The following is a 67359-nucleotide window of genomic DNA, read 5'->3' as shown; positions in this document are numbered from 1 at the left end:
CTCATTTTTAAGTTGTTTCTATTTGTTTACATACGCATCTATGAATTGTAATACGGTATGATATAACATCATTGTTTGAGAAAGTGATCAACTTAATTTAATTGTACTGTGTAATTGTATTCTGGGTGGTATAGAGGCCTGGCTTGCCACGCATCTCTGACCTCTACATACAAATTACAGTATGACATTGTAACCAAAGGTAAACTAAATTGACACCTACATACAGTATATGGTTGTTTGTCACCTGCCAATGTTTTCCCTTATGCAAGAGCAGGATGGCGTTCTGTTTCACAAGACCCATAATACTTGCTCTGCAGTGACCACAGGTCCCTGCTACTGCACGTCAGTGCTGCCTCTTTGCAGTCGTTCACAGTAAAATAGGAGAAGTAAAGAAGCTGTTGAAATCTGGGTTCACTCCAAGCCAGATCATCCTCCTGCCTCTTACGGTATCTCAGCATTTCTGAATTCCCGTAGCAAGCCCATGTTCCGGATATCCGGGGAGCACATCTCTCACATTACTGCCATTTTTATCTAGGTTAAAGGGATAGTTCACCCAAATTACAAAATGACACATTGGTTTCCTTACCCTGTTAGCAGTCTATGGACAAGGTATGACAGCATCCATGCTTTGGTTTAGTTTCCCTGGCACTGTTTCCACATGCTAACATTTTAGCATTTGTGGCATGAAATCAAATTCAAGTCATGGGACCGATATTAGCATTTTTCACGCATCATGTCCAAATCATCTAAAAGTATCTCAAATTGATTGTGAAACTCAACAAATTCACTTATGGAGGTTTTAAACATGATGTGAGTAAGAAATGCTAATATTGGTCCCATGACTTTAATGTGATTTGTGTCACAAATGCTAAAACATTAGCATGTGGAAATAGTGCCAGGGAAACTAAACCAAAGCATGAACTGCTGTCATACCTTGTCCATAACCTGCTTACAGGGTAAGGGAACCAATATGTCATTTTGTAATTTAGGTGAACTATCCATTTATTGGCATGTGTAAAATCAAAATCAGTTATTTGGTCTGTAGTAGTGAACTGTTCGTTAACATAAAATATAATCAGATACAGTGAATATCTGCCTGACAATATATTATTTAAATATATTATGACAGGTCAACCAATAGAGGCCAAGTCTTTGAAAGCTGCATCCTCTGAAGATGGATAGGGTCAGTTCATGGCTTGAGTGAAGGGAGCTGGTCAGTGGATGGTAGACGAAGGTGATGGAGTCTGCTGATGATCTTATAGAGGGCAAGTCTGGGAACCAGCCTGAGTCTTATAGCCAATGTGTATAAATAATATTTATAAAAAAAGAGTTGCACCTAATGTATAGTTTATAAATGTGTTATTACTTCAGTATAATGCAACTGTTTAGACAGAGCAATGTAATTTAGTTTCCCAAAAAGTGTATACCATACACACAATTTGGAAATGAATATGATTCAAGAAAAGTCAACTTGGTACATTTCCTGGTCAGTGTTCAATATCGTCCCTATACTTATTTGTTGCATATTGATATCATGTTGAAATGCTATGGTGTCCAAAAAAGTCACAGATATGTTGAAATATCACTGTTTCATGTGTCTTCAGGGAAGAGTGTTTTGAGGGAAGTCTCACATTGAACATAAATAGAAAGAAAGTACAACAAGAAAGGCTATAATTTATCTAGCTAGATCTCACTCTAAATAAACAAAACTAGTGATTCATAGATGTGAGGGATAGCTTACCATTTTACCATGTCCTGTTTAAAGTCTCAAACACAAGGTGGGGCTGCTCTGTTTGTATTGCTCTACCAGAGGAGTTTTTAGGAGGGCTATTGGTCTGCAGTAGGTATGATGCAATGTGGAGTTTACGGACAACCACTGCTCATTGACGGTAATATGTGTGGGAAATTCCCTCTCCTCAGTCTGAAACAGGCACTAGCAGGGATCCGGGAGGCTCCAGGAGCTGCAGGGGCCAGGACTACAAGGTCACCCCAAGTAACAAGTTTGACCACTCTGTTGTGTGTGTGTGTGTGTGTGTGTGTCAGACTGAGAACAATAACCAAAGCCAATCCATTTAAACTGAGGGTAAAACTCAATGATGTTAATGCTATGCTGCAGCTTAGAAAACAAACCCAACCAAGACAATACAGTGTGCACTATTTTTAGGAATCAATCAAATTAAGTGAATGTACAGTATAATTTGGGTGAACTATCCCTTTAAGTATTACAACCTATTGCTAGATTTGTCTTGTAAGTTCAAATTGCATAGAGGATTTTTTTTTCATTGGGTGTGACATTTTAATTCACTGATGGAACAGGAAGATGTTGTTGAGCAATATACTCTGTTTCCATTATGGGAAGTTGTGTTGTGAAATCCAGTACGTTCAAAACATTGTATTTTCTATTTTGTGTGATACAAGGAAGAATGACAGTGTCAAAATGTTCTTGGAGCTATTGGGTGCAGTAACAAAGCCTCATTGAGAAATACATAAAGCACACATACACAATTTGCTCTCTCTCCTGAAACTGGCATCCTTCCCAAACCTCCGCCCTGCATTGTCATGGGTATACAGTAGGCCATGCCCATGTCAAAGATGTTCTTATGAGTGAGGTGGCAGGGTGGGGGGTTATATAGAACCTGAAAGGGTTATTCGGCTGTCCCCATAGGAGAACCTTTTGAAGAACCCTTTTTGGTTCCATGTACCCTAAAACCCAGAGGGTTTTAGATACACCCCCAAAGGGTTCTACCTGAAACCAAAAAGGGTACTCCTATGGGGACAGTTGAAGAACCCTTTTGGAACCTTTTTTTTCTTCTAAGAGTGTATTATTACGGCAACTCGAGGGCCAAGTTTGATAGTATTTTCAGTAATTTCCACATTCATGTGTAGAAATGGCAACTTGGTATTATCGACCAGTTCCACTGAGACTAGTTTTTAGTTGAAACTAAAACAGAACTTGCTTATCTAGTCCTACTGATCATTATTATTATTATTATTATTATTATTATTATTATTTCCACATCCAAAATCACTCTTCTTTTTGGGTCGTCTCATAGGCTAAATATTAAAGTATGCCACTTGATATTTGAGGCTGGCAGGTTATACACGTTTTAAAAAAAACTGTTTGCAGGACTGTGGTGGTGTGTTTGGGCAGGAGGTTAGTTGCTGATTAATCTTGGTTTGTGAGGCCTTGAACCCCTCTGTGGGTCAGTGGACCCAACAGACTATTGACAGAGGTGTGTGCTTAAGATAATGGTGCCATTGGATAAAAAGACTCAGTTAGTATGTCTTCTTTCACCAATACACTGCTGAATTGTTTAACTGAATCACGCTGTAATAATACTGGTATTTACATTTAGGTTCTCAATATCATGACTTATCATTTTGAATAACTATCATTCTAAAATAAGAGATATAAGCTACCTTGTGTTTGAGTTTATGTACACCTATATTTTTATTCCTTGAGTTATTTACACCTTGAATTCTTACACATGTATGTGAGAGAAAAGATACATAAATGTTATATTTAATTCTGTGTATGTATGTGTGTGAAAGAGAGTGGAATACACCAGTCAAATGATCTACTACCTTTTTGAAATGTCACAAATAAACAACATACAAATGAATAATATCAAAGTATAAATCTGTTTAATTCAATAAAATATCAAGTACCATTAAAACATGTGTACATTTTCATCATATTAAGAGATTACTTAATTCATTGACAATACTGTTACAAAGAGTTGCATCATACCTCTGCAGTGGGCTACAACACTTCCCTTGATAACCACTGCTCCAGATAAAGAAAGGTATTTTTAAATAACAGAATATTTATCAATATTCTATATAAAATACAAAGCCCTTACAGAAATACTGCATACACAAAATGAATAAAGACAGAATGAAGGTGACAAGTCAAGAATCATGAATGGTTGCACATTCCATGCACCTTCTGTGCTTAATCACGACGTGTCTTGTAAACTGTTGGGGGCTTTTTCCACATATAGATTCTGTACACAAACGTAACATATTGGAATCACTTTTTCAGAATTATGGCACAGCGATAAATGGGTTTTTAAGTCCGTGCCTGATAAAGTACCGGTTTCCAGCGGTGTGTGGGCACTCCGGTGTGGCTAACACTAACCGGTGGCAGAAAGCAAGTTACGCAGGGTGGCAAGTTCTCTTGACAGCTGCTCCACGCGTTTTTGTAAACGATCATTCTCTGCGGCCAGTTCCAGCACTTTGTGTTGCGTCTCCGTATTGCGCATTTTGGCTTTATCCCTGCTCTTTCTAACAGCAAGGTTGTTCCTCTCCCGCCTCTGCTTATATTCCTCACTGTTCTTTTCCAGTCGCTTCTTCCCCTTGACACCAGACGACATTTTCCCGCCCCGCGAAGGCGACGTGCATTTACCTGACAGTGCAGGTGTACCGGGTGGACTGGAGGAAGACGAGGATGCAGTGGAAATGTTACCAAGGCTGCCACTTGGAGTCGACTGGTAATGAAGATACCTCATGTCGTAGCCAGTTGAACCGTTGTCCATTCTTGGGTCCTCTTGAGACTCGTCTCTTTCACCGGATTTAAAGTGGTTCCCAATAAACTCCGGGCTGAACACGGTGTCCACACGGGTCTCCTGCAGTTCAGGATAGCCCAGGACGTATGGCTCTCTATTGTCGTGCACACTTGTCTCCCGCTCGTTGAGAGATATGTAGTTTCTGTAGTTTTGTTGTAATGATGAACGTCTCTTTATCCTGCTTTCCTCGGCAAGGAAATCTGCGAATATGTCTACCCCTCTCTGATGAGTTTCGTTTTGTGTTGCCAGTTGTTGACAGTGCGCAGCAGGAGGATCCAAGTAGACACTGAAATCTATCGCTTTCTCGTTCTCGGCTATGCCAAGCTCCGTCATCGAGCCGTCAATGGGCTGCTTGCAAGTGCTGTTATCGCTAATGGGCCTGATAATGCAGTTTGTACTCTGGAAAGCAAAGCAATCCCTGTCGTAGAAACCGGCCACTTCCATGGATCTTAACACCCGCTGGATTGCGGGAACATCGAAACCAGGGGCAGACGCCCGGGAAATTGGCTACGCGAGTAGGCCGAAATTCTGTCTGAAAACACTAACGTATATTGTCACACGACTCAATGTCACTGTGACAATATTGAGTTATTGAAGAAAACAAGAAACTTGAAGAATTAGCTATTACTCAGCAGAAAGTTGTTGTCAATGTCACCAGAATGACGAGTAAAGTTGATGTCTATTGCAGCAGTGAGAGTCTAGGAAAGTTTTATATAGACTGTGAAAGAATGGGCGGAGCTGGTGTGATATGTTCCCCTCCTCTAACTAACCTCTTCCGTCTTGATTTCATGCTCTGAATTGTAATTAGGATCCTCCCCTTTCCCCCCCAATTTTCGCCTAAAATGACATATCCAAATCTAACTGCCTGTAGCTCAGGACCCAAATCTAACTGCCTGTAGCTCAGGACCTGAAGCAAGGATATGCATATTCTTGATACCATTTGAAAGGAAACACTTTGTAGTTTGTGAAAATGTGAAATTAATGTAGGAGAATATAACACATTAGATCTGGTAAAAGATAATACAAAGAAAAAAACATGCTTTTTTGGTGTACCATCATCTTTGAAATGCAAGAGAAAGGCCATAATGTATTATTCCAGCCCAGGCACAATTTAGATTTTGGCCACTAGATGACAGCAGTGCATGTGCAAAGTTTTAGACTGATCCAATGAGCCAATGCACATTTGTTCAAAATGTTGTATCAAGACTACCCAAATATGCCTAATTAGTTTATTAATACATTTGAAGTTCATAATTGTGCACTCTCCTCAAACAACAGCATGGTATTCTTTCACTGTAATAGCTACTGTAAGTTAGATTAACAAGGGGGGGGGGGGGATTCTGTAGAGGTTTTGAGAAGGACCTTAGAAAGGGAGAATTTCACAACTAACCATACTACTAGTATTATAGGCAACACTGGTTGAATCAATGAATCAACGTGGACTACATGTTGAATTGATGTCTGTGCCCAGTGGGAGCCTACAGAGCCGGGTTCAAATCCATGTGTATTTGAGTCTATTTAACAAATACATGTGTATTTGAGTGTTTGTATTAAATACTTATGTGCTGTGTATTTTAGTATTTGTTAAATAATGTGACCAAATCAACTAGTTCTATTTGTATTTTCAAATAATTTTCTATAAATAGCCTACTATTATAAACTATTTTCAAATACTTGTTTCCATATACATTATCTTAAATACCGCTAGGACCAAACAGACCCGGGTGTAAATGCATGGAGTATTTAAATATGTGTATTTTAAAATACACTTGTCTGTAGTAATAGCCTAACTATAATATCCTACTAATAAATTATATTCTACTCTAAAGACACTCACAGATTAAGGTTTTGCCACTGTAGATTTGAAACCATTTGTAGAGTTACTTGAAATATCAAATCACACATTTTAGGGCAGAGTGTAAATCCATTACCTACCATATTATAACCCACAGAGTCAACACTTTCCATTGAGAAGACTGGGAAAAGGAACAATATTGGTGACTTGTGGTTCAATGATTTTGGAAAATGATATTTAGTCTACACTGCCATCTAGCGGTATTGTAAGATACAATTCACTCGACTGTAAAACTTCAGGAGATCTCTGACTAGGCCTTCTATTAGGCTATTAAAAGTTTGTTGATTGTGACTTGCATTACTTTCTTTGGGGCTATCACCCCAAAGAAGATTTATGATCTCAAATAGGCCTAACACAGGTCAGTGAGAATGAAGTTAAATTACGAAATTGTAAAAACTGTAGTATACAACCATAAAGTGTTCTGGCCTAAACATAATTTCAACATCGTTGACATGCCATGACTGGCTTTAAATTAAAGGCCCATCTCTCTTCTAATTTAGCATTAGGTTTGCCTATCACGTATAACTTCGAAAAGCTGTCTGACGTGTAAAGGGGCAATCTGCAGTTGTTACATCTACTTTTGGACTTGTAAATTAATATTTACCTATTATTCATTGAAAAATATAACATAAATGCCTGATGAGTTTAGGTCAACTCTCGTACCCCATCATAACCCAAACTAAGCTTGTTTTACTCCAATGTTTAAAAACAAAGTAACTGTAAACAAATCATATGAAGCCTTAAAACATGGTTAAAACTATACTTTTGGTATCATGGATGGTCAGTCCAAGCATCCATAGCTCGATCTATGAATTTGAGAACGATTACATTTCTCCTGCTCCCTCCCTCAGCTTTTTACCGAAACAAGGGCGGGTATTTTATTTGTTATTGTTGCAACTGCTGATTGCCGCTTTAACAGCCAAACTCACATGCTCTGATTGGCCACTCAAGGGTGGGGTCAGGCAATGCGTTCGTTCTCCTCACTACCTAATTGGTTATTCGCCTGATTATGGAACTAAGTACGAGTCCGTAATTGGCTACTTTAGATAGCAGGCTCAATGTGATAGGGTTAGAAAGGCAACGCAGTTTTAAGGCAAAAAAATCACGCATTATTTTCACCCCGGGATAGCCTGATTCTTACCAGAGCGGACCGAGATAGATATCAGATTCATGAGCACCGAAGCGTACACCTTTGCCAGGCGCAAGCGGCTTGTAAAACGAGCGCGCTCGATCATTCATAAAGGCGTGTATCTTGTTATGTAGTTCCTCCCTATATCTGTTGGTTTCCTGGCTGTGAAAGGGGTTGAACCAGGAGTGGAACATGGCGAGAATGGTAAACGAAAACGGGTGTGGACAAGACTTACAGAGCACAGAGTTAAATGGAGCCGGTCGAGGTACAGCGCGGTGGGGTCCCCAACACGCAGGGGCTCTGGAACTTGCGAATTTGTATTCGCCAGGTGAGGCAACAGCTCTCTCTTTTGTCAACGCCACTCAGGAATGTCGTAGGCTACTAACGTTACATTTATACAATACTTACGCATATCGATCAGCCAATTAAGCTTCAGGATTTTACTAATTAGGATCACGGGAAAGAAGTTAGGCATTTTAATATCAGTATTTCAGTTCCGGTACAATTCCGGAATACAGAAATGACGTTACAACTGTAATTATACTATAAAAGCCATACACAGAACGCTCCACACGCACACTGGGAGGGGCTTGCTTGACCTTTCAAAACAATTTCCCCTAATTGCTAAGTGCGTGGTGTCAGGAACGGACCAAAGCTCCGTCATAATAAATTAATGGTGCACGCTTCAGTTTAACTACACAAAGTATTTTTTTTTTTTTAAGATTAATGAAAGCTAGCCTAATGTATCACTGTACCAATTGAGCATTTCCTTCTTTGAGTCAGTTGAACTCTAAACACAACGTATTTGTATGTTACCTTTTGTACTTGATGCTTTTGAAAGTTTTTCTTTATTTTCTGCTTGACTCCCATTGAAAGACACTGAATGCATAGGTGCTGCTGTGTCCAGAATGCTCCTCTGTCAGCCCTAATATACAACTGGTCAGGCTCCTCATTAGCTCTGGTCTGTGGTGTTTATGTGCAGCTGATCCTCCGCTGTTGAGGCTGAGCTGCACGTAAACGCCCTGGAACAGAGCTCTTTACTGGCACAGCATTGCTCTGGTGTAAGGAGACTAACTTATAGGGTATTGCCTGGGGTGTTGAGCTATAAGGCTGCTTGGCCTTGAACTGTCTTTGAGCTGTAAGAATCGGCTCAGTGTTTCTGTGCCAGCTGCTTCACAATGAAATGAGTAGCTACAACAGCAACGCATGTAGCGTAAGAAAGCCTTCTAAGGTTATCGGTTAAGTGACTGCACATCCATTTAACTCGCAGGTACAGGGTACAACAAGTTATGTCATGAAAGAAAGATGCTCGCTAACTGTTGAAGACCATTGGGTCAAAACGTTGCACAAAAAGCTGCAGGAGCATTCAAGTGTATATAGCTTTTCCTTCATTCAGAGGTTATATCATTGGGCATAATATTGTCTAACTACGTTGAAGATCCACCCCTATGCCTTTTCTATGGTTTTACAGTTCTTTAATCATGGTATGTTAATTTGTCTGTTTGTCTCCACAGGAAAAAGATGTCAGGAATGGATAAGTGTTGTCCTCTGCTTCTCTCTCATGGCCTTCAACTTTTGTCACCTCCTTGTTAACTTCCACCTGGGTCATATGTGGTACATCCTTTTGGGCATTGGTAAGCACAGCTGAAGCACCGGTCATTAGAATAGGCTTACATCCCATGTTATGTTTCTCATTGATTTACACGATTGTTTGCTTACATGTCCCCTCCATCTCTTCCTGCTCTCTCTCTCTCTCTCTCTCTCTCTCTCTCAGTGGCAGGAATACTGACTGCAGACTTTGCCTCTGGTCTAGTCCACTGGGGGGCTGACACCTGGGGATCTGTGGAGCTACCCATTGTTGGAAAAGTAGGAGATGCATTTGCTTACGTGACTGGATTTGACAAGATATTGTCCCCAAAATGTGTGTTGTCGAATTGTTGTCTTGACTTTCTGATTGACTGTTTCTCCTGTTATTTTGAATCCACTTTCTGATATCTTGCCCCAGGCCTTTATCCGACCATTCAGGGAGCATCACATTGACCCTACAGCCATCACCCGCCATGACTTCATTGAGACAAATGGTGACAACTGCATGCTGACCCTGGTCCCATTAGCACACATGGCTTTCAATTTCCTCACCCTCTCGCCTGGTGAGCTACTGTCAAACATGACACAATTATCATTCAACTGAGCCAATGCTCTGGCATCTGAAAACTTCCTTTTCTAGAGCCCTAAAATAGTCTTCTTTCGTTTTCCCGCTCTCTCTGTTTCTCTCTCTCGACCCACATATAGCGGAGCACTATCACAACTACCCCTGGCACTGCTATGTGATGGCACTGGCCATTTTCGTTACCCTAACCAACCAGATTCATAAGTGGTCGCACACATACTTCGGGCTGCCAGGCTGGGTGGTTTTTCTACAGAACTGCCACATCATCCTGCCCCGCAAGCACCATCGCATCCATCACGTTTCCCCCCACGAGACATACTTCTGCATCACCACAGGTCAGTGCTTATGGGTATGGGCTTTGTGTGTATCAGAATATGTCTGTCAGGATACGAGTAAGGGGAAAATATCATTAAATCGGCAGCCAACTATCTTTTCCCCTTTGGCTGCATTTATACAGCTCAATTCTGAATTATTATTATTATTATTATTATATATTTTTTTTTTTTTTTTTTTTTTTTTTTTATTTCCCCCACTAATTGGGTCTTTTGACAAATCACTTTTGACATCAGATCTTTTTCAGAGCTGATCTGATTGGTAAAAATACCAATTAGTGGAACAAATATCAGAATTGGGCTGCCTGTCTATGCAACTGGGAAATTAAATGGCATACCCAGAATCCAATATTTAACAATAATGCCTTGCAATCTGGAGGACTACCTACACATTGCACCAGTCATCCAAATGTGTTATCCTCGCCCTTGGCGATATCATGGATAGTAATGGTTTGAGGACATTCAAAGATCTGAGAAGAAGCATTTTTATTACCAGGTAACTCTTTTTTTTTTTTTTTTGCTTTTGAGTTTATTTATTCTTGCTCACAGATAAAACGTAAGAAATCATCATACAATTGGGGGAATGTAAGTGGAGACTCAGGATGGAGGGGGTAGATTAACATGTTGAAACATTGTTTCAGGCGGGGTGCGTGGTTGGGGAATGGCTGGGGGGGTGCTTTGTTTCTTTTCCTTGGATACAAAATATTACAAAACTATTGATACTGTTCTTTATCTTTGTATGCATTCCTGTTGTTTTTTTTTAGTGGCAGCCAACAGTTACAAGAAAATGATAACTGAATATATCTGAATGAATGAGTTTTGATGTTATTGATTGATGTTATACCTGTATCTGTAACCCTCTCTGAAAAAAAACAAAGTAGTTGGTCAAAAAGAAATTCTGCTGCCTGTCTAAACGCAGCCATAATGGTCTTATCTCCCCAGGCTGGCTGAACTATCCACTGGAGAAGCTGGGGTTCTGGTCTAGGCTTGAGGATCTGATCCAGAGTGTGACTGGGGAGAAGCCCAGGTCTGATGATCTGAAATGGGCCCACAAAACCAAGTAACCATGCAGACTGGCTGCATCGCTACCTCAGGAGTATTCAGTCTCTTTCTCGCCTAACTCCAGCTGTAATCAATAGGAGACACCAACATAAGGATCTGGTTTCAGAGATGCCATATAGCTTTAAACCTTGCACATTTTGTCTGGTTCTAACCGTGGAGCGTTTTGTCAAGGGCCCAGGGGTGTTTTCTTAACCCACTGTGGAAATCTGAGTGGGAAGTGCTTTTTGAAATAACATTTTGAAAGCACTAATACATTGCAATATTTTCTCAACTCCTCATCTAGCTCTTTATTTCTGATTGTGTATGTCTAACTTGACTCAACCTTTCTTGAGGTGTAACAGTAAAGCCATTGTCCCCAAAGGGACATTTTAAATATTTTTTTCATCCACTTTACAGACTGAAAAAAAAAAACTTTAAATGAAAACTCAAAATATCCCAACCAGAAATACTTGAAGGAAACAGTTTGCTTTTTTTCAGCACTTCGTGTTTGTTATTCGTCACTGTTTTAAAAAAATAAATAAAACATCTGGTCATCTCTCACTGGGTGGCATGGACACAGTATTTTGTGTCCTTCACCTGTCAAGGACTGCCTATTACCTTAATTTCATATTCATAGTTGATGCTGGTTAACAATTTGCCTACCTAAGATATTTTTGCTTAACCTTATAGTGCAGTGCTGGCTTACATTTAGTCTACATCCAATTGATGTAACTGCTATGTTCGTCCAGACTTCTCAAACAGCCTTAACAATCACAGATGCAGTGATCTCCTGCCTTTCATTTCACTTCTCTATTGCAGAACCTATCATGTAATGCTTCTGTTCTTTTCAACCAGTGGTTTTCTGTCTTAAATTTGCAAGTATCCATACAGTCTTTCTCAAGTAATTTGCCAATCTTTTTTTACACACCACACACCCTTTTTAAATCCCAGAAGCATGGAAGTGGTGAAACACATTACCCTTCAGCGATATTGCCAATATATCTGCCGTCTAACAATGCCAAGCAGGCTGCAGTGATGGCCTAATACTTTGAGTGCAGTAAAAGAGTAATCAAAAGTGATGAATAATCATATTTAGCAAAATACCTGAAATGAAAGTGCTTTGTGTGTATGCTCTAGTAATCATGTTTGTAAATTAACTGTGCAGCAGATACCTATGCAGTCTGACTGGTGATGAACCTGAACCTTGTGTCTTAACTGTCTGGTTGGCTAGAAATGCTATTTATGTTCTTAAATTCCCTTTAACATAGACATTCTTTCATTATAAAAGGCACACTATTACCTCTGCGTGTGATATTTGTCATTGTCACAGACCAAACCGTTGACGTACAGGTAATCGTGTGGGAGTTCTTTCGTAATGAATTCAACTCTGGGGCTTTTATTTCCAGCACCAAAAACGAGTGTGCGTGTTATTCTCCCATATATAAATGATTTCCCAATTTTATATTTGAAAATGGTTCAGCTTGGGAAGAATAAAGGCTGTACACAAGAACACTGGTCTCAAATTCCCTATTCAAAGGTGTGTGTGTGTGTGTGTCACACTGACTTACATACTGTATACATGCATGCAGGTTGGCTTATGCAGGCAATATGTAGGATCACCAGCCTTCCTCACTGTTTTCATGTAACTAATTAATCGCTTGATAGTGGCATGAAATCAACCTGCTGTATGTGAGCACTTGAGTTTTGAAGGTTTTGCTATTGTTCAGTAATGGGTTTTTTTTGGGGGGGGGGGGCTTTATTTGAACAACCCAAATTGTCAATTCATTTTAAGTGCTAGGCTTACTGTAATATGGCATTTGCATTCATAGTTATGAAGTTTTTTAAAGTGTCAAATTAAACTAGCTCCTGTTTTATTCAGAAGTCAAAATTACTTTACTGAAAGTTAACAAAGGTCCTTATTCTTCTGACTCAGTTCATATATTTCTCAATTGTAGGTCAGCAGAAAAATCCCTGCAGAGTTTGTTTTATTATAAGTAGGATATTGTAAAAGCTGGGAAAGTGATGACATTTTGTTTCACTACCACTGGTTCTATTGGGAGTGAATCATTTCAGTCAAACCCAACCAGGTTGATGTATGAATATCTTGTTGGCAAGATATATGAATATCTCGTTATCATCCTTCAAATTAGTATATTGTTGGCCAGAAACATTCATAGATCAATCATGAAATAACATTCTCCTCAAATGTGTTGTTTTGGTGCATTTAATGGATATGGTCTTATGGGTCCTATTAAAAATAAATGGCTGCCATTATCCCCGTGGAACCAGAAGTAGTGATGCAAACTATGCATCAATTCCATTGCTTATTACTGTTCTGCTTTGTCTGGGCTAGGTAATATTAAAGCAGGTGTGAGTTTACATATTAACTACAATGTCATTTATACTTTTTTTTTTTTTACTAAGGATACTAGTAAGTATTTTATAGAAGTAGGTAGAGGATAATAGTAAATAAGCAGCTCAATAAATAATTATGACTACGGCTTCACTAGATGAAATAATTCAGTTGAGGGGAAGAAGTTTGAATGGATAAACTGAAATGGCTTTTCATATTGTTGAAATTGTAACCTCTTATCAGTTGTCTTTCAGATCATGTTGCTATTGACCAATGCCAAACTTAACTTGATTGATGGATAATAAAAAAATGTGTCAGTTTATAATGTAGTATATGCAAGATTATCTGTCATTCTTTTGCCATTGCAGATTTGAAGTTACAGGGTATGATATGCTGCATTAAGCCACGTGTTTAGTACAAACTATTGCCTAGATGTAAATGTGTGATTAAGTTATTTTAATGACCTAATAGCTTTAATACAATACTTTTTCAATGAATGGATTTAGTTAAAGCGCTTAAGTGTAACATTTGGTTTGTCTAAATGATACAAGAATAGAGATGTTGCCTAATGCACTTATTTTTCAAAAGAAAGATCAGTCATGTTATATAAATGGTTACTGTTGATTGTTCGGGTGTGTTTCTGACATGAGATTTGGCTTACCGGTACAATATTGTTGGCCTACTTATGACTTGCAACCGCACTATACTATTCAATTGATTCTGCTCTTAAAAAACCTTAAGGATCTACCCTCTTTTTTTCTCTCTCCAATTTTCACCTAAAATGACATTCCCAATCTAACTGCCTGTAGCTCAGGACCTGAAGCAAGGATATGCATATTCTTGATAACATTTGAAAGGAAACACTTTGAAGTTTGTGGAAATGTGAAATGAATGTAGGAGAATAACACATTAGATCTGGTAAAAGATAATACAAAGAAAAATAATATTTGAAATGCAAGAGAAAGGCCATAATGTATTATTCCAGCCCAGGCGCAATTGAGATTTGTCACTAGATGGCAGCAGTGTATATTCAAAGTTTTAGACTGATCCAATGAACCAGTGCACATCTGTTCAAAATGTTAGATCAAGACTACCCAAATGTGCCTAATTGGTTTATTAATACATTTTCAAGTTCATAATTGGGCACTCTCCTCGAACAATAGCATGGTATTCGTTCACTGTAATAGCTACTGTAAATTGGACAGTGCAGTTAGATGAACAAGAATGTAAGCTTTCTGCCAATATCAGATATGTCTATGTCCTGGGAAATGTTTTTGTTACTTACAACCTCATGCTAATCGCATAAGCCTACATTAGCGTAACCGATCCTGTAGAGGTTTTAAATTATCCAAAATCCATGTAATCTTTTCTGATATGAATCCTGTGGATGTTAATAAAGTATGGTTGTGATGGAATTTTAGATATCAAACCATGCCTTGATGCCTTTTTGTTGTCTTCCATGTGGAAGACTTACTGTGTGTGTGTGTTCTATTTATAAAGAAACTAAACACCAATATATTACTTGGTTGTGTTCATTATTCCCATTATATCTAACAAAGACCTTCCATGAGCACAGTTGCTATAGCACAGATTATTCATTATATTGACCAGATACTTAATTGGCCGCCACAATGAACATTTTTGAAGGCTTTTATTTAAGGCAGTAAAATCAGGTGGGAACATTCTAGCCGATGAGAGGGCAGATACGAGTGTGAGAACAGGCACAATTCCAGTAGTTATTTTTTTCTCAAGTTGCCGGGATGTCACGTGTCATTCTTATACTGGTACATTTAACAACCGAAGCATTACAAAACTCCTATTAGATCAAATACGCCATTATATTTCTTTGTTAACCAAATTCTACTCTCATTAACCATGTTTCCAGCCTCAGTTTTTATGCAAGTAAAGCCATGTGGTATAACAAAAAAAATCAGGACATCTGTGATGGAAACAGAAAGTTTTGGTACAATTTTATCAAACATTTGTTTGACATTGAGGGATATTTTTATAATCGTTAAAATCAATTATGCGAGAAATGGCGGGAACGGCTTTATACGCAAATATTGGTATAATAACCATATCAAAGTAAACTTGAGGTCGTGATGGCTTGGTTTGTAGTCCTCCCACTACGACTCGAGAAACTATGCAGTTTATTAGGCTACAGATTAAGTTGTGAAAGTGTACGGTAGGAGCTTGATGCTCCTTTCCAATAAAATGTTGAGGGTGTTATTCTGGTGACATGATCGATGCTTCACTGCCGTTTGACAAATAAAAATATTCTAGCTCTTATGCATAATAATATGTGTTGTTGACTAAACTACCAGCAGAGCCTACCTGCGAGCTATTTATTTTTATTTCACCTTTATTTAACCAGGTAGGCCAGCTGAACAAGTTCTCATTTACAACTGCGACCTGGCCAAGATGGAGTAAAGCAGTGCGACACAAACACAGGGTTACACATTAAATTAACAAACGTACAGTCAATAACACAATAGAAAAATCTATATACAGTGAAACGTTGGCTAGAGCACATGTGCCAAGACCAGAGTAGGCACGTTTGCTTTGTAACGTAACATTTTTTTTGTGGCAAAACATTGAACATTCGATTTTATTCAGTACATGAAAACTGTGTGCAATACGTCATCACGCACTGCTTTTTATCCCCCCAAAAAAATGTTTGGTGGAAAAACATACCACTGTTGGGAAAATGCACATTTTCTTTATGCATATTATAGAATATTTGCATGAAAACCTGTTGCCAATTGGATGGAAACCTAGCTATTGACCTCCATAGAGTACCACAGTATGAGTTATAATACCTATAAAACCTAGCAGTCATAACAGGAAGTGGTTCCAATCATGTTTCCACCATTCATCATTTTTCCCAGAGAGGATTTTTAGAAACACTTAAAATAAGGGCTGTGTTTTGCGTAGGCTTACAATTGCGTGATGTTTTGATAGCCGTGTGAATCTCTCTATGACAAAGTCACTTATCAATATATTCACCTGAATTTACCCCCAAAACATTTTTAAACGCCAATTAGCTGCTAATGTGGTTATCATAAAGAACTACAAATGCCATGATGATCTGGACGAGACTGCCGAATCCGGGCAAAGGTAAGGCTCTAGATTAACTATCTGTTAGCCAAATGTAGTAATTAATACGTTTTGGGGAAAAATTGTAAATTGACACGATACCTGTTAACAAAGCCCCCGTGATATGCAGCTGTTCAGGGAAGCTAGAAACCATTATACACAGGCAGTTAGAAAAGCTAAGGCTAACTTTTTCAAGCAGAAATTTGCTTCCTGCAACTCTAACTCAAAAAAGTTCTGGGACACTGTAAAGTCCATGGAGAATAAGAACACCTCCTCCCAGCTGCCCACTGCACTGAAGATAGGAAACACTGTCACCACTGATAAATCCACCATAATTGAGAATTTCAATAAGCATTTTTCTACGGCTGGCCATGCTTTCCACCTGGCTACTCCTACCCCGGTCAACAGCACTGCACCCCCACACAGCAACTCGCCCAAGCCTTCCCCATTTCTCCTTCTCCCAAATCCGTTCAGCTGATGTTCTGAAAGAGCTGCAAAATCTGGACCCCTACAAATCAGCCGGGCTAGACAATCTGGACCCTTTCTTTCTAAATGATCTGCCGAAATTGTTGCCACCCCTATTACTAGCCTGTTCAACCTCTCTTTCGTGTCGTCTGAGATTCCCAAAGATTGGAAAGCAGCTGCGATCATCCCCCTCTTCAAAGGGGGGGACACTCTTGACCCAAACTGCTACAGACCTATATCTATCCTACCATGCCTTTCTAAGGTCTTCGAAAGCCAAGTCAACAAACAGATTACCGACCATTTCGAATCTCACCATACCTTCTCTGCTATGCAATCTGGTTTCAGAGCTGGTCATGGGTGCACCTCAGCCACGCTCAAGGTCCTAAACAATATCTTAACTGCCATCGATAAGAAACATTACTGTGCAGCCGTATTCATTGATCTGGCCAAGGCTTTCAACTCTGTCAATCACCACATCCTCATCGGCAGACTCGACAGCCTTGGTTTCTCAAATGATTGCATCGCCTGGTTCACCAACTACTTCTCTGATAGAGTTCAGTGTATCAAATCGGAGGGTCTGCTGTCCGGACCTCTGGCAGACTCTATGCCACAGGGTTCAATTCTTGGACCGACTCTCTTCTCTGTATACATCAATGATGTCGCTCTTGCTGCTGGTGAGTCTCTGATCCACCTCTACGCAGACGACACCATTCTGTATACTTCTGGCCCTTCTTTGGACACTGTGTTAACAACCCTCCAGGCAAGCTTCAATGCCATACAACTCTCCTTCCGTGGCCTCCAATTGCTCTTAAATACAAGTCAAACTAAATGCATGCTCTTCAACCGATCGCTACCTGCACCTGCCCGCCTGTCCAACAGCACTACTCTGGACGGCTCTGACTTAGAATACGTGGACAACTACAAATACTTAGGTGTCTGGTTAGACTGTAAACTCTCCTTCCAGACCCATATCAAACATCTCCAATCCAAAGTTAAATCTAGAATTGGCTTCCTATTTCGCAACAAAGCATCCTTCACTCATGCTGCCAAACATACCCTTGTAAAACTGACCATCCTACCAATCCTCGACTTTGGCGATGTCATTTACAAAATAGCCTCCAATACCCTACTCAACAAATTGGATGCAGTCTATCACAGTGCAATCAGTTTTGTCACCAAAGCACCATATACTACCCACCATTGCGACCTGTACGCTCTCGTTGGCTGGCCCTCGCTTCATACTCGTCGCCAAACCCACTGGCTCCATGTCATCTACAAGACAATGCTAGTTAAAGTCCCCCCTTATCTCAGCTCGCTGGTCACCATAGCATCTCCCACCTGTAGCACACGCTCCAGCAGGTATATCTCTCTAGTCACCCCCAAAACCAATTCTTTCTTTGGCCACCTCTCCTTCCAGTTCTCTGCTGCCAAGACTGGAACAAACTACAAAAATCTCTGAAACTGGAAACGCATATCTCCCTCACTAGCTTTAAGCACCAACTGTCAGAGCAGCTCACAGATTACTGCACCTGTACATAGCCCACCTATAATTTAGCCCAAACAACTACCTTTTTCCCTACTGTATTTAAATGATTTATTTATTTTGCTCCTTTGCACCCCATTATTTTTATTTCTACTTTTCACATTCTTCCATTGCAAAAATTCCAGTGTTTTACTTGCTATATTGTATTTACTTTGCCACCATGGCAAAATCTCACCTCATTTGCTCACATCGTATATAGACTTGTTTATACTGTATTATTGACTATGTTTGTTTTACTCCATGTGTAACTGTGTCGTTGTATGTGTCGAACTGCTTTGCTTTATCTTGGCCAGGTCGCAATTGTAAATGAGAACTTGTTCTCAACTTGCCTACCTGGTTAAATAAAGGTGAAATAAATAAAATAAATAAATAAGGCGTCAGCTAGATATAACGTGCAGGGATTTGTAGTCTTGCATGATGTCTACTTTGATGCTGAATAGCATTTTCAAAACTGCAAGTAATAGAGATTAATATATTGATAAAAGTCACCTTGTCCAAAAGAGATTTACCTGGTTATCAAAACGTCACACAAGGATAAGCCTACATGAAACACAGCCCTTATTTGAAGTATTTCTAAAATTCCATGTGGGAAAAAACTATGGTAGAAAAACGTTTGGAAAAAAAACCGATTGGAACCATTTCCTTGTTTGACCTCTAGGTTTTATAGTATTATGATACCTCCACAGAAACTCCTTGCTTGGTGAGTGAAAAAATACGAAAAAAGGCTACCTGCTGGAAAATACAGTTATCGCTCTTACTTCACCTCTTCCTCTCTGCTATTAGCTTATTTAAAAATACATATATGCCAAATTAACTACCATTGTCTGTAAATATATATATTTTTTAAACGCCTCTTTCGTTGCGTTATTATTGAGGGTGGGTAAATCTCGAGCAAGCGCGTTCCCATCTCTCCGCTCCCCTTTAACCAACCATGGTTACGTGTGCGCTCCCGCTACTAAGCGACAAGATGGCGGTCGCCGCCGGATCAGGTAAATTATTGAGATATATAAACGACTACCACATTACCTATTCCATGTAACAGTCAATAAACGTTTGTTTATGAAGTGTACAAACGTTCCATGTTGCAATATATCTTACATAAATGCTCAAGTACGGCTTCTTTTTTCAAAACATTGCTATACATAGCTAATAGTTAGCGAAATTAGCAAGCTAGCACCTGGTATCTGCCAGCTGACAAGGTTTTTTTGTCTTGTAATTTCCATTGCCATAGTGAATTGAAGCTAACAGGACATGTCAAATTCCTTTGGAACCTATCTATGCATAGTTACCCATACATTTAACGCTAAATTTGACTCATTAACATGGCAAAATAACTCGCCAACCTGTGTCGACTGATCAATTGCCGCGTCATTCACCAGGCGTTGTTTTTAGCCTGTAACTAGCTAACGTTTGCGAACCACTCTAGCTCGTGTCACAAACTAGCTAGCTGCTCACATTAGCTTCCACATCCAGAACGTCATTAGTAAGAAAGCTACAAGCTAGCTCATTATTCGCTAGTCGCAGGAGTAGGTCGAACTGGCTGAGTTGTCTTGAGGTAGTTGGCTAACTATATATGAACGGTTTCAGCACACGTTAGCCTGAACGACACGATTTGTCAGTGATTTCGTGAGGTAACTTCAACTAACTTGTCAGTCACATTGACTTGTAGTAGTTAGCTAGCTATCTTAAGTTATGTTGGAAATATGGCTATATTACATTGTATGTAGAAAATAGTATTTCTAGTTAACTATGATGACATCAATCCGCTAGCAAACGTTAGCTCACTCATCAGAATTTAGGCCAGATCCGTTTTGGCCTATGAACTGAAATGGCTAGCAAACGTTAGTAAGAATTGTCTACCCACACATTTCTTCGGATTGCTTTACAGGCCAGTGACGTTACAAATTGAATTAGCTAGCTCCATATATACGCCTAGTTGATCATCATTTAAGAACCCAAAATAGTCAGGGGTTTTATTGTACCAACTTTGGTTGGGTGGGGTAATTGATGCAGAGTGGTCTCTATAAATGTTACACGTATCTGATTAGCGTAATTATACACTAACTATCCATTTTTTATTACCAAAAACAATATACGCATAAATGCTGTAATTTGTAAAATGGAAATGAAATGCGACACTACCAGATAGCTATGACTAGGAATTTAGCAGAACATTTCTAGAACCTCCGTGTCAATGGGTCTACCCACTAAATCTGCCCTGATTTATTGCTCACCTCTGCACCCAATAATATAACAATGTCTAAACTTAGTGGATACAGTTCAGCTAGGAGCCACGAGTAACCCATTAATCAATCCCATTGATGTACTGTTTCCCCTGTGGTATACTCTAGTGATGGGAAACAGGCTTTCTGAAGTCTTTGGGGCTTTCACCAAATTGTGTTGAAAATGTTAATTCCTTTGAGCTTTTAACACAATGTGCATTAGTGACAGCTGCTGGTCAGTAATGAAAATCACTGTTTGATGTTTTATATATAAGTTTTTCCACTATTCATCAAATCTTCATGTGCAGCGGTTAGTTATGAGTCTTCATAGCCTACACTGAGTTACCTTTGCAGGTTCACACCTTTATCATGCTTCCAATTTTTAGCTGTGAATCCCCCCTTTGCTGTCAAATTTAATTTTGGTCATTATTTAGGATGCTTAAAGAAGGATTAAAAATATTAAGCCTTGAGATAATTGAGACAAGGATTGTGTATGTGTGCCATTGACGGTGAATGGCAAGTCAAAATGTTTCAGAGCTTTTGAACGGGTATGGTAGTAGGTGCCAGGCTCACCGATTTGTGTCAAGAATTGCAACGCTGCTGGGTTTCCCATTTGTACAAGAATGGTCCACCACCCAAAAGACATCCAGCCAACTTGACACAACTGTGGGAAGCATTGGCGTCAACATGGGCCAACATACCTGTTTAATGCTTTCGACAGTTTGTAGAGTCCATGCCCCAAAGAATTGAGGCGGTTCTGAGAAAAAAGGGGCGGGGTGCAAATATTAGGAAGGTGTACCTAATGTTTGGTATTCTCAGTGTTTTTTTAAACCATAATGGGATGTGTACTGTTTTGATTTAGTCTTGTATTTCAATAATTTCTGTTTTCTGTGCTTGTCTCTCACACTTACAGGCGTTAAGGTTCCTCGTAACTTCCGGCTGCTTGAAGAGCTGGAAGAAGGTCAGAAAGGTGTGGGGGATGGGACAGTGAGCTGGGGATTGGAAGATGATGAGGACATGACCTTAACAAGATGGAGAGGGATGATCATTGGCCCTCCTAGGGTGAGTAGGCTACTCTGATCCACAGGCATCCACCAAGTTTGGTTCCCTGGCCTTGTTCAGAAACGACCCCTAGTGCTGACCACACTAGGCACTTGTGGCAACCTGAGAGGTTATAACAGATGTAAGCAACATGGAAAAAATTCCACCTAGAATATCAAAGAGCAAGGTGGAGTTATAACCATAATGCTAAATCTATCCAAACCTCTGTTCTTCACAAGCTTCTAGGGAGTAGGGACTAGAGTTTGTTCCTGGATGAGGCCACTGTTTCCTATGTAGATGTTCTGTATAACCTGCTATCAGGAACCTTTGTCTGGCCTGCCATTCTCACTGATGTCTTTTGTATGTCATTTTTCAGACAATCTATGAAAATAGGATGTACAGTCTGAAGGTTGAATGTGGTCCCAGATATCCAGAGGCACCACCGTTTGTCAGATTTGTGACTAAGATCAACTTGAATGGTGTGCACAACTCCAATGGCGTGGTAAGTAAACCTGTTTGGGTGGCCTTTTTGGCTGTTTCATAAAATACTGTAAATCCTGCAAAATATTTCAATTTGGGAAGGAGGATATTAGAAAATATCTCCTTTGTGTTGTAGATATTTTTTGTTGTATGTTTGAAGATTTGGTTATGTTAATTGAAGTGAATGACTGATTTAAATTGCCCCTGGCTGCTATAATAAGATGGAGTTTAGTGCAGGGCTAACATGCAGTTGGGTGACTGGTACACAACATACACATGTACACATGGGTTTTGTTGTAGATATGTGGTAGTAGAGTAGTGGCCTGAGGGCACACACTTAATGTGTTGTGAAATGTAATGTTTTTAATTATATCTGCCTCACTTTTCCTAGGGTCCAGCATAATTAACTGCTGCCTTGGCAGCTGCTAATGGGAATCCATAATAAATAAAAATGCCTACTAAGTTTAGGTCACATTACAGACAGGAAATGTCACATGCAATAAGAGTCCATTGCCATTTCAGACGGCAGTACTTTGCTTGAACATACTAAATATAGTTATACATGATCATATATAATGTAGCTTCTGCAGGATAGGCTATTCCAGAGGTTGCATTAAAGTAGCCTTTGGGAAAGTATTCAGACCCTTGAAACAGTAACCCATAATGACAAAGCAAAAACAGTTTTTTAGAAATGTTTGCTAATTTATAAACTCAGCAAAAAAAGAAACGTCCTCACTGTCAACTGCGTTTATTTTCAGCATGTGTAAGTATTTGTACGAACATAAGATTCAACAACTGAGACGTAAACTGAACAAGTTCCACAGACATGTGACTAACATAAATGGAAAATGTGTCCCTGAACAAAGGGTGGTCAAAATCAAAAGTCAGTCAGTATCTGGTGTGGGCTCTTCGCTGGCCATGGCAGAACACTGACATTCCTGTCTTGCAGGAAATCACGCACAGAACGAGCAGTATGGCTAGTGGCATTGTCATGCTTGAATCATGTCAGGATGAGCCTGCAGGAAGGGTACCATATGAGGGAGGAGGATGTCTTCCCTGTAACGCACAACGTTGAGATTGCCTGCAATGACCACAAGCTCAGTCCGATGATGCTGTGACACACTGCCCCAGACCATGACGGACCCTCCACCTCCAAATCGATCCCGATCCAGAGTACAGGTCTCGGTGAAATGCTAATTCCTTCGAAGATAAACGCAAATCCCACCATCGCACCTGGTGAGACAAAACCGTGTCAGTGAAGAGCACTTTTTGCCAGTCCTGTCTGGTCCAGCGACAGTGGGTTTGTGCCCATAGGCAACGTTGTTGCTGGTGATGTCTGGTGAGGACCTGCCTTACAACAGGCCCTCAGTCCAGCCGCTCTTAGCCTATTGCGGACAGTCTGAACACTGATGGAGGGATTGTGCGTTCCTGGTGTAACTCGGGCAGTTGTTGCCATCCTGTACCTGTTCCACAGGTGTGATGTTGTAATACGTGGTCTGCCACTGCGAGGACAAGCAGCTGTCCGTCCTGTCTCCCTGTAGCGCTCTTTTAGGCGTCTCACAGTACGGACATTGCAATTTATTGCCCTGGCCACATCTGCAGTACTCATGCTTCCTTGCAGCATGCCTAAGGCACGTTCCCACAGATGAGCAGGGACCCTGGGCATCTTTCTTTTGGTGTAGAACGGCCTGCAGTGACTTAAGTTTTCATAACTGTGACCTTAATTGCCTACCGTCTGTAAGCTGTTAGTGTCTTAATGACCGTTCTATAGGTGCATGTTCATTAATTGTTTATGGTTCATTGAACAAGCATGGGAAACAGTGTTTAAACCCTTTACAATGAAGATCTGTGAAGTTATTTGGATTTTTACGAATTATCTTTGAAAGACAGGGTCCTTCCTGATAAAGGGCAGTTTCTTTTTTCGCTGAGTTTATATATAAACAAAAACTATGACATTTACTTAAGTTTTCTGACTCTTTACTTAGTACTTTGTTGAAGCACCTTTGAAAGCATTGTCTTATTGTGTGTGACACTACAAGCTTGGCACATCTATATTTGGTGATTTTCTCCCAGTCTTCTCTGCAGATGCTCTCAAGCTCTGTCAGGTTGGATGGGGAGTGTCGCTGCACAGCTATTCGATCAAGTTCAGGTTCTGACTGGGCCAAGTACGAGCTCTGGCTTCCGGACATTTAGAGACTTGTCCCAAAGCCACTCCTGCAATGTCTTGGCTGTGTGCTTAGGGTCGTTGTCCTGTTGGAAGGTGAACTTTAACCCGCTCCAGAGCAGACTGGGGCTTTCATCAAAGATCTCTCTGTACTTTGCTCCGGTCATATTTCCCTCAATCCTGACTTGTCTCCCAGTCCCTGCCGCTGAAAAACATCCCCACAGCATGATACTGCCACCACTATGCTTCACCCTAGGGAAGGTTTTCATCGTGGCGTGATGCTTGGCATTCAGGCCAAATAGTTGAATCTTGGTTTCATCAGAACAGAGAATCATGGTCTGAACTCCAAGCAGACTGTAATGTGCCTTTTACTGAGGAGTGGCTTCCATCTGGCCACTCTACCATAAAGGCCTGATTGATGGAGTGCTGCAGAGATGTCTGTTCTTCTAGAAGGTTCTCCCATCTCCACAGAGGAGCTCTGTCAGTGACCATCGGGTTCTTGGTCACCTTCCTGATCCAAGGCCCTTGTCCCCTGATTGCTCAGTCTTGGTGCTTCCAAACTTCAATTTAAGAATGATGGAGGCCACTGTTCTTGGGGACCTTCAATGCTGCAGACATTTTTTTTTTTTTTATTTTTTTTTTACCCTCCCCCAGATCTGTGCCTCGACACAATCCTGTCTCGGAGCTCTATGGACAATTATTTCGACCTCATGGCTTGGTTTTTGCTCTGACATGCATTGTCAAGTGGGACGTTATATAGACCGATGTGTGCCTTTCCAAATAATGTCCAATCAATTGAATTTACCACAGGTAGACTCCAATCAAGTTGTAAGAACATCTCAAGGATGATCAATGGAAAGAATGCACTTAAGCTCAACCTTGAGTCTCATAGCAAAGGTTCTGTATACTTATGTAAATAAGGTAGTTCTGTTTTTTATTTAGTATACATTGGCAAAAATGTCATGCTGGTTTCGCTTTAAAGTTATGGTGTGTTGTGTGTAGATTGATGAGGGGAAATAAACAATTTAATACATTTTAGAATAAGGCTGTAACATAACAAAATGTGGGAACAGTCAAGGGGTCTGAATACTTTCCGAAAGGCACTGTATCTGCATTTTACATCCATTAAAAAAACTTTTTCTGGCAGGATATGTTAGTGTGATGGATGTGAGAGTGTGATTAAGATGTGACAATGTTTCTCTCTCCTTGTTACCTGTCCTGCAGGTTGACACACGAGCAGTGTCTGCGCTGGCCAAGTGGCAGAACTCATACAGCATCCGTGTGGTCCTGCAGGAGCTCAGACGACTCATGATGTGCAAGGAGAACATGAAGCTCCCCCAGCCACCAGAGGGCCAGATCTACACCAACTGAACCCATGTTACTACTCTCCTCCTTTTCCCCCTCTTTTGTTTTCAGTCATCCTTTCACCCCATCTACCACCTCCCTCCTTTTTTCATTCAGGTGCCTGCCAACACTCAAGCGTACATACACACACACACACACAGATATAGGGACCTACATGTATGCACGTGTACATAAACACATAGACATAGGAACATACATGTGTGCGAACGTATATGCTGACACACAAACATGCAATCACTTCTGTATGCGCCATTCCTAGGCCCTGGCCCCTCCCCTCTTCCATCACTGGAGCTCTGGTTGGCCTAAAGAAGACGAGGCAGGCGGAGTCATCGGTCCACACCAGGCCTGATCATTCGAATACTGTACATCTTAATCTTTTTTTATTATTATTGGTTATAAATGCAGATTGTACAATAACATAAATAATCTCGAGTGTACATTTTGTGTGCTGCCTTTTTGTAATAGAGAAAGAACCCCAGCCTGTCAACAGTTTCCTTGTTTATAATTATAATCCACCAATTATGCGAGTATTTGTGGATGTTGTTTAGTGCAATATATAAATGAGATACATTTTCTTATCAGGTTCTAAACATAAAGATCAACCAGTCAATTACCTTACCTCCCCATTGATTTCAAGAGCTTGACCCAACAAATATGTGAAAATATTTAGTGTTTTTCTGGGCTTTGTGCATGTTTGTATATAGAATAGCATATTTACCATATCCACTGGAAATGCATGTGACTGCAGCAGCGTATGGCAAGATGCCTGAAGTAGTAAGGCCTTCATGCTGTCACTTTGGTCAACACTTGCGTGGCCATGACAGAAGCAACCACTGATATTTCGCCTCCCATATCCAGTAATGTTTTAGTTCAGAAGTGTAATTGAGTGTATAAACTCAATACAATAAAATGTGCCATCTGATAGGGTTCACACAGCAGAGAACTTGAGTTAGCTACCTCTTTCGGTCGTTAGTTATAGGAGAGTAGAATTGACCGTTTTCTTCCCCCATAAATCTTGCATCATGCCTTCACAATTGTGTATAGTGTCCAGAGTCCTATGGTTCTAACCCCCTGCAGCCATTTCCCATGTTTGTCTTAGCTTACTAGAGTCATTGGGTGTAAGGTCATTCATACACTGTTAGTATGGGTTATGAAACTACAGTGATTGTACTTTTACACTATCTTTGTCATGATCTTATGTATAGTGTTTACGTCTGTTCCCTTTGAGTGAGCTTACCTAACATGCAGTAAATCTCAGTGTGACCAGTTTTCTGACTATTTCTCGTACAATATTACAATTATGCTCCTTGAAGTGGGATCGGAGGAAATAGTATACATCAAAAGGGTGCAGTCCTATTAGCTTAAGTTCAGCATTTAAAATTCTGTGGACATAATTTCCCTTGTGCAAATTGTAAAATGGCATACATTGCATTCAGAAAGTATTCGGACCCCTTGACTTTTTCCACATTTTGTTACTTTACAGCCTTGTTCTAAAATTGATTAAATTGTTTTTATCCCCTCTCAATCTACACAAATACCCCATAATGACAAACTAAAAACAGGTTTTCAGAAATGTTAGCAAATGTATTAAAAATAAACATATTTTTACATAAGTATTCAGACACTTAACTCAGTACTTTGCTGAAGCACCTTTGGCAGCGATTACTGCTTCGAGTCTTCTTGGGTATGACACTACAAGCTTGGCACACTTGTATTTGGGGAGTGTCTCCCATTCTTCTCTGCAGATGCTCTCAAGCTCTGTCAGGTTGGATGAGGAGCGACGCTGCACAGCTATTTTTAGGTCTCTAAAGATGTGAGATCGGGTTCAAGTCCGGTCTCTGGGTGGGCCATTCAAAGACTTGTCCCGAAGCTACTCCTGCGTTGTCTTGACTGTGTGCTCGTCCGGTTGGAAGGTGAACCTTCGCCCAAGTCTGAGAACCTGCTCCAGAGCACTCAGGATTTCAAGGATCTCTCTCTACTTTGCTCCATTCATCTTTCCCTCAATCCTGACTAGTCTCCCAAGTCCTCACCGCTGAAGAACATCCTCACAGCATGATGCTTGCTGCCACCTCCATGATTCATTTTAGGGATGGTGCCAGGTTTCCTGCAGACGTGACGCCTGGCATTCAGGCCAAGGAGTTGAATATTGGTTCTCATGGCCTGAGAGTACTTTAGGTGCCTTTGGCAAACTCCAAGTGGGCTGTTGTGCCTTTTACTGAGGAGTGGCTTCTGTCTGGCCACTCTACCATAAAGGCCTGATTTGTGGAGTGCTGCAGAGATGATTGTCTTTCTGGAAGGTTCTCCCATCTCCACAGAGGAGCTCTGTCAGTGACCATCGGGATCTTGGTCACTTCCCTGACCAAGGCGCTTCTCCCCCGATTGCTCAGTTTGGCCGGTGCGGCCAGCTCTAGGAAAAGTCTTGGTGGCTCCAAACTTTTTTTATTTTATTTCACCTTTATTTAACCAGGTAGGCCAGTTGAGAACAAGTTCTCTTTTACCACTGCGACCTGGCCAAGATAAAGCAAAGCAGTGTGCCAAAAACAGAGTTACACATGGGATAAACAAACGTACAATCAATAACAATAGAAAAATCTGTATACAGTGTGTGCAAATGAAGTTAGGAGGTAAGGCAATAAATAGGCCAATAGTGGTGAAGTAATTACAATTTTGCAATTTACACTGGAGTACACTGTCAACTGTGTGCCTTTCCAAATCATGCCCAATCAATTTAATTTACCACAGACTCCCAAGTTGTAGAAACATCTCCAGGATGATCAATGAAAACAGGATGCACCTGAGCTCAATTTCGAATCTCATAGCAAAGGGTCTGAATACTTATGTAAATAAGGTATTTCTGTTCTTATTTTTAATAAATTTGCAAACATTTCTAAAAACCTGTTCGTTTTGTCATTAAAGGGGTATTTTGAAGCTGAAAGCAGGGCAAGTACAGTTAGCGAGAAAGATGAGTGGACAACAGTTTAGTCCAAGAATGGAACAAAAATGACTAAAATTGTTGTGGAAAATGACCTGATGGATATTTCTTGTACGATTTTTGGTTAAGGATGTTTATTTGGGAAACCCCTTTGAAGTCACGGGGATGGCAAGAAGGCACAGGGAAAAGTGGATGCAGTCAAAGTAACCAGGAGTTGTATGGTGTTGATAGCGTGTGTATCTAAAGAGCAAAAGGAGCGTGCATTGTGGGTCAATATCTTAGGCTAAAAATTCCAGAAGTAGTGTATGCATGTCGCTTGACATACGGAGAATGGGAGGAAAAAAGAGCAAAGTGTATCTGTATTATTTATGTTCGATGAGCATTTTTCCACCCTATGGAAAGTTTGAATATATAAGATATGCAGTAAAACCCGATGCAATGCAAGAAGTGTAAAAAGTTTGACCATGTGTCAAGCGTTTGCAGACGGAAGGAATATGTTATGTAAATGTTAAATGTTGCAACTGTGGTGAGGATCATATTTCCAAATTCCCTGAGAGCCCTGTTATGGTGAAAGAGGTTGAGGGGTCAAACATCAGGGCTGTACAGCAAAATCTCCTCTGTGAAGGCGGTGAAGAGCGTTGAAAGGGGCAAGAGGCCACAGTTCTGAAGAACATATGGCGGTGGATGGACCACAACCAGTTATAAATGTTATACGTCACTCAAGTGATCTGGATACACTTATTGTGAAGATGGTGGATTTTGTAGCATTTATAGCCACAGTTTTTAATTGTACTGCACAAGTGTCCAAGAAGATGGACATCATTATATCTGCAGCCGAGAGTTTTGGGCCTCCAAGACTTAACAGCAGAAGCACTGCAAGGAATACTGTCGTCAGGAAATGTCCCGCCCTCATCCTCATCCTTCTGAGCCTGTGTGAGGACCTGATTAAAACAGAGAAGCAGGCTGATTTAGTTTAACATTTCATTACTGATGGTTTGTTTGGAATGTATTTTTTACCTTGTATATTTTTCCCTTTTTGGATCCTCATTACCCACCTGTACATTAGGTGGTAGAATGCACATATAATTGTTATGAACGCCATTATACCAAAGAAGAAGTGTATGTCAGAGAAAAAACCAAGCCATGAGGTCGAAGGAATTGTCCGTTGAGCTCCGAGACAGGATTGTGTCGAGACTCAGATCTGGGGAAGGGTACCAGAACATTTCTGCAGCATTGAAGGTCCCCAAGAACACAGTGGCCTCCATCATTCTTAAATGGAAGAAATTTGGAACCATCAAGACTTCCTAGAGCTGGCTGCCCGGCCAAACTGAGCGATCGAGGGAGAAGGGCCTTGTTCAAGGAGATGACCAAGAACCCAATGATCACTGTGACAGAGCTACAGAGTTCCTCTGTGGAGATGGGATAACCTTCTAGAAGAACAATCATCTCTGCAGCACTCCACCAATCAGGCCTTCATGGTAGAGTGACCAGACGGAAGCCACTCCTCAGTAAAAGGCACATGACAGCCCTCTTGGAGTTTGCCAAAAGGCACCTAAAGGGCTCTGAAACCAAGATTGAACTCTTTGGCGTGAATGCCAAGTGTCACGGTCACGTCTGGAGGAAACCAGGCACCACTCATCACCTGGCCAATACCATCCCTACATTGAAGCTTGGTGGTGGCAGCATCATGCTGTGGGGATTTTTTCAGCGGCAGGGACTTGGAGACTAGTCAGGATTGAGGGAAAGATGAACGGAGCGAAATACAGCGAGATCCTTGATGAAAACCTGCTCCAGCTCGCTCAGTACCCCAGCCTGGGGCGAAGGTTCACCTTCCAACAGGACAATGATCCTGAGCACACAGCCTAGACAATGCAGGAGTGGCTTCAGGTCAAGTCTCTGAATGTCCAGAAGCGAGAGCCCGTAATTGGCCCTGCAAGAGGAGCCCAGCCAGAGCCAGGACTTGAACCCGATCTAATATCTCTGGAGAGAATTGGAAATAGCTGTGCAGCGTTCTCCCCATCCAACCTGACAGGGCTTGAGAGGATGGGAGAAACTTCCCAAATACAGGTGTTCCAGTCTTGTAGCGTCATACCCAAGAAGGCTGTAATTGCTGCCTAAAGTGCTTCAACAAAGTACTGAGTAAAGGGTCTGAATACTTACGAATGTAAATGTAACATTTCTGTTTTTTATTTGTAATACATTTGGTTAAATGTATATACCTGTTTTGCTTTGTCATTATGGGGTATTGTGTGTAGATTGATGAGGGGGTAAAACAACTATTGAATCAATTTTAGAATAAGGCTGTAATGTAACAAAATGTGGAAAAAGTGAAGGGGTCAGAATACTTTCCCAAATGCACTATAATTGTGGAATGAGAAAATGGACCTTAGGTCTCCCATTAGTCTCACGCGGCCGGGCAGGCGGAGGAATGGGACGTCCCATCTCTACTATGTCTGACTTTATGACTGTTGCACAGACTTAAAAAGGACACAGTTGAGTTTAATCTAACACGGTGGAGCTGACTGCTGGACTGGACTCTGAACTACCCACAAGGCAGTAGTTTCCTAGTTTATCCTCCAGCCTGTGTGTGAAGGAGAGAGGAAGCCGGTCACATTGTCCCAAAAAAGCTCTATATATGGGATGAGAGGGAGGAAGTTGGATTCCTCAATAGGGAATCCACCCAGTGGCTCAAGAAACCTGTGAGTACAAGTTTTAATATTCTTGATTCCTATGAGTTGTTAAAAAAAGTCAAGCAATGGAACAAAAATGAAAGCTTAAGTGTATCAATTTCATATATTGTAAAGGAGGCCTTTTTCAGGTAGATTCTGAAGATCTATTCCTCTGACAAGAATAACAGTGATCAATATGAAGTTAAGGTTCTTGCACTCCCTTCACTTTAAAATATTATTTGTGTAAATTACTGTAACACATCTGGGCTTTGTTAGCCAGGATGATACACAGAATGTGATGGTATTGGCTCTGACATTGTCTAATTTGTTAGGCCCAATATCATGAAATGGTGTAAAAGCTAAACGCCTGTCTGATTTTTTTCACTAGGAGAGATAGGAAACGAGCCGTGTAGACCGAATTGTGCAGTAGCAAAGTTGACTTTGTAAAGGTAAAAGGAGCGACTTGAGTTCCAGGATCCGGTCGAAGTATTCATTTTAATAAAGAGTTTTGGGTAAAGGTGGTCATGTGAAAATGCAAAGGCTAATAGCACCAGTGGCTGAGAAGCCACAACCAAGAATAGCATGGTGCAAATTATGCTTATGAGTCTCAAGAATATATAGTCATTCTGAATTACGTATAGATGCATCTTAACAGACAATGGTTGATATGAAACGGATATAATTTCTAGTTCAACAATGAAACATTTGCCACTTTGGGAACAGCATGTGATGTTCAGCAGCTTGAGCCAGTTCACGGTTTGGAGTGTCAGTGTCACGAGTTGAATTGTGTGTCCTGTGTGATCTAGGTGGTCATCAGGCATCTGGCTGGCCAGGCTGGCCCCCACTGCCTTGTGGCATGTTGTATTTCTAGACCATGTGTTAGGGAAGTGAAAATTACTTCAGCTGGTTGACATGCGACTGTGTAGAGTAGACTGAAATACTTGTCTGTTATATTGCTAGTATTGTCTCAAGGTTTCATGGTCTCCTCAATGGTCTCATCTGTGTATTCATTTAAAATACAATACATCTGATAATCACTACTCCAGCTCCACAGTTAGGTAGATGTTCTTGACTTTGAGGTAATCAGTGTAACTAAATAACTAAACCAGTAATTTCGAAGTGTGACATTTGCACCCTTGAGCAACACCCCGTGCATAAAATATAGGGCACACAGAGGCTGCTTTACACAGGCTGCCCAATTATGATATTTTTTCCACTAATTGGTCTTTTGACCAATCACATCAGATATTTTCACATTAGATATTTCTCAGAGCTCATCTGATTGGTCAAAATACTAATTTGGTGAATTAAAAGATCAGAATTGGGCTACCTGTCTAAACACAGCCGAGAGCATCAGTTTAACTAGATCTGCTTATAACAGGTTGCTTCACCCTGTATGACTAAAGTTACAGTGTAAAATAGCACAGTAAACAGCTGTTTGGTTAAAAGTTAAAGACCAAATTCCAATGACAATAGGAATGCACTTTCAGTAACTAAGAACAAATTTGGTAAGCCCACAATAACAATGTGATATTTGCTCTTGGTTAATCATTATTGATGATTCAGGCTATAGGTCAATGCCTACCAGTTGATAGATCCTTTCAGAGAGATTTGGTACTAGAGTACTGACATTAATACTTTTACTCGCATAATTATTGTCCTAGTCATTTGATCCTTAATCTACAGTGGGGCAAACAAGTATTTAGTCAGCCACCAATTGTGCAAGTTCTCCCACTTAAAAAGATGCGAGAGGCCTGTAATTTTCATCATAGGTACACTTCAACTATGACAGACAAAATGAGAAGGAAAAAATCCAGAAAATCACATTGTAGGATTTTTAATGAATTTATTTGCAAATTATGGTGGAAAATAAGTATTTGGTCAATAACAAAAGTTTATCTCAATACTTTGTTATGGGGCTGTTGCTGGGCAACACAGACTTTCAACTCCCTCCAAAGATTTTCTATGGGGTTGAGATCTGGACACTGGCTAGGCCACTCCAGGACCTTGAAATGCTTCTTACGAAGCCACTCCTTCAATGCCCGGGCTGTGTGTTTGGGATCATTGTCATGCTGAAAGACCCAGCCACGTTTCATCTTCAATGCCCTTGCTGATGGAAGGAGGTTTTCACTCAAAATCTCATGATACATGGCCCCATTCATTCTTTCCTTTACACGGATCAGTCGTCCTGGTCCCTTTGCAGAAAAACAGCCCCAAAGCATGATGTTTCCACCCCCATGCTTCACAGTAGGTATGGTGTTCTTTGGATGCAACTCAGCATTCTTTGTCCTCCAAACACGACGAGTTGAGTTTTTACCAAAAAGTTATATTTTGGTTTCATCTGACCATATGACATTCTCCCAATCTTCTTCTGGATCATCCAAATGCTCTCCAGCAAACTTCAGATGGGCCTGGACATGTACTGGCTTATGCAGGGGGACACGTCTGGCACTGCAGGATTTGAGTCCCTGGCGGCGTAGTGTGTTACTGATGGTAGGCTTTGTTACTTTGGTCCCTGCTCTCTGCAGGTCATTCACTAGGACCCCCCGTGGGGTTCTGGGATTTTTGCTTACCGTTCTTGTGATCATTTTGACCCCACGGGGTGAGATCTTGCATGGAGCCCCAGATCGAGGGAGATTATCAGTGGTCTTGTATGTCTTCCATTTCCTAATAATTGCTCCCACAGTTGATTTCTTCAAACCAAGCTGCTTACCTATTGCAGATTCAGTCTTCCCAGCCTGGTGCAGGTCTACAATGTTGTTTCTGGTGTCCTTTGACAGCTCTTTGGTCTTGGCCATAGTGGAGTTTGGAGTGTGACTGTTTGAGGTTGTGGACAGGTGTCTTTTATACCGATAACAAGCTCAAACAGGTGCCATTAATACAGGTAACGAGTGGAGGACAGAGGAGCCTCTTAAAGAATAAGTTACAGGTCTGTGAGAGCCAGAAATCTTGCTTGTTTGTAGGTGACCAAATACTTATTTTACACCATAATTTGCAAATAAATTCATAAAAAATCATACAATGTGATTTTCTGGATTTTTTTTCCATTTTGTCTGTCATAGTTGAAGTGTACCTATGATGAAAATTACAGGCCTCTCTCATCTTTTTAAGTGGGAGAACTTGCACAATTGGTGGCTGACTAAATACTTTTTTCCCCCACTGTAATTTGATCATTTTAGCAGCAATGTCTTTCAGTATTACTGGTATCTCGATATTTCCTCTCTTTCTAGGCTCTGAAGGCTGGCTGGGTTGAAACTGTTCAGAGAGATCTTCACTTCAGATCAGAAATTCCTCCAGAAGACTACCTCACCTGACCTGACTGGGACCAGCAACAATACAGCCATGTCTTTGCGGATCCATGTGCTGGCCTGCTGCTTCGGCCTGGGCTCCTGGGTGGCTGTCAATGGCCTGTGGGTGGAGCTCCCCCTCATCGTTAACACTCTCCCCGAGGGCTGGGAACTACCATCTTACCTGACCGTTATCATCCAGTTCGCCAACCTGGGGCCTCTGCTGGTCACTCTCATGCACAAGCTGTGTCCGGGCCGTCTGAAGGAGAGAGCTGCCATCTACTGTGTGTTGTCCATAGGTGTCCTGGCCTGTATACTTCTGGCGTTCTCCTGGGATGAGACCACAGTGGTGGCGGCGGCATCTCGGAGCACAGCCTTCTTTATCCTCACCTTCTTCCTGGCCTTGGTGGACTGCACCTCCTCTGTCACCTTCCTGCCCTTCATGATGCAGCTGCCAGCCCACTACATCACCACCTACTTCATTGGAGAAGGCCTGAGTGGCTTTATCCCTGGTCTGGTGGCTCTCGGCCAGGGCGTCGGCATGGCCAAGTGTGTGAATGCCACTCAGTCCTCTGGTAACCTCACTGAAGAGGATATGTACATTGTCCAGACCCAGTTTCTACCGCCCAACTTCTCCACCGAGGTGTTTTTCTTCTTCCTGGCGGCCATGATGTGCATCAGCCTGGCAGCATTCTCTGCACTAAACAGGCTCCCACGTACCTTTGAACTGTCCACAGAGAACTTGGTTCCAGACACTGACACAGTGGCGTCAGTCTGCTCCGGACTAGACAACCATGGAGCAGTGACTGAAGGGGAGAACTCAAACCCAAAATGCCACAGTGAGGAATCAGGTCAGGACAGGCCACAGCTGGCTAAATCAGGCCACTCTGTTTTTCAGTTAACTTTTATCTATTTCATGGTGGTCTGGGTGAATGGGGCGACTAACGGCCTCTTGACCTCGGTGCAGACATACTCCTGTATGCCCTACGGTAACCTGGCATATCACCTGTCGGCTGCTCTGGCATCCTGTGCCAACCCAGTGGCCTGTATAGTCGCCATGTTTTTTCCTAAAAGGTAAAACCTCAGTAACTCTCTAAATGGATTATTATGGTTGAAATAGCTTTCCACTGTTAAAGGTTGACACATTTTACAGCATGCTAAGGTAAAACAAATATGTTATATACTAGTATATGATAAAGTAATTCAGCTTTCCCTCACTATCTCTGTGGTTATCTAGAATGTATTTTCTTCAGATACAGGTACTTAACCAGTTCCTGTTCTGAGTCTCTGTTTAGGTCACTAGTGCTCCTGGGTGTACTGTGTCTCATTGGATCAGTCTTTGGAGGATACAACATGGCAATGGCCACCATGAGTCCATGTCCACTACTACAAGGCTCCGCACTAGGAGAAGCCATCATAGTGAGTAACACACCACCTGTAGAGATACTTTAGGTCTCAGTCCAGGGACACTTTCTAAGAAAGGGTTGGCTCTCTGTCAGTTCATTGATTCTTGTTATTGCAGAAAAGGAATAGTGACAAAGTTGTTGCTGTCATGTTTGGAAGATGCTATCACCTATTATTTTCTGGAATACCAATGATCTACAATAGCTATACCGAGATAACATTTACAATTTAGTAATTTAGCAGACGCTTTTATCCAGAGAGACTTATCTTAAGATAGCTAGGTGGGACAACCACATATCTCAGTCATAGTAAGTCCATTTTTCCTCAATACAGTAGCTATCAGCAAAGTCAGTGCAAGCAGGAGGGTAGAAGTCAAGTGCGAGTATTAGTTCATAAAGGGCACTTGTTTTTGTTTGGGGGAGCTGATGTGGGATTATTTAAGATACTCTTTGAAGAGGTATGGTTTCAGATGTTTTCATAAAATGGGCAGGGACTCTGCTGTCCTAGCTTCAGGGGGGTAACTGGTTCCACCTTTGGGGTGCCAGGACAGAGAAGAGCTTTGACTGGGATGAGCGGGAGCTGCCGTCCTGTAGGTGGCAGAACGTAATGCTCGGGTTTGGGTGTAGGGTTTGAGCAGAGCCTGAAGTTAGGGGGGGGTAGTTCCTCTTGCTGCTCCGTAGGCAAAAACCATAGTTTTGTAGTGGATGTGAGCTTCAACTGCAACATACCGAAACAAAACGAACTATGCAAGAGATTTTGTTGTAGAGTTAGGATTCTATTGCATTGCCAGGCAGGACTCAGGCATGTACTCTACACAGACCGGTGCGCCATAACCAATCAGAGCTGAAGTAGGGCTGTATGCAAATTGACAATTGCCATATATGGATCTGTGCCATTCCCTTTGATCTGGACTGTTTGTACAACATCAACTTAAAGCGGTGTTCACAGTAAATGTGTGCTGGAAGTTACACAGAAATTTCAGCAGACCTGAAATTTGCTTAGTGATGAAAAAAATTTGAGGGAACATTGCTGATAATGTTACCTTGAAACCCTCAGGTGCTGTCGTGGGTCTTCTTCACAGGGATACTGTCTTATGTCAAGGTGATGGTGGGCGTCATCTTCAGAGATGAGAGCCACAGCGCCCTGGTGTGGTGTGGAGCAGCGGCACAGACAGGCTCTCTGCTGGGCTCTGCCATCATGTTCCCACTGGTAAATGTCTACAACCTGTTTCAGTCAGGAGACTTCTGTAACACCAAGTGCCCTTTATGATGGTGACCTATTCCTAAAACACTAACATAACCACGGGTAAGTAGCCTTGTCCATGCCAGAATGGCCCATCTCATAGAACACTCCCAGGAAAGGACACTAGTACCTGCTAGTACTTATACCAACTGGGGTGGTGTGTGAATAATGTGGGGAATGAACAATGACTGGACAAGATTAGAGATTGGACTCTGAACATGCCTTCAAGGGCACTCTCTTCTGAGAGAGAAATCCACCTGGATCAATGGACTAAAATATAACATTTCAAAATGTTGCTCAATTAATATTTGAAAATGTTTTATAAAGTGTGATTCACAACCCACGCTCAAGGTTAGCAATGATTGTTTAAAATACCTGCCCTAGTAAGTGGGTCAAGCACCTTTGAAATACTTTCTGTGAATAGCCTCAATCTTTTCATCTTTATTGTGTCGTAGACTTTTTGTTGTTGTTGTTGGACAAAATCTTTATTCATTTTAAAATGTGGTTGTTGGGGTAGGCTACATGCACACATTCACATAATTTAATAGTTAAGCTTAGACACACCTACTCATTCATGGGTTTTTCTTCATTTTTTACTATTTTCTACACTGTAGAATAATAGTGAAGACATCAAAACTATGAAATAAGAAATCCTATAGTAACCAAAAAATTGTTAAATAAAAGTCAGATTCTTCAAAGTAGCCACCCTTTGCCTTGATGACAGCTTTGCAGACTCTTGGCGTTCTCTCAACCAGCTTCATGAGGCAGTCACCTGGAATGCATTTCAATTAGCAGGTATGCCTTGACCTTTTAAGGATTGGACCCTTTTTTTTTTCAATTATCTCCTAAAATGACATACCCAAATCAAACTACCGGTAGCTCAGGACCTGAAGCAAGGATATGCACATTTTTGATACCATTTGAAAGGAAACACTTGACGTTTGTGGAAATGTGAAATTAATGTAGGAGAATATAACACATTAGATTTGGTAAAAGATCATACAAAAAAAAACATTTTTATTTTTTTGTAACGTCAACTTTGAAATGCAAGAGAAAGGCCATAAGGCCATAAATTCCAGCCCAGGGGCAACTTAGATAATTTCACCACTAGATGGCAGCAGTGTATGTGAAGTTAGCTTGCAGGTGACCGGCCCACCACAAGGAGTCGCTAGAGTCGTCTGTCCTCGGTTGCAACACTCACTACCGAGTTCTAAAACTGCCTCTGGAAGCAAAGTCAGCACAAGAAGGGTTCATCGGGAGCTTCATGAAATGGGTTTCCATGGCCGAGCAGCCGCACACAAGCCTAAGATCAACATGTGCAATGGCAAGCGTCAGCTGGAGTTGTGCAAACCTTGCTGCCATAGGACTCTGGACCAGTGGAAACACGTTCTCTGGATTGATGAATCGCGCTTCACCATCTGGCAGTCTGACTGACAAATCTGGGTTTGCCGGATGCCAGGAGAACGCTACCTGCCCCAATGCATAGTGTCAACTGTAAAGTTTGGTGGAGGAGGAATAATGGTCTGGGGCTGTTTTTCATGGATCGGGCCAGGCCCATTATAGTTCCAGTGAAGGGAAATCTTAAAGCTACATCATACAATGACATTCTAGACGATTCTGTGTCCAACTTTATGGCAAAATTTGGGGAAGCCCTTTCCAGTTTCAGCATGACAATGCCCCTGTGCACAAAGTGAGGTCCATACAGAAATGGTTTGTCAAGAAGAACTTGACTGGCCTGCACAGAGCCTTGACCTCAACCCCATCAAACACCTTTGGGATGAAATGGAACGCCGACTGCGAGACAGGCCCAATAACCCAACACCAGTGCCCAACCACACTAATGCTCTTGTGGCTGATTGGAAGCAAGTCCCCGCAGCAATGTTCCAACATCTAGTGGAAAGCCTTCCCAGAACAGTGGAGGTTGTTATAGGAGCAAAGGTGGGACCAACTCCTTATTAATTATATATTGTTTATTTGTATGTTTGGCTTTAGCTGAGAATATTCTTTACAGAGTCACGTATATTTTTCAAGGCCTCAATTGTTCTTTGTCACGCACAAAGATTCATTCTCACTGTTGATAATTCTAATGTTATAACTTAATAGTAATAATAGTAACTGTATCCACTGGCGAATTGGGAGAGAGTGAGGTGAATGCCATATAAGAGCCAACATCTTTTTTTCCGGCAGTGGTGCCTGCCAGCAGTAATTGTCTCTGATTTATTGAGTCATTAAGTAACATAGTAGATGCAAAGCATTGAATATTTACATTCATGCACTTTGAAATGGAGTAACTTTGACCCAGAAGCATTTAACTGCAGGGCAATCACACATCCTATGAAGGAATGTGCCTACCTGATTTAGGGGACACAGTGAACAGTCGGGGAAAATGTCATCTTAAAACGTTTCGTTGGTGTTAAATACAATCTGTTAACAAACTTCCATGTATATGGTGATGGTTCGGATTACGGGATGCCAAAGTCATATTTTTCATATTCTGTTCGAGTTAAAGGGTTGTTCATATTCACTTAGATCTGTGGACCCTAATTATTTTAATGGCTAGCTCAGAATAGAGATCAGCCCCTTTGGGAGTCCAGGTTCAGTAGTTGGGTCTCCCAAGGGACTCCATAGACCAGCATAGTTGACCTAACTTGTACATATAGAAAAAAAAGGAGTTGCCTGTAATGTGCCTTTCAAATTTTGGAGTGTTCTCAAACCATTACTGTCCTTGATAACGGCAAGGATACAGATTCCACATTTGGACTATTCGAGGGAATGCAAAAGGCTGTCCTCAAAGATCACAAGGCGTTATAGTGAAATATTGAAGTATGGGCATGCCATTTTGATTCTCAGTTACATTGTTTTTAAATGTTGTGCCAAATAGAGATTGCTTAAGCAATAATGACACCAAACCGTAGTTTACATTGTTTAACGGATATATTGATTAAGACCAACACTTCCATGGCAATAGGAGACATTATATTTCTCTATATACACAGCCAGGGGGCAGAAGAATCATGTCTAAACCAATTTAGGATGGTTGACTTTTTTCATACATGTATGATTATTTTAAACCAAGTTAAAAATGTGGAATAAACAGAATCCAGATTCACTCAAAATCAAGTCAATTAAGTAAATAACACCTTCTTAAATCAATTATTAAACAGACACAAGACTCTTCATCAGACAGATGATGCCACCTTGTATTGCTACTAGTGAACTGGGCTCTTTGCTGTGTGTAAATGTTTCCCATTGCAACTCATGATGGCATCACTATACCGTGTCAGAAAAAAGTGCCTACAATTCTTTGCATTCCTCTGGCACCCCAGCAGATTCTCTGAACACAAAATACATTTAAGTACACTTTGTCCATTTAACACTGCTTGTATAACGGCTTTAATATCTCTATGTTTTTGTGTGTCTGTGAAAGTTTTCAAGAGCTTTCCGTGTAAGATCATCATGTGACTTGCACTGTTGATTGTTTTTGTAAATACAATATAGATCACACAACGTCATGTGTCAATATGTTCAACGTCATGTGTTCACTCACATACAATGTGGCTTCGAGACATACTGTGGCTATCATGTATGTCTGAGAATTCGATTACTGCAGATTACAGCACCTTCTCTCAGGAGGATGCTGCTCTTCCATGGGAAGCGTGATGTCCCCATCAGCAGCTGTTGTTCCTTCAGTCTCTATCCCTCTATCCCCTTCCCCTCAGACGAGTGGAGGACCACAAATAGGTCCCCCCAGCAGCCCCAGGTCTGAGGAGAAGCACAGGGGTTACTAATGAAGGGAGGTCAGAGTAGAGTAGGCAGTCAGTTGGCTGTTGGCCCTGTCGCTGGTCACTTGGGAGCTCCGCTGACCCCGGCACTGAGTAAAAACAAAAAAGAAAGAGGGCAATGATTATCCCCACCCTGCCTCTGGGTCAGCTGAGGATCAGGCTAAGAGCAGATGTGACTTTCTCTCTTGGATTTGAGGAAAGGAAACCGCCTTTTCCTGAAATCACTGCAGTGGTTTACTCACATTGTTGACAATGAATAAGCCTGAGCTATTTTATCATTAGTGGATTATATCATGTAAAAGAAAAATGTAAAGGTAGTTTAAGATAAAGTATTACATGAAGTTGAAGATGAATCAGAATTTGTCTGTATTTCTTTTTTTATTTGATATAAAAGCTCCTTTTTTTGTTTTGGGCACTTACACAGCTTGTTACGCACAATTCACTGCATCTTGCATGCAAATGTCGTTCCGCTTTGCTTCACAACGACCATGAATATCTCAGTGCAACTAAGAGGTTTTCTGCTAGCTTCATTAGCTGAATTCCTTGATTGGCCTGGGCTTTTGTGGCGAGGCATTGACAAGGCAGCACAAAGCATCAGCAGCAAAATAAAAAAGTGTTATCATTTTCATCAGATGGCCCATCGCTTCTCCAGCTGGACAGGAGGGGCTACGGCCACCTGGATTCCCTGTCTTGGTCCTGTGAGATCCTGCAGTCTCCTCTGCCATGCGAGGACTCCACTTACTACGCCACTGAGAGGCCCATCTGGTCGGGACGACACCTCCCAGTGTGGACCCCCACCCTCACACCCATAAAGAACCCCCACCCTCACACCCAAACGAACCCACACCCCACTGAACCACCACCCTACCCAGCCGCTTCCCCTCCCAGCTCCCAGCTAAATGAGCAGTGCGTCAAATTGAATAGGGAATTTACCCTCTTTAATTAACAGAATCAGAGGATGAATTCAGAGAGTTATGACACAATGAACTCTAAACCACCACTCTAAATAAATATCATATCTGACTAGTTGCTGAATCCACAGATGTGTCACCTGTGCCTGACACTGTAACTGTAATTACATTATCCCCTTTGTAAAGTTGGTAAAACAACAGTCATTTAAGAATTCATGATTAACATTAATACTCAAATTTACTAAACAGCTAAAAAGTAGCATAATTAGACTAGTAAAATGATAAAGGTGTTTTGTCAAAATGTCAACAAAATCCAGAATGTGGGGGAAATTTGCATGGGGACATTTTTGCTTGAGCAAACCCAGATGGAGACAAATGCTGGCAGCTGATATTCAGGTGAACAGCTTGTGGAAACCAATTGCTGATGCATGCAGACAATCAAGTGACAGACACACAAGGAAATATTCAGACATTAGTACTTCAATAAGTACGCCCCATCTCCTATCAATTTCTATTTAAATAATGCTATCCCATAAAATTTGATTGAACGTTACAGCCCTCTGTCATTTCCCTATATTCTCTCCCTGTAGACAGCAGTGCTCATGCCTGCTCTTCTTTTTCCATCAGACGATATTGATGTTGGTTTAATGAAGTGCCTACCGCTCCACTCTTGGAAGGGACAAGTCTGTCAGCATATGTAAATGCTTCCTGCTTGTCAATGTGGCAGGGGGTTCTGCAGGGGTCAGCATGCACCCACCAACCCCCTCTCTGGGAACCCTTTGTTCTGGGGGCTGACTGTGCCATATGTGGGGACCAATGATAGAGATGCACAGCAGGGAGGAGGGGAAAACTTGTTACGCTGTTGTAGTGAGCTAATTACTACACTTACCTAGTTGATAGAAGAGCGCTCATGAGTGAGTAACTAAATAGACAAATGTTTCACCTATTCTTCATGGATGTCTGTCTGAAAGCATGTTTACTAAAATGTCAGTGATTTGGACTGTAGTTAAATTCTTACGGCACTTTGATGATCACTGTTTGGGAAAAGGTTTTTCTCATTTTGTAACCATAAACAGGTACAAATGGTAGATAACAGGAATATAAAGTAAAATCCTCACAGTGCTTCTTTGCATTGTACTGTGCAATTCAAAGGTAATTGACTGGTTCATGGTACCTGACTGCCAGCCCCATAACCTTGAGATGACATAGAGAAATTATATCATTATAATGTATAGCTTCCCTGAAATGTGTCCCAAATGGCACCCTATTCCCTAAATAGTGCACTACTTTTGACCAGAGCGCTATGTGAATAGGGTCCCACTTGGGACACAAATCTCTGTTCCTAATGCTCCGAGTTATGTGAGGAGGCATTGGCAGTCTGTGCTACATCAATGAGTACAGGATGAGTAGCCAGGCTAGCATTGATGCAGTGGCACAGTTGACATACCAGGCTGTGCTCAACAAAGCAGCGGACTCTGGAGACCATGGACAGTACCACGCAGCATACTGTACTGCAAGCAGTAATGTGGTGAGAGATCCCATAAGGGTCAAAGGACCTGTGGATTATGGTGACCGGCTTCCATTATCTAGGACCATTTCATCTTTCTGTGGACCACCTGCAGAATTAGCTAACCATTTCCCACACGGCGATGTGATGATCATGGGTTAAGATTTAGCTATATAAGCATTATGACCATTCCCTGTAAAACTAGTTTTTATATCTATGGTAATCAACAGTAGAAGCATTGAGTTATTGATAGCTACTCTGATGGGTCCAGTAATTTGGGGCAACAATATTGGATGCCCCTTTTGGATACCCATATGATGATGGGGATTTTGACCCCCCTTTAACACTGAGAACTCTCTCGTTGCATGGACCCCCCCTTCCCCTACAGCACCCTACCCCCCTTGACCAGTCTGGCACAGCTGCTGGGAGTTGCCAAGCCTGGCCAAGGCTGAGCTATAGGCCCTTTGTCTGTGGGGCCAGTCAAGTGGAAAATGGCCACTACAGAGAGACCACTTCAGAGAGCCGTCACCCTTTGAAGGGGATTGATGGCCTTTGACAGCCACAGTGTTAACATGGAGCACATAGGAACACAGCACGGCTATTATTGTGTTTACCAGTGCAGGGGGAGAAAAGAGAGGATAAAGGGGAGACCCCCTTGGTTGATATTTGCAGCCAACAGAGACAAGGGGCTTGTCTTACGGACAAGCATCACAGACAGATGACGTATGATAACTGACAGCCAGATATAGCTGTATATCATATTTGCATAATATCTGCTGCTCCATTGGTACTGTAAACAAACCACTCGTCTGCTGAATTATATGTCCTCAACCAGGCCATCATAGTAATATTAGGGACGGTTCGAAAACAAATACACCCCCCTTCCCAAGGTAAAAAACATCTTCACATGACCCCCCCCCCCCCCCCCCCCCCGCACTGTAAATTAAATGTGCACACCCTCCCCCTCGTTGAATTAGCTCAAAATAATGTTTAAGACCACAAATAACAATAACTGTACCAACCTTGTGCTTATAAATGTGGATATCGACGTTGCCACTACAGCATGTTTTTGTCGTGGCACAGTTTGATGTCACACAGGGTTACGGGCCAGAAGGTTGGTGGTTCTTCGACCACTCACGCTCTCTGCCTGTGTCATTACACTACGATCAAAGCCAGCTGCAGACAATGATCAGCTAGAGGAAATCAGATTTTCAACATTTTGATGGTATATTTAGAATTACAGTGAGCTCCAAAAGTATTGTTGTTTTGGCTCTGTAATCTATAGTTTGGGATTTGAAATGATACAATGACTATGAGGTTAAAGTGCAGGCTGTCAGCTTTAATTTTAGGATATTTTCAAGTTTCTACTGTCACAAGCTTGATGTAGTCATTGCATGCTAGGAATATGAGTCCAAATACTTAACTTTTTACTACTTTAATAGTAATGTACATATAAGTGAATTTGTCCCAATACTTTTGGTCCCCTCAAATGGTGGGACAATTCATTTGTATGGTGTATGGTGCCAATGCACCATACAACCAATAAGCAAAGCATACCAACTTCGGGCACTTCAACATCAAGGTTTGTATTTTCAACACCACAATCAAATAGACTATGTCAATCTCGACAAACAGAAAATATTAAAGAACGACTTGGGAGAATTATGATCTGCAACAAACAGCGCATCTCAGTATCAGAAGTAAAATTATAGCCAGACTGACTTGCTACAATACCTTTCTAGAACTTCTAAATTGTTGAGAGTAGACCCACAACTGACCTAAATGTAATTACATGTTCAAATCACAGGACTTTTGCACTGTTATTCAAATGTCATTATTCACTGCCATTTACAGCCTAGAGGATAATTTTGTACTCACTTGTTGTAGGCTAGTCGAGATCATTTAATTGTCCCTAAACAAGATCAATGGGGGAGCTTTTTGAGTTGCGTGTCTCACGTCTTCAATGTTCTTTCATGCGCAATGACGTACCTGGCCACTTCGCTGCTTATCAGCTATTTCTCGTTGTTCTCGTGGATTTTTAATTGCAGCTTTTAATGATTTTAGTTGTGGTATGATTGCTAGTTAGCCCATTGCCGATCTGGACAAACGACCACCTACCACTATTTTCACTATGAATGGTGGATAGAAGGCAGAATAGACAGTTAGACTGGTAGACTATATTAACCTGTGGTATATTTAGCGCATAGTGCATAATGGAAGTAGCCAAACACTTCGATAGGGGAAGCGCATGTAAGCAGATTTGGAAATTTGGCTAGGATGGAAGAAATTATATGATAACACACTGTCCCTTGGTTATATAGGTTACAGTGAAACGTCTCAGCTGGTGTGCTTACAGTTGGTTAATTATTTACTCCATTTCCAATGTGTAGAGCAGCTGAATGTGCAACAGTGATTATATCTGCAACAAATGGTCTTGCTACGGTATGTCATTATCCAGATTCTCAGTAGTTGGGCCATTTTCTGCCACAGATGCCACTGTTATATTACATCTCACATGAGTTTGTCTGGGGGGCTAATATGGGTTTGCTAGAAAAGAGCAGGAGGCGTCATTGTGTTAAAGCTCACCTGATCTCAGTCGTCCTTCATATGGCAGTTCCACCTTCTCACAGGTCCCTCTACTCAGGGCCCTGCCTCAGGGTGGTCCATCTGGGGGGATAGATGGTTAGGCTTTCATTATCCTCCCTCAGGTTTAAGATCTCTCCCACTCCCCTGGTTATGGAACTGTTGTCTGAAGTGGGTGAGGGTGGTAAACATATTATACAGAGACGGTAGTTGGCACAAACTAATTCTTAGACATCCAATGCAGCCACCAAGTCCCACTTTATTTCTGCACAATTTTACCTGGTAAAAAACAGTGAGACATCTGATCTGGAAAACATCCCAAAACCGTAGCTTACCTTGCATAGCTTTATTTATTATGTTCTGCTGAGGCAGAGTTTTCCTCTTTGTCCTTGAGCACCTGCTGGTGTTATCTTCTCCTATAGTGTTCATTGTCAGAGGCTTTTGATGGTGCTGTGTTGTATGGCTTGAGTGTGCTTTGAATGGGAAGTTCTGTGTGTGTGTCGCACAGCACAAATGTATAGGTCTTTGAAAGAAAAATATTTCAACAACGATCCAAAAGGGTTGGCTGTGATTTTGGACTGTGGCGTGTATGCCTCTTTCTAAACAGGTGAGGGGACAGGACCACAGGTACTGGTTTATCCACCAGCCCACCCCTGACGACAGTGGTGCTTTGCATTAATGGCCAGATCAATGAATAAAGTTGTCTATTTGGACTCAGTTCAAGGGAAATGTCCTTGCGTGGTCTTCACCTTTCTGATTGAAATGATGAACTTTGATACCTGGTATCCAACAGAGGACCTTGAGCGCTCAATAAAAAGTGAACGGTCTTTTCAAGGTTTGATGATTTACTTTCTCGTTCATTTATTTAGCTGCCTTCTCAATTCCTGAGACGTTATGCCTATAAGCAGAATTATTGAAGACAAGAAACAAAGTGTGTATTATGTTCATGTTGCTCTGTGATAACGTTCACTTTCTCTGCCGCACTCACTTTACTATGATTTACTTCATTATGTGGATAGATATAGGATGCATGAAATAATGTAATATGCTAATTTGACATCTGCATACTGCCATGGCTCGGTGCCAGCTATAAAAGGACAAGAACACAATCACACTCTCTTTGATGACGACAATTGGCAAAGTCCCCAACCCTTAAAGTGACATGCTCTGCTGTTGCTGGATGAATCCAGTGGGGAAAGAGTGCACTCAGTATATCTATAGTACAAGGCCTAGATTCACGCTGTCCAGCAGAGCAGACAATGTCCTTGAGAGTTAATGCCCTATTAGTTTATCTAACAGTTTAACTTGATCCTGTTTTCTTTCACAGCATTTATAGATCGCATTTTGAACTTTGTTTATGATTATGGATAGATAATCAAAAGCATTGGGGGATATCTTGACAAGTTATTTAAATGCGTGCCTCCCAAACATGCATTTCAGCAAATGCTAGTGAGGACAGCCAACAATCCCATTGAGAAATTAGCAGCCAGCCCCCTACCAACAACTCTCTGTTGTTTATGAATAATTCAGCTGTCAGAGAGAGGTGAAGGCTGGAAGACCTTGTCACTGACGTTTGACTAAGCACACTGTCGCCTGAGGGGGACACTCTAAACCTGAGAGATTGGTTCTGCTTAGTTTCTCCCAGGTTCTAATGCATACTCTGCTGATGTGACCGACTGGGTTATGTTACCAACTGGGTTGAAACCTGGGTCTCTGGTGTGCCAAAAGAAAGTGTTAGCCTGCTGATCTAAAGCCTAGGTTTTACCAGGGACCAGAACGTTTCTGGATGTAAACTGAAATGTGGATTAACCACTAAAATCCCACTGAAAGTCTGCTTGAAAAGTCAGTTGATTATCATCACAACAATGATCCAAATAGATTATACAGATGACTTGGGCAAGTGTAAGTTATTTTTACATTAAATAATTATAATTGCTGTTGTACGGTTGCTGCCAAATTACTGTAAGTGCTGTGTGTTAGTCTGGCCTGATTAATAATATTAAACCTGTTGTCATTATGACCTTTAGGTCAGTCAGAGACAACTCTTCCTTTCTTACTCCCTCTCTCCCTTCTCCCTCTCTCTCCCTGCCTCCTTCTGCCTTTCCTCCTCTCCCTCTCCTTTTCTCTCTCCCTGCCTCCATCTGCCTCTCCCTGCCTCCCGTTCCTTTCCCCTCACTCACTCCCTCTCCCTCTTTCTTTCACTCTCCCTCTGCCTCTCTCTCCACCTTTACCCCTCTTTCTCCCTATTAACAACACATTCCTCCCTTCCACTATATGCCACCATTCCCTCGCTACTGTCTTTCTACACTATGTTCTTCCATTTCTATATCCTTTGTTTTTCACATAGACTACCAATGTATGCGTTATGCCCCTTGCTACTTGCCACTCTTATCTTATAGCCTTTGGAGTGAGAAGGCATTTTGGGACACTTACAAAAGAGTATTCCACATCCAGGTCATGCTGCCCCTCTGGGCTATACTGCATATTTTCCTATAGGCCACAGACTCAAGCCTTAACAACACATCTGTTTGGCTCTGGAAGGATCCTTTGAAGTGGAAGGATCACAATGCAGAATGAGAATGAAGGACAATCTAAACCAAAATAAAAAGTTAGGGTTGAGGATCCACTCAATAAGCTCAATAGATGAATCTTTTTGATAGAGTTATTGCTGTTAATTGGCTTAACAAGCCAGACCTATGGGTACACTGCAAGATGGATCAATACTACTGGAGAAAGAGAGCATTACTGTATTAGCAAATCTTCTCCAACAACCAGACTTCATAAATCAGTGTAAGGGTAGATAGTTGAGATTGAGTTTGATTGAGAATTCAAACAGGTGTCATCCTGGCTCATCCTGGCTCCTTGGAGGCCACATAAATGACAGTCTACTGGGCCGTAAACCGCAGAGCAGATGATGGGAGACTGGCCATATGTCCACTGTTTGTCTGTTAGTGCCAGCAAGCCACACTGGCTTGGTTTCTGATGGGAGGGATTCTTCTGGGAACATCTCAGTGAATGCTCCTCTGGGACAGAGAGAAACTTCATCTCTAATTGCTATATTTTGAGATAAGATTTTTGTTGTTGTTGCTGTTTTGACACGTTAGAGAAGTGATGTTCCGACTCAACTTCTCAGTAGTTACAATTAATGTGACATTATTAATGTAATGTGATTATTTGTTAACAAAAACAGTGCTTTGTAACAGCAAAACTAGTGGCAACTGAGCTGCGACCAACTTGAAGGAGACGAAACCTTAAATTTGCTGGATTATTTAAGCACATCATCCTGATATTATTTTTAAACATTACATGGTGTGTTGTAACACCACTTAATCAACTGTTGTGCAGCACCTTGCCAGGGACTGGGAGAACTAACAGAAAAGATTGAAAACACTATTTTGGTGTTTCGAGCCCTGTTTAGTGCAGAACTTGATACTCTCTTTTGATGCTGTTTCCTCCCTCTAAAGCTTCTAAACACCGGTATGATGTTTTAAATCCTGCCTAGTGCAGAATTAGATCCCTTTTTCTGAAGTGTTTTAATTTTTAAGACTGTTTTATGTACTTGATCATTTGCCTTTTTATACCATTTTGGCAGGAATTGTCAAGCACAGTGTTCAAACCACCAGCACTAACAGGAGATTGAACTGCAAGAATAGAGGATTCTGCAGTTCACCATTGATAAATATGGATTTATCAATGGGTCAAAAACCCCAGCCACCCCAGTCATAGACTGTTCTCTCTACTACCGGAGTGCCAAGTATAGGACAAAAAGGCTTCTCAACAGTTTTTACCCCCAAGCCATAAGACTCCTGAACAGGTAATCAAACGGCTACCCGGACTATTTATTTGCATTGTGTGCCCCCCCCCCTTATCATCAATTAATATTTAGGCTATATATGCATGTTTTGATGTTACCTTTTACATGCACTGAAACCCCAAAAAGTGTTTTCACAACATTCCCTTAAAAACACCAATATTCAGGTTAAAGAACCGCTTACGGGTGTTTCAGAGTTCTTAATTTCTGTTATAAGATATATTCTGCGACTTGAAACACTTACATTTGGATTTACATTCAAACCCCCTCCAAACACCAGATCTCATAATAGGTGCGCTACATTTCATGGTTTCATTACACAACCATGGGGTTTTGAGACTTTCCATTTTTACAGTCTATGATGTAGACCTACACCACATCCAATCTGAGTTTAATAATGAAAGGCATGTACGAACATGTATGAATCTAAAAGATTTCAAAAAATATTTCCAAATGCTTCATGTAACAACAAGCACATACTTTAACATTGTCTCATTAGCCCGCCTCTGTCCTCTCAATACATATTTACTACTGAGAGAATGCTATGAGGATTGCTGGGAGGTGCACACACACACAAGCACATGATTGGTGTTACACAAGGAGATGCCATTCTCCTAGGAGCAACCAACTCCATCAGGGCCTAAGTAATTGGTCCGCTATTCATATTTCAGCAATAGAGCTATTCATACATTCACTCATGAACTAGATACACTGAGGACAATCAAAAGATGGGTTGACCTTAATGTCACAACATTTTTAGAAGTGGTGGACAGGTTGAGATGGAGAAACCTGGGTCTGAGGGGGGGGGGGGGGGGGGGGGGTTGAATAGCTTATAGCCTTTTTTTTTATAGGTAGTTGTCATGAAGATTGAAATGGAGGTTCCCTTGTAGATAACAGATAACTAGCCTTTAATGTTCCAAAAGACAAATTTCTTCTCAAAATTAGGAAACACACTATCTGAAATATACAGTTAAGTAAAATGTGACAATGGGAATTGATTTGAATTATATATCAACACCACTTTTAATAATAAGATTAGACTGCAACAGCAATATAACCTTTTATCAGAGATCACACTTTCATAAGGAAGATTGCCTTATCCTCAGCAATTCCACATCTATTCTTTCTCTAATATATTCAGTGAGTCATGAATTACTGTACAGCGGCAGTTCATGGTGAGTTATCTTCTTAAAAAAGTAAGAGCAAAAAACAAGCTCACCGCAAAGGCATTACCACCTACAGATATAGGATCTTCATTTGATTATTTGTTTGCTGAGGAAATGCAAACTTGAAGTGTATTCAAGGTTTAAAAAGTATTCTAAAGTTTGTAATTTCCACTTTAAAATGTCAGACTTGATTTGCCCTTATGAAAAATGTATCAACCCCTACACATTTTTCCATGAATTATAATTCACACAATAATTTGCATTGGCTTTTGCTGCAGGATTATTTTCCTTCTGTAGCAAACTGGCTCAAATAAAGATCCTACATCTGTACACACACACACACACACACACACACACACACACACACACACACACACACACACACACACACACACACACACACACACACACACACACACACACACACACACACACACACACACACACACACAACACACACACACACACACACACACACACACACACATTCCTCTTGGCAACCATCCATCCATAGACCACAGCAGTAATACATTTCCATATTTCATCATTAATAAAATTAATCATGAGGTATTACCAAAGTAATATTCCACCCCATTGTCAATGCAATGCAACGAACATAAACTCTCTTCCTAACAATGCTTACCACTTTAAACCTGTCTGCTATTCTACAAGTGGAACATAGATAATCAAAGGACAAAACCCTTTTGTTGTGAGTGGAGGTATTGTCTGTCTGGACAACATTTTACAGGACACAACACCTTTATCATCTGATCATTCCTCAACATGATGAATACGATGGTCAACACATTGACAGACAAATGCTGTCCTCTCAGTCGCAAAGGTTTTGGAGTGGTTTATTTATCATGGTTTGAAGAGGCGTCTGAGTCTATCCAAAGTACTGATTATACAGAGTGAAGAGGAGCCGCCGGCCCATTACCGGCCCGGAAAAAGACAATGTAAACACCCGCCTCCACCGCCTCTCCCAATGTAGTATGTCAGAGCTTGTCAGCTGCAGCGCCATTCATTCAATCTCAACAAGCCGTGTGCTTGAGTCCTCATTCGTTGTGTATCCTCTCCTCCTCTATCTCTTCTCCCCTCCCTTTCTTGGTTTCACTCTCCCTGGTACACCGCCTTCCAACATGGTCGGTCCCTCTTTCTTGCAGGCTGCACCCCTCCACCCCCCTGTCCCTATGAGCCATTGTAAGATCCAAGCAGATGGATGGGAACAAAGGGGGTGAAAGGGGGCCCCCCTCTGCTCTGCCTGTCCGCTCCCTCGGTATCACTGCCAGCCAGGCCCTGGGTAATCTTCTCAAGCTTTCACGGCCAGGCCATGAATAACCCCAGCCTCTTCTCTGTGACCCAGGCTCCACCACCGCCCAGCCGCCCCTTCTTATCTCCCCTTGTGCAGGCTCGCTAGCCAGGCTCCGTGCTCCCTGGATAGCATCTCTCACCCTCGCTTCCCACTCACCATCTCTGACTCTCTGTCCTCATAGTCCTACGCATCCAAAGATTTTTTTTAGTTTCTTCTCGGGGCTTGTTACAAGGCCTTGGAGATTAATTGGGGCTGTGGCTGTCTGACATCTGGTCCTGGTTTCATAAAGGCCTGGGTCCTTGAGGTCTGCTGGGTTTATAATGAAGTGTACACATAAGTTAATTTTCTCATCAACAGAACGTTCACCAAAGACTACAATAGCAGTCTCCACACCCAATTGGGGATGATTTTGAAAACACAATTTTGACAGACTTGATTACTCAAATTAGTGTACCAACTCACACTCTGGTTTTTGCTATTTTCATAAAATCTGTGATTTGTATATTCTGATGATATATTTACAAAAACAGTATTTGAGAAATTGTGACAAGATGAAAAGAATCCAAGTTTAAAGAATATATACACTTTCAGCCCAAGAACAATAAGCACCAGAAAATGTAACAGCTGTGAACCAATCAATTCAATTCTTAATTGTGTTTATGAAAATAGAGTTGATAAAACAAAGGATGATAAATATATTTTTCAAACCACATATCACATGGAAATTCAATATAAATTCAAAAGAGCCTTTTACAATAACACCCATATTATTGTGGTGCAATTTCACACATCATTTGTTGCATCAGAAGTAATTTTGTCAAATAATTCGACTTGGTTTGAGCACGGAATATGAACCATAGTGCCAGGACAGTGATGGGTGAACTTGAGTGATCGGTTAGCCCAGAGGCTTTAAGAGCAAATTGCATGAATGGGGCTATACACTACCCATACTGTGGCTTAACAAAGACAAAATCCACCTGTACTAAAAAGGACCAGCCCCGCCATTCCATTCCCAGGCCTTCTTTCATGGCAACCCTGTTAAAATATTGAGCAGGTACTTAAGTGCTATTTGGCCGAGTGTCATTTAGGCTGAAGGACCCTCCATCCACAAAAGACGTCTTGAAGTGACTCAATCAGAACTGGTAGTGAACCACAGACGAACATAAAGGTACTGAATTATTTACTGGCCATTAAACATTAATGCTATTGTCCCATAAACTAATAACCAGAGCTGGGGAAACATAGAATAACTTAGATTCACATTAAAAATGAGAAAATAAGACCACAATTATGTACGTTATCATATTTTTGTGGGTAAACCCTTACAGAAAAACCACATGATTTCACATGAAAATCATGTGGTTTTGGAACACTTCAAATGTGACGACATTTCACATGAAGTTTCACATGGATTTTCACATTTGATCACATAACCTTTCACATGTGAAATCGTGTGAAACCATGTGGTTTTGGAACACTTCACAAGTGATGATATTTCACATGAAGTTTCACATGTGAAATCATGTTGTTTCTTGTGGATTTATACATAATCTTTCACATGTGGATTCACACATATCCTGCAAACAAAAATGTGTTGTTAGGATGTCCCCGGAATGTACATACTTGACACACATGAATACATTTTGTATGTTTATTTATACAGTAATTATTATTCAACATGTCCTTGCCTGGAATTTAAACCCACTACCTGTCACGACTTCCGCCGAAGTCGGTCCCTCTCCTTGTTCGGACGGCGTTCGGCGGTCGACGTCACCGGCCTTCTAGCCATCGCTGATCCACTTTTAATTTGTTTTGTCTTTGTTTTTCACACCTGGTTTCAATCACCCAATTACTTGTTCATTATTTAACCCTCTGTTCCCTCATGTTTTTTTGTGAGTGATTGTTTTGTATGTAGTAAGGTCCGTTTATGTGGGCTCTCTTTTGTATTTCATTTGATTTATGTGGAGTAAAGTACGTTTATTTACTCATACCTGCTGTCCTGCACATGACTCCTAACCAGCTACACACAGACCTCATTACACTACCTATTCGATCACGGCATTCTGATCTTCCTGCTACGCCATCATATATGTATCAATGACTGATTTCACATGTATTCCAAATTCTACAATTTGGACTTCAAAGTAAATCTCATATTTGTATAATACACTCAAGAAAAACTACTATATTTCTCAACATTAAAGCATTAACATGCTTCCACAAACATTAGACAACTATACAGAAAACCCTCAAATTGCTGAAGTAAGTCAATTATATTAATGATGAGAGAATATTCAGATTAACTGATAACTAAAATAACAGTGCAGATGGCTCTCTTTTGCTAAGTGCAGAGCTGTATTCTACACTGAGAGTACCAAACATTAAGGACACCTGCTCTTTCCATGACATACACTAACCAGGTGAATCCAGGTGAAAGCTATGATCCCTTACTGACAGTGGCGGTTTTAGCATGTAAATCTTGGGGGGGTGGGGCAAACGCATTTTTTTTTTTAGATGCATGTCAGCAAAGCCACTACACAACACTAAACAACACATTAAATACTTTCTGTATATAGTATACTTACTTTATTGTTCTTATTCTTATTTGTCATGTTTTTTTTCTAGAAATGCATTGTTATTGATTATTGCATTGTTGGGTTTTGAGCTCGCAAGAAAGGCATTTCACTGTACATTAAAACTTGAAACTTAATTGCACTATAACGGTGAAGAACGGTGCCCACAAACTGTTAGGGCCTACATAAAGATATCCCAACAGCAGACCATTTTTCAGCACCATGGTGTAAATCCATACCACCGCTATACCTGGCTAGTTAGAACCGTAGGATAAATAACGGGGGCATATAAGCAGACAATGAAAGCTCATACATTATTTGATGATGATATTTCTCTAAAACAGACTATAGGCTACATGTACACCACCAAGTCAGAACAGTAGGCTAAGTGATGAGGGGGAAAGGGACCAAATGATTAGGGCGAGGCACATGGGCTACTAACAGCTTACTACACAACATACACTTAGTATTACTTTCTAAGCTACATATAGGGAGATAGGGAGATATAGGGAGATCCCTGGCATATTACATAATTTATGCAGAGGTATACAAGACATTTTTGGACTCACCTTGTGAGGTGGCGCGCCGCTCCTTCTTGTGGTCACATTTTGTCATCAAACTTTGTCATCAGAATATGTCATTCTCTTGGTGCTTTGAAGAAAACTGTGAACTCAGAAAAAAACAAGGTCGAATCATGACATCAGTGATCTTCAGGTCGGAGCTCAAAACGTATTTTCCCACACGGAGCTTGTTTCTTTCCGAGGTCCTGGTTGTCTTGAACTCACTGAAGTCTGAGATTTCCCAGATCTGAGTTTCCAGTTGTTTTGAATGTGGCAGGAGTCATGCTTCATAGACAGCATGGCCAATGTATTCAACCTTTTCTGTCCTATGGTGTTGAATGTGAATGTTTATCCTTTTAAGTTGTGAAAAGAGACACTTAAACCCAGACTTGGACCACACACCCTCTCCACCAAATAGCAGGCTAGTGACTGCTTTGTAACGCTTGCAGTTAGCCACTGACTCCTTCCACACTACTCATTGTTGAATTTGCGATTTCCAACTTGTTGTGTAATGTTTATGGCTGATGGCCGATGGGCACCGATACGTTATATCTATAATTTGTCTTCATATGACAAGGATTGAAAAGGATTTGCCAGTAGATTGATTCATGATGATGACTGCTTGTCTAGCTAGCTTGCTAGCTAAGATTTTGAAAGTATGATGTTGACATGATCAGTCCAATCAAAACTACGGTAGATATAACGTGATTTGACGTAATTTTAACTGTGGCCAATGACCTTGAGCCATTTTGGATGGGCACTTCTAATGTAATTCTATGGCAGCACCCAAGGAGCTTGAACTTTCTAGCTCTCCCTGTAGATGTTGTGGTGACATAGTGCCCCCATGAGTGACAGAACACTGAGCCAATCATGGCGCAACTAAAGAACAACTCCTATGCTCTGTATTTTTCGCTGGCTGCCCAACCACAACAGGAAGCACTGAGCTAGGCTGAAACAGCTGCATTTTGGAGCTGTCTTACTCAGGAAAGTAAAAAATAGGACAGGTGGGGCTTTCTTAATGCAATTTCTTTCACATAGTTTTTTACATTGCTCTGCCATACCTGCCCTGAATGACTGGTCACCACTGATTATTGATGTCACCTATTAAACCCACTTCAATCAGTGTAGATGAAGGGGAGGAGACAGGTTAAAGAAGGATTTTTAAACTTTCAGATAATTGAGACATGGATTGTGTATGTGTGCCATTCAGAGGGTAAATGGGCAAGGAAAAAGATTTATGTGCCTTTGAACAGTTTGTGAAACACATGATCACATGTGAAATTCATGTGTTTTTTCCTTAAGGGACAATCTGATGAGGATAAAATATGGTCTATTTCTGAAATGCTTTGTTGTTGTGTGGGAGTATACTTACCTAGGCTATAACGTAATACATACAGTAAATCCTTTATTTTCTATTTTTGTTCGAACCTTGACCTACTGTAGTGGGATGTGCATATCTCTATTCATAGGTTTCTAACAACAAAGAACAACAAAACACAGCCATGGTGAACCTTGGCTATTGTACCTAGGCCTTCAGTGGGGAAGAAACTCTTCCAACACCTTGTATCAAACTCAAAAATCAACATAGCATCACTTAATGCGCACAACTGAATCAAACATGCCTGAGGCTGAACCACGCTTCGGGGCTGCCACTCGCACAGAGACAGCACCTGCACTGAAAATGCTATCAGCAACAACAACCACACTGCTTACACAACCTATTGTAGCCTAACGCCATCACTATCACACTCTCACCAATTCAACAACAGTGACACCTCATAGGATGTGAGTGTGACAGGCTGGTGATGCTGAACGGACAGTGACCGTAATGTGCAGCGTACTCCACGTAGGAGAGCGCACGTTTTGTGAAACACACAGGGCCTGATAGAAAGACAACAGTCACACACAGCATGATGTTAAAAGATGAGCAGCCCATTCACTCGGACATAATAAGCCTGTAGGCCCCAATCATAAGAATACAAATATACAACCATTAGGCTAAGCGTTTCCCAATCTAAATTTACAACCATTACTTCCCACTGCAAATATATTTTTCATGTTCAGCACATCACAAAGTCACCATTGATCTGAAGTTTAAATGCAACAACGTTTCACACACACAAGTTATTTTCAAAGATATAGCTAACCAGATGATCTTTTGAAGCTTAACTTCCTGTTAACTTCCTGTTGAAAGTTAATATTGAAAAGGGCGAGACTATCAAATCAAAGTTTATTGGTCGCTACACAGTTTAACAAATGTTATAGAGGGTCCAGCGAAATGGTTATGTTAATAGCTCCTTACAGTGCAGTACACAAATAATTAAATGTAAAAAAGTACAACAAAAAACATGAAATCAAGAACGTCTGGAATTATTAGCAACAACATCCTCTTCGATAACACATGCTGCAGCCTCTGCACACTAGCCTACAACAAAGTTTAGCTAGCTAGACCCTGGTGAAACTACTGCTCGTTATTGTGCAGGGACCTGTTGGCCTTCGAGAAGGCAGAAGTTTCCATACGTTTATAGGTGGTCACTAGTTAAGACACAAAGTTATTATTATAGCTAAACCCCACCCATTTCTAAAAGTGTTCTTCTTAAAATATGCATTTAATCCTTACCCTAACCCTAACCTTCAATTAATACCAAAAAGCACATTTTTGTAGCCAATTTTGACTTTGTGACTCTGGAATCTGACTTTATGGTCAAGTTTATGTAAAATGGTCCCATCCATTACAAGTCAAAATGTAATGGGACAGTTGAATGGCAAAGATGCCTTCTATAAAGTTTCTGAGTGCCTAGCCAATGGCTGACTTAGCGAGCTCAATGTATTTACCCAGAGACCACCAAAGAAAAGTCCTGATTGGATCTTTTTTCTCTTAACACTTTCCTTTCCAACACAAACTGAATAGATGAAAGCAGAATATCATTGAAAATAATCATATAATTAAAATATCATTGAAATGTTATTGAAAAGATGAAATGGACATTTACATTTTAAAAATACAACAATTATTTCATAAATCCTTAGGCCTTCTCTGAAGGTGTAGAATACCCTCATGGTTTCCCACTGCAACACATCACTATGGCACTCATTCATTACCCAGGCAGCCTGTGGCTGCTGCTGACCATACGTGTTCCTGACAAGGGCAAGATACAAATCCCTTATATTTTATGTACAGGAAATGTTACACATGGGTTGCCAAGCTCATATCAAAACATTTGAAAAACATTCCTGTATTGGGTGATTCACACTTAATAAATCTACTAATTCCTACAATCGTAGTTGTTTGAGAGGGTTCCTACAAACAAAACTTCCTGAATGCCTTAAGTGTTGCTTGTTGCAAACCTGCTTGTCTGAGAAACTGAGCACCTTGCACATGTATACAGACTTTTGCTTTTTTCATTTTTCCCTGGCTGTAACCAGTCGGTCATGTCCCAGTCCCTAACCCCCTCAGGGGACCCCCAGCCTATCAGCAGGCCCTCAAAACCTGGGGGGAGGAGGAGGGATATTTGATTTATGATGGTGTGAATTAACCTGAAAGAGATGGAGAGAATCCTTTTATCAGGCCTCAAACACAAGTGGATTAAAATGTAGTTGTACAACCCCTCTGTATAATTCAGCAGCCCCACGGTATCGCTGTGCGCCAGAAGTCCTGATGAGATACGCCTTCCTCCATCACCGACCCCACCTCTATGTCGGTGAACCAAGAAAAAGGTTGTGAGAAAGGTTTTCAACAGATCCACATCACAAAAACATTATTTTCCAAGATCTCCCATGTAACATGTTCCATAATCTAACCTTTGATGCTCACATTCCTAATCTCAGTACACTTTCTGTACCCTAATTTACATTTAACTAGATAAACATATGTCCTATTTTGGTTGGTCACAGTATAAAGGTGCCAGTGTACAAGGGTTTTTGGTTGTAGAATAATAATAGATTTTCTGAAAGAATGTAGTGTAAAGTGTAGGAACTACTGACTACACCGCCCACAGAAAATTGGTGAGGGACCATAGAGATCCTATAATTCAATTTAATTCTGTGTGCGAGAAACGGAATATTCCACAATATATCACCTGGTTACATCTGTACTCTGGAGCTCAATATACAGTACATTCAATAATGGAAGTGGGGACATGCAGTAGCTCCTGGCTGTCTTAAACAGTGTCACCAAGGCATTCTCAATATTGCCCATTCCAGAGGCCTTAATGGGTCTGCAACATGTCTCTGTCTGTCTGGCAGGATACACTGGGAACGCTCTGCCTCTGACTCCATGGCTGTCCCGCTGTCCCGTTTTGTGCCACTGTATCATTTATTAGCCTCTTCTCGCACAGGCCTCTCTCTGCACTTCCTCCGCTGCCTACTTAGGGAGCAGGTGAAAGTTCAGCTGTTTAGTTTAACACATCACTGACAACCAAGGCCCAGAGACCAGGCTGGCTCACTGCACAGACCGCACATGTGACAACTGCAATTAGAGGGAATTCTGAGGAACATACAAATTACTGAGAATTCCCGTTTTCTCATGCAGGCGGACAAGAGTAATTTATCAACGGGCCCCCAATGTCATCTCCTCAGTCCTATAGGCCTGCGGGGAATGGAGTTGCGCTAGTGTTGTTGTCTTTGTCTTGAGCTCTTCCCCTTCAGGCCTGGCCTGGTCTGTGAACTGAAAGATCCCTGGGAGAGCAGGATGCATTGTCGAAGAAGGATGCAGCCAGGGTTCACTGATTAAAAACAACCCCCTTACTTACCCCCTGTCGTCGATCTGTTTCATGGTCTGTTGTTTCTGCTGTAAACTAGTAGAGTATGATTGTTGCTGCAGGCTACTGCAGTAGTAGGGCTTAAAGATGGAATCTGCATCAGGGGAAACAGCGCGACTGGTTGCCCCACCACCTTTGTTATTGTTTTTATTTTGTTGAAAAACGGAGATGAGGAGCATGGTATAAAACAAATACTGATGTGCTGCTGTTCAATCGCGCGTACAATGATGTCCAAGGGAAAAAAATAGTGTCCGTTGTTTGCAGTAACTTTTTTGTTGTAATATCCCAAACAGATGTTGCTGATTCACCTTAAGGATTCCAACTTTAACAGAGTGTAGTAGCACAACAGGGAAAGACAAATGGGACAATTTGCTAAAATGTTCCCTTCCACCCCTACAGTATACAGTTAAAGTATGGGTTAGCATTGCAAGACATTCTTGTCTACTGTATATGAGACTATAATTATCTTCTTTCCAGTGTTGAACACTGTCCAAGACGTGACTGACCAAAGTACCCCAGCTAGCACATAATGTTCTGGAAACCATTTGTTTCTTAGAGCTTGGTGAGAGCGTGGTTGTCCCATGGTTATTTTGCATACAATCTTCCCACAACATTCTGGGAATGGTGCAGGATACCCAGCTACAGTAGCACATAACGTTTCACTTTTTAGGTGGGAGTTTCAGTACTTCAGCATATCGTTTTCTGCAGGTCTTCTCATGGTTCTATTTAAAGTCATGTTCTCAGAACGTTCAGAGAATGTTTAGAAACTATCTTCTTTGGGAATTTCAGTGCTTCAGCCTAATGTTTTCTACAGGTTTCCTCATGGATCTATTTAATGTCATGTTCTCAGAACATTAAGAAAACATTCCATTAAAAAAACACAAGAAAACATTAGTAACGTTCAATGAACGTTCTAAGAATGTTATTTAATTAAAAACATACATTCCGTTCTCAGCAGTCTCTCTCAGTCACCCTCTATCTTGTTGGCCACACCTGATTGGCCACACCTGATCTTGTTTCCTTTGAAATGGGGTCTGTTTGAATAAACTTAAATGAACAGCTTTGTATGAGTAAAAAAACAAACATTGAACGCTAGCTCCATTTTGGAAAATGTTTTGTTCTTAGAACGTTTAAAAAAACGTTCAGTTTTACCAGTCACGAAACTTATGGTTTCATTCCCAGAATCAATGGGAAACCAAAAATGTACATTCCCACAACTTCCAAGGAACCAAATGTGCTAGCTGGGACCAACCTGCTGCAGGCCTTTGTCCCCATGCAGTCTGAATGGAACTGATAGATAGGATCAGAGTGACGAGGGCAAAGAGCATGACGATTTGAGCACTGACCTGGTTTCCACTGTAGTCATCATAAAGCACACAGTGCCAAGCTCTTGGTCCTCCAGGGGACGTGTAATAACATCAGGCTTTTGGTGTAATTCAGAAATTCAGCGTGCAGTTGGTTAATATAGTAAAAACCATTACCATTTGCTTTTACAATTCGTTCCTCTGTCCCTGGTCCCAGGCAGCCTGGATTTAGGTGACTGTAGTCCCCTCTAATGGAGTTCCATTGATAAGGACGGGTCTATTTATTACGTATGTGCGGTCGACCGTAGTGGTAACAGCTGAGCACGGGCAGGTGTAGAGCCCAGCGAGTGCTAAGGCACCACTGGCAGGCCACGGCATTCATTTCATGCACGTTAACGCCACACAAGCTGTGTTGGTAACAGAGGTCGCGGAGTGCACCATAGTCTATAACTGCTGAGTGATGAGGTCTCTTTATAGTCAGAGAGGGAGTTTCCATTATTCTAGAAAATTGGTTTGTTTGGGAAAAATCAATAAATCATCATTATTGTTTTTTGGGGGGAGAATATCTGATTTAACTCGACATATGGCCACTTCTGTGCAATCATACACGAGATAGAAATCCTGAAACAACTTGGCTATAGCCTCACAGAAAGTCTTATGTCCAAGGAGATTGTGATTGAGTGGTTTGCTCCTGTTCTAATTCATGATGGGGTTACCATTGGACAATGTATTGCTGTGGATCACCAATGAGTGATAAATAAGAGAAGAGTTATTGGCTGAAGTATTTAAACGTGGTTTTAAAGTGTCTATCGAAAAGGCATAAACAATACCTGAGTGAAATCATGCACGTCAGAATGAACAAATACGGGAAAATAATACCACTAGTCAGTCAATGTTGCAAATTTAAGGTTAGCCGTTTCAGCTCTCCTCAAACCCTTGAGGATACATTTTACTTCAAATTACAATGTCTATTTGATGTAATATCTTAATAGGGATGGATTGGAGGAGAGGACTGGATGTATGGTGCTCGCTCTCCTCTCTCACCCTGAGGGGACAGACTGTCATTACCAACTCAGTCCTTCAGAACAAGCCCAATGGGAGGAAGGTGGTTCCACAGGAAATGTTGCCTGTTTTGACAGGTGTCTTTTCTGGTTAATGTATCAGGCAATTATACAGAACTGCTGTACTGTTTTCTTCATTTGGGCAACCTCTGGTGTCGATTTGTCATGTGTAGATTCTAGAATCACACATCTAACAGTGGAGTGTGTTGAGGGAATATGAAAATGCATCCTGAATATCTTTATTGCTCATTTGTAAAAAATAATAATAATAGAGCCGATGTCCGTGCCCCCCCGGAAATCGAATTAGCATAATACAACAATCCCCATCTAAATTGGTTCTTTATTTTTTATTTTATTTCACCTTTATTTAACCATGTAGGCCAGTTGAGAACAAGTTCTTATTTACAACTGTGACCTGGCCAAGATAAAGCAAAGCGGTGCGACACAAACAACAACACAGAGTTACACATGGAATAAACAAACGTACAGTCAATAACACAATAGAAAAAAATCTATATACAGTGTGTGCAAATGAGGTAAGATTAGGGAGGTAAGGCAATAAATAGGCCATAGTGGCAAAGTAATTACAATTTAGCAATTAAATACTGGAGTGATTGATGTGCAGATGATTAATGTGCCAGTAGAGATACTGGGATGCAAAGGAGCAAAATTAAATAACAATATGGGGATGAGGTAGTTGAATGGGCTATTTACAGATGGGCTATGTACAGGTGCAGTGATCTGTGAGCTGTTTTGACAGCTGATGCTTAAAGTTCGTGAGGGAGATATGAGTCTCCTTCTTCAGTGATTTTTGCAATTCGTTCCAATCATTGGCAGCAGAGAACTGGAAGAAAAGGCAGCCAAAGGAAGAATAGGCTTTGGGGGTGACATGAAATATACCTGCTGGAGTGCGTGCTATGGGTGGGTGCTGCTATGGTGACCAGTGAGCTGAGATAAGGCGGGGCTTTACCTAGCAAATACTTATAGATGACCTGGAGCCAATGGGTTTGGCGACGAATATGAAGTGAGGGCCAGCCAACGAGAGCATACAGGTTGCAGTGGTGGGTAGTATATAGGGCTTTGGGGACAAAACGGATGGCACTGTGATAGACTGCATCCAATTTGCTGAGTGTTGGAGGCTATTTTATAAATGACATCGTCGAAGTCAAGGATCGGTACTGTCACGCCCTGACCGTAGATTGCTTTGAATGTTTCTATCTTTTGTTTGGTCAGGGTGTGATGTGGGTGGGTTTGTATGTCTAGGTTCTGTATTGCTATGTTTTGGCCGGGTATGGTTCTCAATCAGGGACAGCTGTCTTTCGTTGTCTCTGATTGAGAACCATACTTAGGTAGCCTGTTTTTCCATTCTTAGTTGTTGTTTTCTGTTTAGTGTTGGTTGCACCTTGCAGAACTGTTTCGGCTATTCCTATTGTTATTTTGTATCTTAGTGTTCAGTTCAGTATATTAAAGATGAACACGTACCTGGCTGCATTTTGGTCTGACGATTTCTCTTCTTCTTCTGATGAATGCCGTGACAGGTAGGATAGTTAGTTTTATCGAGGGTATGTTTGGCAGCATGAAGGATGCTTTGTTGTGAAATTGGAAGCCAATTCTAGATGTATTTTTGTCCACATATTCTAAGTCAGAACTTAGAACGGGCGGGCAGGTGCAGGCAGCGAATGGTTGAAGAGCAAGCATTTAGTTTTACTTGAATTTAAAAGCAGTTGGAGGCCACGGAAGGAAAGTTGTATGGCATTGAAGCTTGTCTGGAGGTTAGTTAACACAGTGTCCAAAGAAGGGCCAGAAGTATACAGAATGGTGTCATCTGCATAGAGGTGGATGTGGGTGGGCATTCTGTGTTTGTTGGTTTTTTTGTTGTTGAATTTGACCCCTTTTTCTCCCCAATTTCGAGGTATCCAATTGTTTTAGTAGCTACTATCTTGTCTCATCGCTACAACTCCCGTACGGGCTCGGGAGAGACGAAGGTTGAAAGTTATGCGTCCTCCGATACACAACCCAACTCAAACTATTTAACACAGCACGCATCCAACCCGGAAGCCAGCCGCACCAATGTGTCGGAGGAAACACTGTGCACCTGGCAACCTTGGTTAGTGCGCATTGTGCCCGGCACGCCACAGGAGTCGCTGGTGCGACATCCCTACCGGCCAAGCCCTCCCTAACCCGGACGACGCTAGGCCAATTGTGCGTCGCCCCACAGACCTCCCGGTCGCGGCCGGCTACGACAGAGCCTGGGCACAGCTGGCGCTGCAGTACAGCGCCCTTAACCACTGCGCCACCCGGGAGGACCCTAAGAGCGACATCATTGATGTATACAGAGAAAAGAGTCGGCCCGAGAATTTTACCATGTGGCACTCACATAGAGACTGCCAGAGGTCCGGACAACAGGCCCTCCAATTTGACACACTGAACTATGTCTGAGAAGTAGTTGGTGAACCAGGCGAGGCAGTCATTTGAGAAACCAAGGCTCTTGAGTCTGCCGATAAAAATGTGGTGATTGACAGAGTCGAAAGCCTTGGCCAGGTTGATGAATACGGCTGCACAGTATTGTCTTTTATCGATGGCGGGTATGATATCGTTTAGGACCTTGAGCGTGGCTGAGGTGCACCCATGACCAGCTTGGAAACCAGATTGCATAGTGGAGAAAGTGGAATTCCAAATGGTCGGTGATCTGTTTATTAACTTGGCTTTCGAAGACCTTAGAAAGGCAGGGTAGGATAGATATAGGTCTGTAACAGTTTGGGTCTAGAGTGTCTCCCCCTTTGAAGAGAGGGATGACCGCGGCAGCTTTCCAATCTTTGGGGATCTCAGACGATACGAAAGAGAGAGTGAACAGGCTAGTAATGGGGGTTGCAACAATTGTGGCAGATAATTTTAGAAAGAGAGGGTCCAGATTGTCTAGCCAAGCTGATTTGTAGGGGTCCATATTTTGCAACTCTTTCAGAACATCAGCTATCTGGATTTGGTTGAAGGGGAAATGGGGGAGGTTTGGGCAAGTTGCTGTGGGGGGTGCCGGGCTATTGACCGGGGTAGGGGTAGCCAGGTGGAAAGCATGGCCTGCCGTAGAAAAATGCTTATTGAAATTCTCAATTATCGTGTATTTATCGGTGGTGACAGTGTTTCCTAGCCTCAGTGCAGTGGGCGGCTGGGAGGAGTTGCTCTTATTCTCCATGGACTTTATAGTGTCCCAGAACTTTTTGGAGTTTGTGCTACAGGATGCAAATTTCTGTTTGAAAAAGCTAGCCTTTGCTTTCCTAACTGCCTGTGTATATTGGTTCCTAACTTCCCTGAAAAGTTGCATATCGCGGAGGCTATTCGATGCTAATGCAGTACGCCACAGGATGTTTTTGTGCTGGTCAAGGGCAATCAGGTCTGGAGTAAAACAAGGACTATATCTGTTCCTGGTTCTACATTTTTTGAATGGGGCATGCTTATTTAAGATGCTGAGGAAAGTACTTAATAACCAGGCATCCTCAACTGATGGAATGAGGTCAATATCTTTCCAGGATCCCCGGGCCAGGTCGATTGGAAAGGCCTGCTCGCTGAAGTGTTTTAGGGAGCGTTTGACAGTGATAAGGTGTGGTCGTTTGACCGCAGACCCATTACAGACGCAGGCAATGAGGCAGTGATCGCTGAGATCCTGGTTGAAGACAGCAGAGGTGTATTAATTAAGAGAGCCGGTTGGTCAGGATGATATCTATGAGGGTATGAGGGTACCCCTCTATGGAAAGATGAGTCTCTCAAAAACACTTACGTGTTGGTTGTTTTGCTCTAGGACACCTGCAAGCCTCACAAGATTCTCCTGATGGCAGCCCGGTCCCAGTAAAAAATAAAATAATGGAAGTATGCACTCGGAAAGTATTCAGACCCCTTCCCTTTCCCACATGTTGTTACGTTACAGCCTTATTCTAAAATGGATTACTCCATTTTTATTCCTCATTAATCTACTCACAATACCCCACTATGACAAACCAAAAACAGTTTTTTAGAAATGTTAGCAAATGTATTACAAATATAAACAGAAATACCTTTTTTACATAAGTATTCAGACCCTTTGCTATGAGACTCAAAATTGAGCTCAGGTGGATCCTGTTTCCATTTATCATCCTTGAGATGTTTCTACAACTTGATTGGAGTCCACCTGGGGTAAATTCAATTGATTGGACGTTACTTGGAAAGGCACACATCTATCTATATAAGGTCCCACAGTTGACAGTGCATGTCAGAGCAAATACCAAGCTAAGAGGTCGAAGGAATTGTCTGTAGAGCTCCACGATAGGATTGTGTCGAGGCAAAGATCTGAGGAAGGGTACCAAAACATGTGTGCAGCAGTGAAGGTCCCCAATAACACAGTGGCCTCAATTATTCTTAAATGGAAGAAGTTCGGAACCACCGAGACTCTTCCTAGAGCTAGCTTCCCGGCCTAACAGAACAATCGGGGGAGAAGGGCCTTGGTCAGGGAGGTGACCAAGAACCTAATGGTCACTCTGGCAGAGCTCCAGAGTTCCTCTGTGAAGATGGGAGAATCAAGTCAAATCAAATTATTTGCTCAACTTTTTTCATTCAACTTTTTCACCCCGGACGTTTTATCTGGATGTGGTTCGTCAGGACCTTCACCAGCTGAAGCTAAGTAGTAACATTAACATGATGCCT

The 67359-nt window shown here is 41.5% G+C and overlaps 4 protein-coding genes and 1 long non-coding RNA gene across 7 annotated transcripts; 3 read left to right on the top strand and 2 right to left on the bottom strand.

Annotated features, from left to right (window-relative positions):
- Window positions 1-3623: 3623 nt before the first annotated feature.
- Window positions 3624-5241, bottom strand: cebpb (CCAAT enhancer binding protein beta). The gene is given in 1 exon segment (NM_001124447.1): window positions 3624-5241. A coding segment is annotated over 1 exon segment (876 nt). The 5' UTR covers window positions 5013-5241; the 3' UTR covers window positions 3624-4136.
- A 2488-nt stretch (window positions 5242-7729) lies between these two features.
- peds1b (plasmanylethanolamine desaturase 1b) lies at window positions 7730-14964 on the top strand. Its single transcript, XM_021566168.3, has 6 exons — window positions 7730-7880; window positions 9067-9186; window positions 9327-9418; window positions 9558-9702; window positions 9845-10057; window positions 10997-14964. The coding sequence occupies exons 1-6, from the start codon at window positions 7745-7747 to the stop codon at window positions 11116-11118; spliced, it is 828 nt and encodes a 275-aa protein (XP_021421843.1). The 5' UTR covers window positions 7730-7744; the 3' UTR covers window positions 11119-14964.
- A 4247-nt stretch (window positions 14965-19211) lies between these two features.
- Window positions 19212-27092, top strand: LOC110492133 (ubiquitin-conjugating enzyme E2 variant 1). 2 transcript variants are annotated; one of them, XM_021566169.3, is made up of 4 exons: window positions 19212-19541; window positions 21688-21836; window positions 22192-22317; window positions 25684-27092. In XM_021566169.3, exons 1-4 carry the CDS (start codon window positions 19484-19486, stop codon window positions 25828-25830), a joined length of 480 nt encoding a protein of 159 aa, XP_021421844.3. In that variant the 5' UTR covers window positions 19212-19483; the 3' UTR covers window positions 25831-27092. The 2 variants fall into 2 exon arrangements, with proteins under 2 accessions (XP_021421844.3, XP_090059156.1); XM_090203030.1 differs by lacking the exon at window positions 19212-19541 and adding an exon at window positions 19972-20183.
- Window positions 27093-29375: 2283 nt separating this feature from the next.
- slc52a3-1 (solute carrier family 52 member 3-1) lies at window positions 29376-38056 on the top strand. Its single transcript, XM_021566165.3, has 4 exons — window positions 29376-31455; window positions 34656-35786; window positions 36008-36131; window positions 37173-38056. Exons 2-4 carry the CDS (start codon window positions 34768-34770, stop codon window positions 37383-37385), a joined length of 1356 nt encoding a protein of 451 aa, XP_021421840.2. The 5' UTR covers window positions 29376-31455; window positions 34656-34767; the 3' UTR covers window positions 37386-38056.
- Window positions 38057-50950: 12894 nt separating this feature from the next.
- Window positions 50951-56205, bottom strand: LOC149976911 (uncharacterized). 2 transcript variants are annotated; one of them, XR_016487052.1, is made up of 2 exons: window positions 55573-56205; window positions 50951-52739 (listed from the first exon to the last, which is right to left on the bottom strand). It is a non-coding gene; the product is annotated as an uncharacterized LOC149976911 (long non-coding RNA). The 2 variants fall into 2 exon arrangements; XR_016487053.1 differs by having other exon boundaries at window positions 50951-52736.
- Window positions 56206-67359: the final 11154 nt, after the last annotated feature.

This window comes from Oncorhynchus mykiss, chromosome 16 (genome assembly GCF_057628025.1).
Source record: "Oncorhynchus mykiss isolate SJ-2025 chromosome 16, ASM5762802v1, whole genome shotgun sequence".
Classification (NCBI taxonomy): Eukaryota; Metazoa; Chordata; class Actinopteri; order Salmoniformes; family Salmonidae; genus Oncorhynchus; species Oncorhynchus mykiss.
This window is presented reverse-complemented; position numbering and strand designations above follow the sequence as displayed.

Coding starts and splice junctions, on each gene's coding strand:
- peds1b (XM_021566168.3), top strand. CDS start 7,745: ATGGCGAGAATGGTAAACGAAAACGGGTGTGGACAAGACTTACAGAGC. Junction 9,187..9,326: donor GTACATCCTTTTGGGCATTG/GTAAGCACAGCT, acceptor TCTCTCTCTCAG/TGGCAGGAATACTGACTGCA. Junction 10,058..10,996: donor ATACTTCTGCATCACCACAG/GTCAGTGCTTAT, acceptor TTATCTCCCCAG/GCTGGCTGAACTATCCACTG.
- LOC110492133 (XM_021566169.3), top strand. CDS start 19,484: ATGGTTACGTGTGCGCTCCCGCTACTAAGCGACAAGATGGCGGTCGCC. Junction 19,542..21,687: donor GGCGGTCGCCGCCGGATCAG/GTAAATTATTGA, acceptor TCACACTTACAG/GCGTTAAGGTTCCTCGTAAC. Junction 21,837..22,191: donor TGATCATTGGCCCTCCTAGG/GTGAGTAGGCTA, acceptor GTCATTTTTCAG/ACAATCTATGAAAATAGGAT.
- slc52a3-1 (XM_021566165.3), top strand. CDS start 34,768: ATGTCTTTGCGGATCCATGTGCTGGCCTGCTGCTTCGGCCTGGGCTCC. Junction 35,787..36,007: donor GCCATGTTTTTTCCTAAAAG/GTAAAACCTCAG, acceptor GTCTCTGTTTAG/GTCACTAGTGCTCCTGGGTG. Junction 36,132..37,172: donor CACTAGGAGAAGCCATCATA/GTGAGTAACACA, acceptor TGAAACCCTCAG/GTGCTGTCGTGGGTCTTCTT.